Genomic DNA, 72,089 nt, shown 5'->3' with positions numbered 1-72,089 from the left:
AAATTGGAATTAGTTGCTAACAATCTTTCATCCTTTGGTGTAACCACCAAAGCTGAGTGGAAAACCAATATGCCTCACAATTTTACTATAAACACAGTTATTAGGATCTAATTGCCATTGATTTTGTATTATGTGCACAACTTAGAGAATATCTGGCTTAATTCAGTACACTATAAATGGGGAACAACGGGATGTAAATACTCTGGAGGCACCAGATCCCATCTGTTCTTGGAAGCTAAGCAGGGTCAACCCTAGTTAGTACATGGAAGAAGGACTGCCAAGGAATACCAGGTGCTGTAGGTTATATTTCATAGGAAAGCAAGGGCAAACCACTTTTGAATATTCCTTGCCTGAGAAAACCCTATGAAATTTGTGAAGTTGCTATATCAACAGGGAACTTCAAGACTATGGGATATACAGTAACTCCTTTATTGCACAAGGTTGCATTTATCTACTGAAATATAAGATCCACTGAATGTGATCTACACTATTCTGTACTATTCACTCCCAGCTAAAGACTGGGCCCTTAATTTTCTTTACATCACACACAATTTAGTAAGTGTAAGGTAAAAAAATAAAGGTAGTCCCTTGACATGAATGTCTAGTTGCAACCGACTGTAGGGGGTGGTGCTCATCTCTGTTACTAAGCCGAAGAGCTAGTGTTGTCTGAGGACTGCTCTGGTGGTCATGTGGCCAGCATGACTGCACTGAATGCAGTTACCTTATCACTTAAGTCGTACCTATTTATCTACTTGCATTTGCATGCTTTCAAACTTCTAGGTTGGCAGAAGCTAGAGATAGTGACAGGAGCTCACCCCATCACGTGGCACATGGGCCTCGAACTGCCAACCTTCCGATCTTCCAATTGTCAGAATGTGTCTTAACCACTAAGCCACTGCATCCCCTTAAGTGTAGGGGTGCCTTACATCAAAATATATTCAAATCAAATACTGAAGTTGTATATTGGCCCTGCTACCTGTTAGTATGTGTAGGAGATCACTTTAAAAAGTACTTGGGGGATTATTAGGAGTCCACTTCCTCTCCTCCAGCATAAGGCAAGGAGCTGTATAATGCACAGCAGAAACAACGGCCTGTTACAGACTGCCAAAATAAAGCTGCTTTGGGTCTCTTTGGAGGTATGCTGTTTAAATGATGCATGGGTCCTAAGAGTCCGGAGGTCGCGCCAAAGCCACACTCGATTCCTAAGCACTGGAGTGCAGCTTTGGTGCAGCTTCCAGATTCTTCGGATGTGTGCATCATTTAAACAGCATACCTCCAAAGAGACCCGAAGCAGCTTTATTTTGGCAGTCTGTAACAGGCCAACAATAACAATAATGTGTTGAGATATCATTTTTGCTGCTAGATTTTTTTTAACTTTACCGATGACTAATTAGTTTTTTCAGTAAAAATGCTGAATGAGACTGTTTAACCCTGTGTTCTGAACATCCTGCTTGTACTTGGCAAGACAACTTGACAACAGCCAAAATAGAAGCCAGCCTCTTCATTAAATAAACGTAGGTTGTCTGCAACGTTCAGCATCAGACAGCGGCATCATAGGGAGTTCAGACAGATGAGTCACTAGAAGATGTAGACACCCAGCCTGAAAGCCACCCGAAATGTCCCAATGGTAGTACAAAGCAAAGCAAAAGGCACCCAATAAGTAAAAAACAAACAAAAAACCCCTGTCTCCCTCATCTTTCTCTCTGGTGCATAATGCTGTCAGACCAACAGTACAACATTAAATGTGCTTATTCAGAAATAGAAAGCCTCAGTGAGTTCAGTGGGCCCTAACTCCAAGTTAGCACTTGAGTATTGGATTTTACTCTGACCCATGGAGCAGGAAGTCTCTGGTTCTAATCTAATCTCTGCCATAAACTCACTATGAGGCTTTTGTGTCTGCCGTTTCCTCCATCAGAAAAGATTTCTCAATCCTCTGTTGAGGTCTCCTATCATATACCCAGACATCTTTCTTCTACCAGCTATTTCACACACACACACCCTTTATCTCCTCCTCCACCTACTAGGTCTTTCACAGTATAAACCTCTTAAAACCCAGCTGCAAAGGTAACAAGATACAGTGGTGCCCTTAGCTCATTTTACTTGGTTTTGGATGGAGCCCTTACTATGGCCCTGTTGGCTCTATTGTATTTGTTTTACTGTTGTAATCCGCTTGGATTCCTTGAGATTAAGTGGAATAATAATAATAATAATAATTGTTATTGTTATTATTATTACATCATAGGATACCTCAGAGACTAGAGTTCTCCCAGATCAAAGACAGGGTTGCCCTGCCCATATACTCCCTCACTTCTTCAAGCAGTGAAGTTCAGGGGGAGTGCTATAAAATTTATTCTCCTTTGCTTGGGGAAGTCTATTGACGTATGAGATTTCTGCAATACAGCCAGCCCTCCATATCCATGAGGATTTTTATGCACAGATTCAAGCACCCAGGGCTTGAAAATATTTTTTCAAAAATACATAAATTCCAAAAAGTAAATGTTGATTTTGCCATTTTATATACAGTATGTGATACCATTTTACTATGCCATTGCATTTAATGGGACTTGAGCATCCACTGATTTTGGTATTCATGGGGGAAGGGGTCCTGAAACCAAACCCCAGCGGATACCAAGGGCCCAATGTATTTTCTTTATGTACAATTCTACAAGTAGCACTATCAGTCGAGGTGGACGCTCTTATCTCAGGCAGCAATTTAAGCGGGGACAACCTGTACCGTCTCCTTCACTTTCATTTATGTTGCATGCTTTGTTTCTGTACTTTTCTCTTTTCATTCAAATTTGGGAAACAAACCCACCATTCAGAAGAGTCTGTGTTCATCTGACTCCTGTGAGTGATTTGTCCATTCTAGGCACATCTGCAGCTATTGAAGGAACATTAAAATCCTCTGATCAAATAACTGACTCTGATCAGGTACCAAATGAGGGAAAATCACAGCACTTGATTATTGCAGATGAGACAGACAGACACATTCACATTCTAGGCTGATAGGAGGAATGCCAATGCATATTACAAGGGTTTGGTGCTCCAGCAGCAGGCATGTGTATTTGTCTTTCTCAGTAGTGTCATTATGTCTTCATTGTTTCGGAGAGTCCTTGTACAATTGGTTAATTTGAAAGAAAATAAATAAATAATGAAGGATAAAATTACATCATTTATCAGACAATATAGACTCTAACCACCCAAGCAATTATGAATTACATATTAATAACAAGTAATAATTATATTTCAATCTAATTTAACATAATATATATTCCATGTTCAATGCACATTCTCCTTTGAATAACAGCATCTGAACTTGTGTAGTGTACTGACCATTTAGGAGAGCCAGCATGGTGTAATGGTTTGAATGTTGGACTATGAGTTTGGAGACCAGGGTTCAAATCCCTGCTTGGCCACGGAAACCCACTGGGTGACCTTGTGCAAGTCAGACAAGGCAAAAGCAAACACCCTGTGAACAAGTCTGGCCAAGAAAACCCCATAGGTTTGCCTTTGGGTCACCGTAAGTTGGATATGACTTGAAGGTATACAACAACAACAAGAAGCTGATAATTTGAAAGGAAAGATTTTCAGCTATCTGTTCTTGTTGGGGGGCTGAAAAAATTGTCATCATCGTTGCTGTTACAGCTGTCATCAACTGATGGCAGAAACAAACGCTTCTTGTTTTGGAATTAACCTCAGACTTTGTGAGTTCCACCTATAGACTTAGAAACCATTAATTTTCAATTTTCTCATGTTCCTGTTTTCTGGCACATTAAGAGGCATTTGGAAATTTGCACTTTCAATTTAGGGGAATGCAAGCTGGAGCACAGAAATAGCCCTGCTCCCATACTTCACACAGATGTCTGGACAGAAGGTATCAAAGAGAAACAGACATACAAGTCCTGGAATTTCCATTTGGGTTGATGCTAACTTGTTTTAGTTGGTTATTTAAATATATACTCTGCATTGCTACCCAAAAAGGCATTCAAGGTATTTAACAGAAATTATACTGAATGAAGACCCATTTTTAAAAAAATCAAATAATTTTAAAACATAGTTAAAATTACATAAGCATAAAGATAAAAGCATTCACCCGGTTAAATGCTTTTCATCAGCTAGCAAACCCAGCTTTAAGTCAAAGGCCTGTCTGAATAAAAATCTCTTTGCCAGTAACTCTGACATTCTTTTTTAAAATTGTTATTTCCCTTTTGCCTTAGAGCCCTCTTCTCTGAACCTCTGGTTTCTTCTGCTCAGCCCTTTCTTCCAGCATCCAAAACAGCCAGCTTGAACGGAGATGGTGGGACAATCTCAGGCCCTGTGTTAATTTCCAGAAAATGGTGGATGTTCCATGTGGTTGTCTAGCTAAACAGATCCGGAGTGTAACATCCCTTCTGTTTATTTGGATGGCTGGTCAATGGGACCAAACTATTTAAAGTAATATTCTAACGGTAAAGACAGACAGATGTTTTAGGTGTGGTGGAGGTGGTTTGAACACACGTTTGCTGCCCTGAGTTGGAATGCAGTACCTGTGTGTTAAAACCACACTTAAAATGTTAGATCTTCCTTCACTCTTACTGAGGAAGGAATTTGTTCCTCTTGTCATCAACAATTAACACCTAAGATTTCGAATTGCAACCACAGAGAGAATTGCATAATCCTGCTACATGCAGCAAATGGCAATCCAGATGGTAGTTGAGTGGGGAGCTATATTGTATTACAAGTATGAATTGTGATTTAGGTTCTGTGTATTTTAAATGGGATGTATTATATCCTGGGCCTGGAAGAAATAAATCTGCACCTGTGTATGTGTGTGTGTCTCAAACATCTGTCTTTTTCTGTGTTAACTTCCTCAGAACATGATAGCTTTTTTTCACACTACACAATTACAGCACTGTGAACGCACTTTAACTGTCATGGCAACATCCTGTGGAAACCTGGGATTGTTCACTGAAGGAGGGCCCTTTGGAGTCCTCAGCCAGAAAATCCTCCTCTGGTGGCTCTGACTAACCTACAAATCCTAGGGAAGTTCCCTAGAAGGTAGCCATGACAGTTAAAGTGGAATCATAGCATTATAACTGTGCAGTATGAAAGGGTCTTGTCCGCTCCCCACATACTGGCTCTTAGGGCAGTCAGCAATTAGACTAATAGTTAATCAGACTAAATAGGTGTAGATGCCAGTATTCCAGCCCACAACACCTGATGGCACCTTGGAAATTTTTCCATCAGCTCAGCTCCCTTGACTAGAAAGCTGTGTTTGTTGTGTTCAGTGTGCTACACAAATGTCACAAGGTCTGAAATAAACTGATGGGCGATACTCAAGAAGCTAGGGGCAGACTTCTGGGCTGAACTCCAGGGTCCCCTGAAAAGAGGCTGACAGATAAGTTTGCTGGCAGCCAACAGGTTTTTCGTAATTGACATCTAAGGGGTCAGGGGTGTAATAGCAATGGAGACAACAGAATTATAGAATCGTGGTGTTGGAAGAGACTACAAGGGCCATCCAGTCCAACCCCCTGCCATGCAGGAACTCACAATCAAAGTACTTCCAACTGGTGGCCATCCAGTCTCTGTTTAAAGACCTCCAAAGAAAAAGACTCCACCACCCTCTGAGGAGCATGTTCCACTGTTGAACAGCTCTGACCATCCTCATGTTTAGGTGGAATCTCTTTTTCTGTAGTTTCAATCCATTTCTCTGTGCCCTAGGAGTTTATCGCACCGCTAAAAAACCCAGCTTACCTCTCCCAAATTGAAGTCTAATTTGGGATGCATCTGGATTCTATCACCTGAATTTTCCACTGGCTGAATACAGCCCGGCTGCAGCCTGGGTCCAAGGCTCTCTCAGCAAACCAGTTTTCAAAGTCGGGAGCATTCTGACTTTGAAAAGCGAGTTGCTGAGTGCACCGGGGACCTGGGCTGCAGCTGGGCTGTATTCAGCTGGTGGATTCGGAAGCAAAATCTTGGTGATCGAACCCAGCTGCATCCTGAATTAGACTTCAGTTCAGGAGACGTAAGCCGGGTTTTTTAGCGGTGCAATAAACTCCTTATTCTCTGGAGCAGCAGAAAACATGCTTGCTCCATCCTCAATAAGATATCTCTTCTAATATTTAAACATGGCTTAAACCTTTTCTTTTCCAGGCTAAACATACCCATCTCCCTAAGCTGCTCCTCATAGTGACTGGAATTCAGAACTTTCACCATTTTTGTTACCCTCCACTGGACATACTCCAGCTTGTCAACATCCTCCTTGAATTGTGATGACCAGAACCAGACACAATATTCCAGGTGAGATATGACCAAAGCAAAATACAGTGACACTATTACTTCTCTAGATCTAGACGCTACACTCCTATTGATGCAGCCTGGGATCATATTGGCTGTTTTAGCTGTTGCATCACAGTGTTGACTCATGTTCAGCTTGTGGTGAGTGCCCTGGATGCATCCCAGAACAAAGCCTCGCTCAACTGGCCAATTTTTGAAGTTGGAAGCTGCCCAACTTTGAAAAAGTGCTAGCTGAGAGAGGCTTTGACCTGGGATGCATCCAGGTGGCAGCATCCTGCCTAGATCAGCAGCAATTTAGGTATGATAACATCTGGGGGCATCGTGGATCCTGAATTCTAGCTGGAAGAGGTAAGCCAGTTTATTTGTTAATGCAATAAGCTTTGAGCACTGCATGGAAAACACATGACTGGAACAATGTAACCGTTACATTGTAACGGTGCAATTGCCTGGATTCTCTATAGCAACTTGGTTACTATGAGGTTGAGCAAATTCGATTCTAGAGAAAGCAGATCATTTCAAAGGAACATCTACCTCTGGTGCTGAATGGTGAAGATGCATTTATTTCTCTAGCATCCCCTCCTCATTGACTGCCTGATGGGTCATTTCTAGCATAGGCTCCAGCTAAATCAGAAACAAATCCTCAAAACTGTTTTAAAAATAGGATTGCAGGGCTTCATGGGATCAAAGAGTGAAATTTCTGTAGAAGTCAAGGGCTTTTTTTTTTTAAATAAAGACAAAACTTTATAGTTATAAGAAAAGTTAAGAACACAGAATTCAAAATATCCCTGGCCCACCCCATGTCACCTATTTCCCGCTGAGCTTCTTCTCTTGCCCACAGTGTGTTTCACAAAGTTGAGTACATTTTCTCCCTTGCTTTTCCTCAGAACATCTGTTGAAAAAATAAAATAAAATTCAGACAAAGACTTCCTTCAAAGCAGCTGTTAAGTGCAGGCAAACATATATCAGTGGTAAGTCAGTTTTGCATTATTCTGTAGTGTCCATATAATATTTTGTTGCTGTGCTTTACAGCCTGACTGTCTTGAAACATGACAGTGTGGTTCTCATTTTAAAAAAGAGACATTCTCAGAGAAAGGAGGGCCAAGACTGCTTCTTAAATCCAGGCAGTGGTGACAGTTCGATGCATCTAAGCCTAACACACAGTTACAGGATCACACTGGCATTTCGTGCCAGCTTGCATAATTAACTTTAGGCTATCAAGTCACCTTGAAAATCCTGCAGACTGCCATAAAGTTTTTGGACTTTACATAGTAGAGGATACCCTCTCTTTCTTTTCTTTTGTTTTTTAGCTTGTTGCTGGCTACAGATCTAACAAGCCCTGTTAGCATAAATTATCCCAGCTGAGCCAGACCATAAGTTTGCACTCAGCAAATTGGCTCCATATTTGTTTCCATTGACACCACTAGCAAAGAATGCATGGATCTTGATAAAAGCACCCCATATGGACACAGACTGAACACCCCTTTTGGAAAAGAGCTACAGCCGGACCAATGAGCTCCAATAAATAGCCCTACGATGTTGCAGCAGCATTTGAGGCTGAAAAGCTGCCAGTGTGTAGTTATAAAGGAATGGCTATAGCTAAGCAAGGAGAGGCATCTCAGCACCAGCAGCTACGATCCCTTGTGTTGGAGTAGCCCATTGATGAAGCTGGCTGCTTGGGAGATCCTGGGAACTACTGACTAAATAAGTAATGTTTCCAAGTTCTGCCCAGTGAATGGCATGAGGCAGTGCTGACGTGGCTGCACACCTACACAGAGCATGGCATGAGAGGCCACTGGACCACAATGTAAACCATTATAAAGGTACAAAGTGTGGGTGATAACCTGGTCCAAATATTGAGCTTTGTAGGTATGGGGCTCTGATTAAGCTCAGCTTGCTGGAAGAAGAACGAACGAACGAAAGAAAGAAAGAAAGAAAAAAGAAAAGTAACAGAAGGAGCCATCACATATGTGAAAAGAAAGGCATGCAGTATGAGGAACATCTGCAGGAGCTGTTTAGGAAAAATAAATTCTGCTTGTATTCTCTTTATATATATATACAGTCACCCCACTCCATCCATGAGGATTCACTTCCAGATCCGCCATGGATGCAAAAAAAGGGGACCTCAAATCCCATAGTCATCATGTGCCACTACTGATGATAATGGGGTGAGGCCATCCACAGATGCTGTAATTCACGGATTGCTAGCTTGCGGATAGGGCAAGCTGACCATATATGCCCCTTCCCTCCATGAGAAGAGCATATTCAGTGAAATCATATGAAGATATCCCAGAACTCTCCTTTGGGTCCAAACCTTGTATCGACAGTCAGTGTCTTTAGGTGGAAGCCATGAGACCACCACTACCATTTGTGCAGCCCACTACTCTTTTCAGTGGCAGGCAAGTAATTGATCTACTGGAGTGATCCTAGTCAACATCCTGCAGTGATTCTAGAGACACTCCGTGGGTGACCAGCCATTATCAGAGGCATATGACTGCTAAGTTCCTGCCTCTTGTAAGCCTGTTCTTTTGCCATGATAATAAATAGGAAGCAGAGCTGCCCACTAACATGAAAGCTTTAATGATGTGGCACCTCTGTTGTGGCACCTCTCCAACCCTTAAGTGGACCCTCTTTGCCACTTAACAGTGGGTTCATCAGAGACACACTATCTATTTATTATGAACATTAGCTGCTTGCCTAAATATTTTTTATAAGATACCTCGTAGGTTAATAGCCAATGCTTTGAAACCTTCCTCATTTTTGGACTGCAGTTTTGAGACTCCTCCATCATTGCATTCACCAACTTCACATTCAATAAACGTAATTTTAACCTGGGGTGGGGACTGTTGCCAAGGCTACTTGAATTGGAGTACAATGTAGGGATTATGGCCCAGTAAATACGTGTGGGAAGCGGTGTGTTGGCGCCAATTCTAGGGTTCGGGAGCGCGCAGCAACCGCATGCTCCTGAACCCTAATCTGTACGGGCACCGCCATCATGATGGCCTTCCATCCATACTGGGGCCACTGGGATGATGCCGACGCCGTACAGCAACCAGACATCGCTGGCATGCCCTTTCCTGTTTGCGGCGTCACACAAAAGCCGCTCTAGGCTGCTTTTTTGGCAGTGTGTCGGTTCTGCAGCATGGGTTGCTGCAGCACTGACTCGGGGCAAAGATGGGGGGCATGGAGCCGTCCATCTGTGGAGCCCCTTCATTTTGAATGGCAACTTTTCTTCTTTCTTGTTTTCCCCCCCTTACAATTGATGGCTAGAATTCACTTGGGTAGTTATATGAATGGTTAATCACCAATGTTACATAGCTATCCTGGTCCAGATCTCCCATCCCTACTTATTGGTCAGAAGCCAGTGCAATCAATGGGATTCCTGTTCCATATTGCTCAGAAAGCAGCTGATTGATGGTCCCACTCCCTCCTGTAAGCAATCTCCAATGTATCAGGCATTAGTAGGGGCCCTGTCACAATTTCCCCTTGCACCAGGGATTTTTATTTTTGTTTTTATTTTTGCCAGGAACATCTCATCAAATCAGAACTAGGGATCCTGTCCAAACTCTTGAATAATCTCCACATTTATGTTTTAAGCATTTTTAAGGGAATTAGATGACTCAGCTATATTCAGTTATATTCTCATGTCTTCAGGAGAAACAAACAGAGCTGTATTAACTAAATGTAGTACTCATGCTGAAGTAATTTTTCAAAATGCAGATAATTCCCAGAGTCATTGGAATGTGTGGAAAGTTTCAGCAACTTCCAGACCATGATAGATCTTGTTTTTTCTTTATTCATATTGATACTCCACCCTTTCTCTAAGGGCCTCTGGCAGTTCTATGTGGTTTTACTTCATTTTATCATCACCACAATCCACGATGGGAGTGATGAAAATGGAAGAATGCAACTGGCCAAGACTCACACAATATACCGCAGGTGATGAGCAGGGATTCAGTCCTTGCAGATCCCTCTGGTCCAAATCTAACACAATGTGACTAACTTACTACACTGTAATTATTCTACTCAACTGTATCTCTTAGCTATTTCTGTGGCTAGAGCATTGATCTCTGTGTATGACTCAGTTCAGGCCATTTGGGGCTTCAATTCTCTAAAACCGCTCTCAAAATAAATGTGGAAACATGGTTTTATTTCTATGATTACCAACTGCTTTGTCCCTGATCTGGGGTCCTTTCACATTATATCATGATAGTACTATGATTCCACTTCATCTACCATGGCTGAATCCTATGGAATGCTGTGATTTGTAATCTGTGAGAGAATAGAGCATGTACACTGGGCTATTGTTATCCGCAGGCTTGCCATCCATGGATTTGAGCTTCCATGGATGTCAACCCCCATTGTTTTTAATGAAAGCGCATTCACTCCATGCCCCCCTGTTGGACTGTCTGATTTGTGTATATTGTAATTACATCCATCGGAATAGTCACACTTTCATTTCTTTGTTTGCTGCAACCCCACACTCACATCAGGGCATTCATATGCAGGGTTAGGATTAGTATGTATCACTCCTTCAGAAGCATTTTCACATCTGGGCATTTATATGCAGGGTCAAAAGTGTGTATCTTCCATGCTAAGCCAGTGGCTGCATGCACCAGTGGCTGCACACACATCAAGCCACCGTAGTAAAGAATGGGACTTGAGGTCCTGCTGTTTTTGAATGGCTCCTCTGTGGATATGAAGGGACGACCGTATAAAGTAAATGGGATTGTGACCAAAAGCTAGAATAAAAGCAAAGTGAAGTTGTGCCATGTCCAATAGTTATGAAGACTTTTCCTGTGTTGATGGAAGAAATGAAGTTGCATCTAGCAGTCAAGTTCTCATCCACCAGTGTGCAACCAGAAGTTATGTACCATCCACACACCCCACATTTCAACCAATGTGTGAAATGGTCCATGTATACACTGGCCTACATGCCTAAGAGTTCTTTCATGTGAAGGAAGGTCCTAATTGACTGCTCTCCTCCATGTATAGGTTCTCTCCATACATTGGCTTTGGCCTGAGTTACTTGTGGGAATGCCTTTCCCTACACAATCCGCCCCACACTCTCAGAATAACTGGGAAGAATGTGTTAGAACATCAATCAACTAGGCTCATATCGACTTCCCAGAGAGCCTTCACAGCAGCTGCTCTGAAACTGTGGAACAGTCTTCCGGAAGAGATCCATCTTATTACCTCCTTGGAGGCGTTTAAGAGGGTACTTAAGATGGATCTCTTCCAGTGAGCTTACCTACCTGACCTTGTGTAAGAGACACCTTCAGACCATTCTATGAATCTACTACATTACCACTGATGATGAGTTACCTTTTAAGATTAATAGTATTTTTATTGATGTATTTTTATATGTATTTTATTACTGATGTATGTGTTTTAGCAGACTGTAATCCCACTTCAAACCGTCTGGGAGAGGCGGGAAAATAATAATAATAATAATAATAATAATAATAATAATAATAATAATTGTTATTATTATTATTATTACATGCTGCTAACATAGTCCAGGGATAACCACAAACCTGCACCACTTTTCAGTGAATTAGAAATGCTTGTATGATACCCCCTATTAAACTAGTTTCAAAAATGACTTCTGAATTGGTTTTGTGTGTGTGTGTGTGTGTGTGTGACTCTCCATATTATCGCACTGGGAGGAGCCTGGGAGGTTGCAACACATATGTTTCAGTGGATTTACAATAGTTTTGCAGCTGGATCAGGTACTAAAGAAACTCAGAATGAGCATTGCTAGGCTGACGTATGAGAGATGTAAGAGTGGCCTGAATATATTCCTGCCATGGTGTGCCTTCCCATTTTCATAATGTCTTCTAGGGATGGAAAGACTATTCGAAAAATGGTTCAAAGATGTGTGTCTCAAGTTTTGACCAGAAGATTTCTGGACTGACCAGAATCTTAACAATTCAGGACTTATTTTGCACAAAATTTTCACACTTTTATTAAATACTGTACAGAAAACTACTTTTTCTGTACAGCTTTTTCCCTTTCTGTGCAGGAAATATTCACTGGAATCCTATAGGATCATTGTGTACTATGTAACACGGTAACAATGTTCCTACATAGTGAATTCTGACATGATTCCCCCTCCCTCCCATCCCACCCACACTTACCAGTAAGCAACCATTGGGATTGACAGGGATGGTCAGGAAGCAGCTGCTTCCATAAGTGATCTCTGGTGTGATGGGCAGAAAAAGCACTCCTGTCACAAATCCCTCTCATGGCAGAGATCACTCATGTGGGTGGGTGGGAATGTCTGGATGGACAAGGGAATGGGTCTCTGTCAATCGCAGAGCCTGCTTACTGGTAAATGGGGTATAGGGGACTATTGCAATCCCTATGTAGCCCCTAAACTAAACTAAACTAAACTAGGAGTTGTGTAGGGAACATGTACATGTAGTAGTCAATGCATAACTGTAGGTTAAATATTCCCAATTGCCCAACAGGATTCCAGCTAGTGTTTTATGCAAAAATATTGAGAATTTTGCAGAGATAAGTCCTCAGCTACAGGATTTTCTGCACAGAAAATAATATTTCTGTGCAAATAGTTTCTGCACAGCAAGCGCTCTTTCCTGTGCAAATCTTATTCAGCTGTACAGTGTATAAAAAGCATGTGGGGATTTTGTGCAAAATAAATCCCAAACTGTGAATTATCTTCAAAAACTGTATAGTTTTCAAAGGTTTTCTCACAACTGCTAAAATTCCTAATTGCTTCTTTCAAGAATGAAATTAAGAAAGAGTTACATCCTTAGTGCATCTGCTTGCCCTTCTCCTCCAGTGAAAAGCTAACCCTCTTGAATAGCTCCAATAGTAGGCTGACCATATGTACTGTTTTAAATGGGACAGTACCTTTTTTGTTCGTATTTCCTGACCATCCCGCCGTTATAATGTAAATGTCAATTTTGTCCTGTTTTCAAGGGAAAAATGCCCTGTTATGTTGCAAAAATGGTTTGCAGATCCTTGTTTGATATTGTGGTTGTCAAAAAATAAAACAAAAACAAAACCCTGTGTCATGGAGTGTGAGAAGTTGTATGATAAGATGTCGAAAGGCCAAAATTTGCTGCTAAAGTTTACTTCATCAGAGAAATCTTCATGGTGCGATTGTGGTGAAATACAGTCCCCTTCTATGTCTACCTAAATTTTTGTATAAGTTCTGTCACTGGAGAATAATTGTTAGCTCAATATGTCCATATAATAAAACTTTTGTTATCATCTTACTTTTTCATGAATACAGAATATTACATAACCCCATCCTATTTTTGCCATTCCAATGTCCTGCTTTTGTCTCAAGGAAATATGGACCCAAAACAGATGGACCACAAAACTGCAGAGGAGCTGTGCCAGCATAGTCCGTGCTAGGGCCACAGCAATCACATGTGCCCAGCCCCGATCCGGGACGTCACCATGGTCCTAAACCGGGCTGTTGAAAAGGAGTGGATTTTTCTGCTCTTTTTTGGCTTGGTTCTTTACTGAAGACGCAGCAACAACGTAGTTTTCTGCTGCATTCAGGGCATGCGTAAACTAAACACTACACCTCGAACATGGAGGGAAACCACATCATTTGGCCCATGTGTTTCTGACTATGGTCAGCCTATCCAAAAGGCCCACCATTTCAAATGGGAGAAAATGATTTCAAGATGTGCCTTTATCCAACTATCCTTTTTGTTTACGCCAGTGAAATTTTTGGTATACATCAAGCAATACCTTGTCAATTAGAGTGCTCTTTGCAGGGAAAAGGAGGCATCCCTTCATTGAGTCTGTTCAGTAAGAACAATTATACAACAATCCTTAAGATACAGAGCCCTCCATCTGTCCATCTGCCTTGGTCCAGGGAGGGAGAGAAGAATGCTGGACCTGATCCCCTTCCCCTCAACCATTCCCTTCTCCTTTTGTGTCGTGTCTTCTTAGATTGTAAGCATGAAGGCAGGGAACCGTCTAATTAAATGATTTTATGTACAGTGCTGTGTAAATTTACAGCGCTATATAAATAAAGCTTAATAATAATAATAAGAACAATAAGAACAATCCAACCATTAACTTTGCCAGAAACCTAAAGGTGACATAAAATCCAAGAGTCCTCTTTGTTATTCTCTTCGACACAATATGTGAGCAAACTGCTTGCATATATGATGTTCTGTTCTTGTGGTACATCATATGCTCTGGATTCAAATCTTCTTTTGGTTCTTGATTTCAGCAAGTTCAATTTTCCTATACTTTCATATTTTTCGTTTCTTTAAATGAACCATTCCTTGTGCATCTGAACTCAGCAGTTTGCAGTGGTACCTTCCCCTATTCTGGAAAGGTCATTCTCAGATTCCATATCTCCTTTATGCAATTTTGCTATAAAAAGGCGTACAGAGTAGAGAGCAATGTTTTGAAAAATGAATTATAAAAAGGTCATGTCTTAACCACCAAAAATACAGTATTTTTAGCATAGAATGAGCCAAGTTAAGAACAAGCTCTGTAAGGCTTTTGTCATCTGGTAGAAGACAGTCAGCAGAGGTCTTCTTGTATACATCTTTGCTGGACAAATTTACTGCTTTTAGTTTTAAAAACGTGCTTTTAGATCCTTGCACTGCTGTTGTTCATTTCACCTGGAGTTTATGGTGCGGTGGCTTTAATTTGTTTTAGTTTTCACGTTGTGTTTTATTATATTTGGGTTTTAATAGGACATAAATTTTAAAGAAATGCAGTAAATAAGTAAGTAAGTAAATATTTCTCCTTCTAAGCAAATGCAAATGTCCCTGCCTGGGCTAAGTATCCTAGTGATGATGTCTGTCTTCCCAAATCATCACTTCACTAAAATATGAGAACTAGACATGTTCTTCTGCCAAGTTCTCCATCAGAAGAGTCCTTGTTTATTCTAGTAGAGCTTGGCAGATGGAAATGACAGCATCTGAGTACTCATCACAACGATTTTTTATGTCTTGAAGGAGCCATGTCTTCAATCACACACACACACACAAAACCTCTCCAGATGGGATGCTCATTAAAGCAAACAAGACTGGAAGTCTGACGCTCCTTTTACAAGTTTACCATTATAAGCAGGCCTCTTGGAGGCCAGCATTTAAAAAAAATGTTGAAATTCAACTCGCAAGGAAGGCAATGGAGATCTTTCTATTAATTTTTATCTGATAGGAAATAGGTTAGATCTCAAATTACTGCAAGATGATCTTGCTTCTGCTTTAATAAACCTTCCAGACCTATCTGCATGGAAATTTGCAGTTCTTCATCCAAACCCATCTCATTTAGGCCATTGCAGGGAGTGCCTTCAGTTCCACCCCAACTAATAAACTTAAAGTCATTGCAGTTTTTGTAGTCGTTCATTGCATCACTTAATATGGAAAGGGTGGGATGGAAAGTTCACAACTCTAATTATAGTACTTTGCTGTATGGCCAACATGGCTACCCCAGGATATGAACTCTAATGATAAGTTGCCAGCATGTACAAAGTCACTTATTCCTAAACTTCCTTGAGTGTGTCTATTTCAGTCTAGCATAAGTGTTTCTGATCGGTTGCAATTCTCATAAGAATGAAGGTTCTCTCTTCAAATTGGACTGTAGGTTTCCAGTCCTCAAATTTAGGGCCAGTGCAAGACATTTTGCTGCTTCGTCATCTGTAAAGCAGCCAATGGTGCCCCTCACCAAGTCACAGAGTGCAGGACACAAAGTCAACTCAGCTGTGTTATTTTAGCACATCAAGCAGAAAATCCCATAAGCTGTGCTCTCCCAACCTCCAGCAGAAAAAACACAACAATAAAAACAAACAAAAAAGCACTTGCTGACTTTTCATGGCCCTCAAAGTCAGTCACCTGAGGCATCTGCCTCACTCAGCCTAATGGCAGAGCCAACACACCTATGGAGAAGATACTTAGAAAATGAATACAATCGGTCCCTCTTATACACGGATTTTTTATACACAGATTCAAGCATCCACGGTTTGAAAATATTCCAAAAAAGTATAAATTTCAAATATCAAACCTTGATTTTTCATTTTTTTATAAGGGATACCATTTTGCTCTGTCATTATATTTAATGGGACTTGAACATCCACGGATTTTGTTATCCACGGGGGATCTTGGAACCAAACCCCAGCGTAAAACAAGGGTCCATTGTATACTGGGGGTGATTTAGGTTGGGCTTCCAGAGACCAAGAGTGGAGGAAACCCTTTTCATTGTTCATAGCTCCCACTTTTTAGTGATGTGTCTCCAGACCCCTGAGTAGTCTCCAAAAATAGGTTGAAAATAACATTTGTTCTACTTGGATACACACACACATATTAGAGAGTGCTGTTTAGATGAAACTGAACTCCAGACTTCAGATGCAAAGCTACCCTTGGAAATGCTTCAGAACGTATGGTTCCATGCAGAATAATTCACATGTTTGGCCAGCAACATACACAACAGCTCTGCCAACAAAAGAAAAGGCCAGTATGAGAGTGTTGGACCCATAAAGCTCAGTGGGTGGTCCTGGGAAAGTCACTGATTTAACCCCCCACTCACTGGTTTGTTATGACAGAAAATGAGGCCAGAGTTATAAAGCGTTTTGCACAATGAAAACATCTATAGAATTTACTCTTGCTCATAAAATATCATTTGAACTATGGAAATTTTACTGTGCCCTCTCACTATATGAAACTGTAGCGTATGCAAAGCCAGAAACAATAAAGTTACTGATCAACGAGAGTAGAAAATAGAATCATAGAGTTGGAAAAGACCACAAGGGCCCTCCAGTCCAACCCCCTGCCATGCAGGAAATCACAATTAAAGCTCCCCCGACAGATGACCCTGTTTTAAAGACCTCCAAGGAAGGAGATGCCATCACACTCCAAGGAAGTTTGTTCCCCTGTCGAACAGCTCTCTCTTTCAGGAAGTTCCTCCTAATGTTGAGATGAAATCTCTTTTCTTGTAGCTTGCATTCACTGTTCTGTGCTCTAGTCTCTGGAGCAGCAGAAAACAAGCTTGCTCCATCCTCAATATGACACCCCTTCAAATACTTAAACAGGGCTATCATATCACCCCTTAACCATCTCTACTCCTTCTTTTCTGTTAGCATAAAAGAGTCCTGCACTATCAAGATAGCTGTATTTTATTTCATTTCTCCGTGTAATTGAGTATCAAGTGATGCTTGAAAACTGACTTTTATGGTGATAATATTATGATGGTGATAATATGACGAGGATATTTTTAAATCAAAAAGGCAATCACAAGAAGAATTTTGCACAAAGTGATTTCCCCCTTAGGATTCCCACACCCTGGGATGGGTGCTAGGTCTGAGACCTGAGAGTTAGAACAAGTGGCAGAATTGGGAAGAGGGCATCAAATAAGCTTAAGTGTGGGAATGAAGTCCACTTTCTCCCTCATGCTACACCAGGGAGATGAAAGAACACACCATTAACAAAACACCCAAGCCGACTCAGGGCCTGAGTGGGCCCAACCTCATGGTTAGTCAAGGCATGGATTTCACAAAGAGCTTGCGGACTGAGCAATGTCTAATCTGCACTGCAGAAATAATGCTGTTTGACCCAGGTTTAAGTGCCACAGCTCAATGCTATGGAATTTGTGGGGTTTTAAAAAAATATATTTAGCCATCTCTGTTAGAGAGCTCTGGTGCCACAACTAACTACAAATTCCAGGTTTTCATGACAGTTAAAGCAGTGTCAAACTACATTATTTCTGCAGTTCCAATTAAATTCAAGAGGCAGGTAGAATTGTCTAAAGGCTGTGGGTGATGTATAGGCAGAAGCCCTGCATAGGCATTATGACTTAAACTTATGGTGTGTATTGAGCTAGTCCCTACACTGAACAGACACATTATTTGCATGTTCAGCTCAATATATCCTTAATTGGGGATCCAGTTGCATGGAGGCTTTTATTCAGCCAAATAAGTGAAGAATCCCTTTTCAGGCCTTAGGATAGAGCTGACATGTTTGGGGATATTAAGAGAAGGGATAGCATGCCTGCTCTCATTCTGCCTTCCATATGTTCAGGTAATAACTCCTAAATAAGGTTCTCAAATATCAGGACCTGGCTCTGAGTCTCAGGGCTTAGATCCTCTTCTCCAGTCCCCCACACAAGGGAGAGGAATCTCAGGGCTAAAGCACTGTCTTGAAAAGTGCATGGATATCTGTTTCCCTAATTACCTAGATATGGTGATTTTAAAAAAATGAACGTTGTACTTTGTAAAAGGCGCATATACCCTAAAGGCACCAGATCCCTTCTGATCTTGGAAGTTAAGCAAGTGAGCCATGTTTACCACTTGGGTGGGAGATTGCCAACAAATACCAGGCGAAATAAGACTATAGTTCAGAGGAAAGAATTGGCAAAATCACCTCTGAGTTTTCCTTTCCTAATAAAACCCTATGAAATTAATGGGATGGCCCTGTCCACAAGTGACTTGAAGGGACACACACACACTTTGTATAACTGTGGCTGATTATTAATGTATTATGCTTAATGACATTCCCAAGGGGCTGTCTCTCTTAACATCAGTTTTGTAACATGACCAGGACCTTCCTTCAATGACATCACAAGGCGTTGTTCCCAGATTTCAGTAGCTGGGGCTGCATGTGGCCCACACCTGGTTTAGTAGAAGGTAAGGCACTGGGATTTATCCTCTTTGCAACATGTTCCACAAGCTGGGGCAGTTTACATTTTTTTTTAATGACAACTCCCAGGATCCCCTAGCTAGCATGTAAATTTTCCAAGATCCCAATCCATAAAATAAGCTGGGTATAAAATAATGCAGCAGGCAACTTGTAGGTAAACAACAATATTTTCAGCTTATACTTGGTGATCTTCCTTGACTACTGACATCTGTTTGCTAAGGCCAGAAACCTTCCTCTGTGTTTTGAGGTTTATAAACATGACTTAATGATGAGGTATTAAAAATGACAAAAATGTGCCTTGCAATATCCACCCAGAGAAGAACATTCCCTATTTTCAGACTGACTGAGTCTTTTCTTTCTCGTTCTCCCACCCCTCACCCCCTTCTTCTTTCATGAGTTCATGAAATGGTGGTTGGCTAAGCCCTTTGATAAAATGAATTCATGCATCAGAGCCTGGAAGTTACCAGACAACCAGAAACCCACAAGGCCTGAGACTAAATAGGTGAGCTGAGGAAGGAGCGGTGATAGTGGTGGAAGTTTATTTCTGACCAAATATCCTACATGGGATTGAGAAATGCTCTTTCAAAGGCCTGAAAGTCTGGCTATAAATAATTTTTATAAAAAGGAAAGGAAGAGGAAGAAGCAGAAATATGGACCTGGATCAGTGTGGCAAAAGATGCTAGGGAGGGAGGTTATCTTTTGATGGCCTTCATGGTCCGATACCAAGAGACTTATGATGGCGCAGGGTGCCAGAGCACAGCACATGAGAAGAGCAGGGGCTGAAGCTACTTAAGGCTTGGTTGCACAAGGGAAGGCTGAGGAGGTAGTCTAGGATAGACATCTAGCCTCAGCTGAACCCACATCAGATTGCTCCCCTTCTTTGCTCCTTTCAAGTCCAATCAAGTTACATAAAAATTAGTTCAAATAAATGTCAAATTCAGAGGTATAGTTGTGTTAGTCCGGAATATCAGTATGGAAAGGAATCTTGTAGCATCTTTGAGACTAACTGTGCTTTAGAAGTTGTAATAGAAGCTGTTGTAGACTTAGGTCTTCTTCCTCAGATGCATGTATCTGAAGAAGTAGACTTAAGTGTACAAAAGCGTACGCTATTTCTTTTGCACAGTTAGTCTCAAAGGTGCTACAAGATTTCTTTCCATACTGATATTCCAGACTAACATAGCTATACCTCTGAAGACAACATTTATTTGAACTAATTCTTATGTAACTTGATTGGATACCTTTGAAACTAACTGTGCTTTAGAAGTTATAATAGAAGTTATAAGTAGACGCTACTTCTTTTGCACAGTTAGTCTCAAAGGTGCTACAAGATCTCTTTGCATGCAGGTCAAATAAAACGACTCTTATCTAACTCAACTTTCTGCGTCTGATCTCGTTATTCCATTGTTGGTCATTGAAATCAGAAATAGAAACAGCCTTGCTGGCATTGAAGTTGATAGCACCGGCTTCTGATACTTTTCTGACTGGTTATGCTGGACCTTGTAAGTGGGTCTCTCAGGGCAGTAGTGTTGGGGTTGGTTGATATGAACATTGCATAATCTCTTCATGAAAAATTGGAACCCTCCTCGTGCATCAATGTGCTTGACATCTATTATGGATCTCTGAATACTTATGCAAGGGATGGAAATAATATTTTAAAATCTCTGAAAAATAATCAAGAAAGATAATCAAGAAACAGCAGGCAGCCCATATCCATTCTGGACTTCTACTGCAGCTTTTCAAGAATGGGATTTTCCACAGATAGATTTTGCTTGCCAGTTTCTCAAAATTAATAATATGCATTTTCCTGTTCTTGAAAAGTTGCTGAAGAAGCCCGGATTTGATACAGGCTGCCTACTGCCCAGGCATGGGACAGTGCAAAAAGATCCATTGGTGATGGTTACAACCTGCATCTATTGGCATGTGATTATCTCCTCAGGAAGTTTCCATCCAACTGGGGAACAGACAAAGAGGAAGGCTTTTGTCCTACATGATGATGTGGGCTGTATCACATCTTGGAATTTTTCCTTTTTCCAATAATAATGATGGCACTAAGCTGAACTACAATTGCAATTTAATGAGAGATAATTTCACCCCTCTTCAGGGTAACCTTTAATTCTAAAAAGTTACTTTTGTAGTTATAGGGATGAGGCCTCACTAAATGACGAGCATGAATAACATATGGTCCCAGTGTTTTCTTGTGTTGTGTCTTATTGTCCTCTTCCTTTCCTTTATATAAAAATTATTTATACCAAAACCTACAGGCCTTTGAAAAAGCATTTCTCAATCCCATGTAGAATATGCTTTGTGTTGTCATTTGTGTTTTGTGCTTTGTGCTTTGTGTTGCCAGAAGCTCTGTTGTCTTTGTTGAAGCATCAACAAGGTTGATGGGGAAAATAGTGTTTTGTACCACAAGCCCACAGCTTGTAACATTCAGATGTTTCTTTTCAAAGTAATGCATATAATTAATCTTGAATAACTGGCAAGCAAAATGTAACTACTGTATAAGATCAAAGAAGTAGTGCAGGTCTTTAAAAGTATAACTCTGATTAATTTTTAAAAGTAACTTTCATATTTCTGGGGAATCAACAATGAGAACTGTTTTACTTAACATGTATCACTGGGTGGCTTTTTTCAGCCGTTAGAAGTATGCAATCTGCAGTGAGCCAGATGCACAGATTTACAACAGCTGGAATCTAGGATACTAATGAACTCAGTGCTGTGAACTGGAGCTGGTAACCCTTTATTTTTGTGTCAGCCACTCCCATCCAGTTAACTATTTGTCAAGGAATTCAGCAACACTAGATGCTTACTGTACATTTACTAAACAGGAAAAGATTATAGCATATAAATGCATCTGATCCCAAAATCTGATTCACATCCAACGTTCAGTAGAAACTTTCAGCATTAAGTGAAATCATAATATTGCCTTGAATTTGTCTGGCTTTAATGGTGCCTTAAGAAAATATTTTTAATCATAGAATATTAGAGTTGGAAGAGATCCCAAGAGCCATCCAGTCCAACCCCCTTCTGCCATGCAGGAAATCTCAATCAAAGCATTCCCAACAGATGACCATCCAGCCTCTGTTTAAAGACCTCCAAGGAAGGAGACTCCACTACACTCCAAGGGAGTGTGTTCCACTGTCGAACAGCCTTTACTCTCAGGAGCTGGAATCTCTTTTCCTGTAGCTTATATCCATTGTTCTGGGTCCTGTTCTCTGCAGCAGCAGAAAACAAGCTTGCTCCAGCCTCAATATGACATCCTTTCAAATATTTAAACAAGGCTATCCCATCACCCCTTAACCTTCTCTTCTCCAGGCTAAACATACCCAGCTCCCTAAGTACCTAAGCATGGTTTCCAGACCTTTCACCATTTTGGTTGCCTTTCTCTGGACACTGGCCAATCACAAGACAAAACATGCTAAATGCAAGACACGCCAAGTCAGGCAAATTATGTGTAATGTCTTTCACCCCTTCAAGAAGCACCTCTACAAACAAAAACAAAAACGTGACAAAAATATCATTGTTTGACTCAGAAAGACATACTCTGAGAGATGTGCAGTTATCCCATCCCTTTCCCTGTAGTTATTCATTCGAAGCATGCCTTTTCAAGGGAATGTTTGGGGAAACAACCTGATGAGATTAATACAGTGTGGTCCTATCCATGATTTCATAGATGTTCCAGTGTGTTCAGTGGGATTTCCTCTCATGTACTTATGCATGTAAAGATATACAACTGAGCACTAAAGTTAGAACCATCCAAGCCATTGTATTGCCCATCACCATGTATGGATGCAAGAGCTAAACAGTGAAGAAAATGGGTACAAATAAAATCAACTCATTTGAGATGTGGTGCTGGAGAAGAGAGCTAAGGACACCATGTATGGCCAAAAAGACAAAAAATGGGTCCTTGAACAGATCAAGCTTGAACTCTCCCTGGAAGCCCAGATGATCAAATTGAGGCTGTCGTACCTTGGCCACGTCATGAGAAGACATGACTCATTAGAAAGATAGTAATACTTGGAAAGGATGAAAGTAGTAGAAAGAGAGGAAGGCCACATTCCAGATAGATAGACTCAACCAGAGAGGTTAAGAGTCTGAGTCTATGGGACCTAAACAGAGCACTGGAGGACAGAGTCTTGGAGATGTCTCACCCACAGGGTCACCATTAGTTGGGATGAACTTGAGGGCAGTTAACAACAACAACAATTATGTGGCATAATGTGCCACTGAACCTCTTAAAGAAGAATTCTTAAAGAAGAATTCTAATTCCTCTTATGCAGCCTTTGTATGTCAAACTGGGACAATTTAGACTTCTTTCAAACGCTTCCTTCAGATATCTATATTTAAAATAAGCCATCAATATTTTCCTTTGAATATGCTGAGTATGCTAACCTTAACTGAAAGCCACATTGCAATGCCTTAGTATTTAATTAGAGAGTTCAGAGCAGACCATGAAATGTATGCCGCAGAGCAGAGGATGCAAGGTGCTAGTGTGAAATACTCTCTGCACACACACACACAGTTTCATTTGCACCAGATGCTTAAAATACGCATCTCAAAGACCTATGCAACCTATGATATCTTCTTACAGTGTTGCATGAAAAGATTTGTTTGGTTGTTTTCCAAACAGATAGTGACTTTAAAACACTTTACCATGCATCAAAGGTGTAAAACCTAACACAAAAGATGATAAACATCCACCTTTCACAAATTCTGCAGATCTTAGCCTGTCTAGACAGGAAGGAATGAGTAATTAAGTGGACCAATCAAACTGCACAGGTTTTTAAAGGATATGTGTTTCAGCGAAACGTTTCATTTCCCATCAGTTTACTCTTCTTGGAGCTCTGACATTCTAATACTTCATTTATTATTTCTGATTTAAAGGTGGCAATTAATACAGTCCCACTCAATCACTTCAAGGGTCAGGAGCCTGCGAAAACACAATCCTTCCATTCATCCTCGTGCTGCCTTTGTCCTGAAATAGAACAAGGCCCAGGACCAGTGCTAGGAATCCCACTGTGCTGGGCCTGACTGGGCTCCCTCTTCCAATATTTGTCAGGAGAGGTTTCCCAGCAAATCAGAAGGAGGCAGAGCAGGAAAAATGTGAATCAAATATAAACATAACAAGATCCCTGTGGGATCAGACCAAAGGTTCTTCAAGTCCAGCATCCTGTTTCCCAGTAACCAGACAGAGACTTATGGGAAGCCCACAAGTAATGAAAGCAGCCAGTTGCTCTTTTATGGCAATGGCTGTTTGGGGATGCTGCCTCTGAACCTGGAGATCTGGCACAGCCTCCATGAATCTGTCCAATTCTGTTTGAGAACTTTCTAACTTTTGGGCATCAACATCACCATCTTATGGCACTTAAATACATAAATTAAATCAGCACTATGTGCAGAAGTACTTCCACCTGTCTTGAATCTCAATGGCAGCCCACAGCCCTCCTTCTATCCACCATCTTGAAGGAGAGAAAGGCAAGCCAGCTCCATCAGGCCTTGCCTGAAAAGAAGAAGAATCCTCCTTCTATCCATCATCTTGAAGGAGAAAAAGGCAAGCCAGCTCCAACGGGCCTCCGAGGGAGAGCAGATCTGCTGGACTTTCCCCCTTCCCCACTGCCATTCCCTTCTCCTTTTGTGTCTTGTCCTTTTTAGATTGTAAGCCTGAGGACAGGGAAATGTCTAATTAACAAATTATAAGCCGCTTTGATAGCCTTGGCTGAAGAGCGGGGTATAAATAAAATAAGTATTACAGTCAGACAAAGATGGCTATTTACTCTAGTCAGCCAGGACTAGGTTGGCAACAGTCAACCAGAGGACTTTTTCTTCAGCTGCTCCTAGACTGTGGAATGACCTGAAGAGATTTTACAGCTGAATACACTCTCCATAGTTAAAAGAGCCTCAAAGACTTTAAAATTGTGAATTTTAAATGATGAATTTTAAATATATTGTTTTAATATGTGTATATCTTTTATGTCCTTTTAAATTGTGTATTTTAATGGATGTGTTTTAACTGTTGTTGTTTGTTAATTGTTGTTGTTCTCTGCCTCAATCCATGGGGAGAGGTGGGTAAGAAATAATAATAATAATATTAATAATAATAATAAAATTATTATTATTATTATAGTCCAAGTGAACCAGGAAGGGACAAAACCTCATTCCACCACTGTGCCATAAGATGCCTCTCCCTTCCTGGCTTGGACTGTAGGGTGCTGTTGCTGAATCTACAGCCAATCAGTAACAGTTACCCTCTAACATTTCACAGATGAAAACCAGCACATGTAAGGCCAAACAACATCAAGGTGCAGTCAAGATTGCAAAGGTTATTCATGAGGAAGAACAAACAAGCTAGAAGATGTTGTAGGAGTTTTCTTTAGCCTGAGCCTACTGGGAAGGGCATAATTCCACACTCATCTCTCTTCTCCACCTCCACCGAATTACTTCTAAACTACTTATAAACTTTGAACTCAGTTTGCAACAACTGAAGTATGCTGAGGGCAAAGGGGGAAAGTGGGGGGAGGAAAGAGAAACTGGGACATTTTAAAAGCAGCTGAAGAAATGGGGCGACAGATTGATTTGGACTATCACTGCCAAATTGGGGCAGTTAGAAGGTATGGTATGAGATGTACTCACACTCTAATTATCCATCATATCACTCTGGATGCCCCCAATCATGTCTGATTCAGAAAGATAAGCAAGTTCAGGCCTGATAAGTACTTTGATGGGAAAGCACCCAGTAATACAAGTCAGGGACGTAGCCAGGATTTTAGGAAAGGGAGGAGGGTCCAGACTAAGTGCCACCATTATAATGGGGCTTGGGCGCGGCAGCGCAGCAGTACGCACCATTCATTTTTCTAATGGAAGGGGGGGTCCAGACCCCAAGGACCCCCCCTTGGCTACGTCCCTGTACAAGTAGTCCCCAGTAGAGCTAGGAACGAATCCTACCTAAATCCTGGAAAGCCACTGCCAAATCAAAGTCAGCATGGACTTCGATTCAATCTAAGGCAGCTTCTTGTGTTCCTGTTATCTAGTATTGCAAATACTGCTGCCAGATACTGTACGCCAATGATCTAGCATGGTTCCATTGGGCACAAGTAGGGTTTCCTATCCAACCGTGAGGTTTCTACTTTTCTAGTTCCCATGTGAGGGTGGGGATTTATGGATTGGAACAGCTGGAAGGTTTAAGCTTCCTTACCCATGCATAGTGAGACCAATGACATTCCCAACATGCTTACTTATAAATAAATAACAACACCAACAAAAAGCTTTCCCTGCATGTTATATACTGAATCAGCAAAAGCAAACTTTGTGCATAAAAAACTTTGCCATGGAAAAAAATGTTGCTTGTTGTTGTTCTTTTTGTTGTGTGCCTTCCAAGTCATTTCCGACTTATGGCGACCCTAAAGTGAACCTATCACAGGGGGTTTGTTGGCAAGATTTTGTTCAGAGAGGGTTTGCCATTACCTTCATCTAAGGCTGAGAGAGTGCGACTTGTCCAAGGTCCAGCAGGGTATTTCCACTGTTGAACAGGGATTTGAACCCTGGTATCCTAAGTTACATTCCAGTACTCTAACCTCTATACCACACTGGTTCTCTGTATACTGAATGCAGCATCTAATTTAACCTTTCTCACCATTAGAAAGATATAAAGAAAGCCTGTAGCACTTTTGAGATGGCAAGAACAACAAATATTCTAGTTTTCCTCACAGGTAAGGTATTCCAGTCCTCCTGATCATGCTGGTTGTTCTTATGAGAACTGTAAACAGTGTTCTAAATGTGACCACACCACAGATAGATTGTGCAAGGTTTTTTCATACAGACAGTATCATTTTCCTTAATAATTCCTGACATGGAATCTGACTTTTTTCACAGTCCACTGCGGAAAATAATTTTCAATCAACATTTTCACTGAGGACCTTAGATATTTTTCCTGTCATCAGTAAGTACATAAATCGGGGCCTTTTGCCCAGAGTGCTTCATTTTCTGCTTACCTAAACTGAACTACATTTGCTATTTGGTTGTCAATTCCCCTAACCTGGAGCGATTATTCTGGAGCGCTTTACCATCTGCTTGAGTTTCCATTGCCCTGAGTAATGTGTCATCAACCAAATGTGGTGACTCACTTCTTGCCTCTGACTTCATATTATTTACAAACAAGTTAACAAATACCAGTCCCAAGATAAATCTTTGCAGAACACAACTTTTACTTCCCTTGGTTACAACTGGAGCTCATTGACTTCTGCTTTCTGTTTTCTCTTCTTTAGCTAGTTACCGGTCTGCCACTTGTAATGCCTATAAATCTAAGTTGGTAACCCCTGTATGTTTAACATGTCCAGACTCTGGACCTTATTGCACACACAATTTTAAAAGTTATGGGGATCGAAGGAGGACGCTCGTATGTGCACGCGGCCGCCCAAAAACGGATTTTATCGCACACAATTCAGTCCTCCAACAGTCCCCGTTCCGTCCCCCATCGCGCACCCGTTCGCGTCCAGTCTTGACGGGCGCCATTTTTTGCTGACGGAAGGTAATCCGTCAGGCAAAAATCACGCCTGTCAGGACTGGATGCGAACGGGTGCGCGCCGGGGACAGAACTGGGCCTCTTGGAGGACGTCTTCATGTGCAGTAAACTCCGTTTTCTGCTGAACGCGCGCGCACACGAGCGTCCTCCTCCAGTCCTCAGAACGTTTAAAATTCTGAGTGCGATAAGGTCCTCTGAGTCTTGCCCTGAATGTTTTGAAGCTCAGTGATTTCATTGGTGTGGGTAATACCTCCACCACTGAAGACTGCATCTATTTCATACCACCATTGTGTTCACTGCCGCTGTGGCCAGTTCACTGCCTGACCAGTCCCCTGGTGACAAGGTTCTCCATACTTAGCTAGGCTGATATCTGGATGGCACACATGCAGTTCACCACCAGCACCATACTTAAAGTCTTATCTGCTTGGACATGCCAAGTTTGTGCTTCCCTGGCATAAACTCTGACAGCCCAAGGTCACCTCCACATGACAATGAGGTAACAAAGAAGACAGAGATTATGATCTACTTTATAATATATTTGTAGTTCAAATTAGAGAAACAACAATGCAGAAAGAACCACAACCCGGAAACATCACCCAAGGAGACTTTCCGCTGTGCTTTCTGCAACCGGACCTGTTTATCCCGGATTGGCCTTTTTTGTCACCAATGCGCTTGTACAAAGCGCGGGATGAGACCTTCCTGAATCTTCATTTGCGAAGCAAAGCCAGAGAGTTCAAATTAATTAATTAATAATTAATAATTTTTATTTATACCCCGCCTTTCCATAGATATGATCAAGGCGGCTTTACAAATTTATTATTTTTTTCTGCACCTCTTCTGTCTGTGAGGTATATATGACTAAGCAGCCAAACTCAGATCTAAACTGAACTGCAGAAATAATGCAGTTTGACACCACTTTAACTACCATGGATCAATGTTATGGAATTCTGGGATTTATAGTTTTGTGAGATATTAAACCTTCTCTGTCAGAGAATTCTGTTGCCACAACAAACTACAAATCTCATAATTTCATAGCACTGAGCTATAGCAGTTAAAGTGGTGTCAAACTGAATTAATCCTGCAGTGAAGATTAGATTTCAGCCACCTTTTCATATGTTCAGATGTTGCATATTTTAGCCCATTGGTGATATGGTATGCCTTGATATCCAGATATGTTAGGTTTCTCCTTCAGATTAGTTCTTACACAGCAGAAAACATAAAAATCCAATTTCTGGGCAAAAGTTTCAAGTCATTCTGCCCAGTCTACCCTGCCAGGATTCTGGTATCTCTATTATTTGATCAGGTTTTTGAATGAGATCTTTCAAAAACGTTCAATATATGTGTTTATTACTATCATTACATTTAAAATGCCATGTAGCATGTTGACTGGACAAGAAAGTAAATTTTAACTTAAGTACAACTTCTTTGGAAATGCTATCTGTAAATTCTAAAGAATTAGAATGGCACAGATTTCCTTCTTCTCTGCCACCTCTGTTCTAGGAAAGCTGACAATGGAAAAAGAGTTTATGCAACCACTACTGACTTATGCATTCATGCCAGCAGAATTATGTTGCAGGCTCAGGGGAAGACATTTCTGGAGCATTAATTCTGAGAAACAGTACATTTCTGATTTACTGTACATAAACAGCACTCATAAGATTCAATTAGCCAGGCTGTGTATTTAAAGACTCAGCAAATAACTGCTCTTGGAGATGATTTCCCAAACATTCAAACAGAGGATTCTATCAAAGGATCTTTCCATGTAGACAGATGATGAAAAATAATATTTATTCAAGGCCTCATTCAAGCTCAGCTGGCTGTTGTTTACTGTAAATTATTTTAGTGCTTTGCAGTCAAAAATCCTGCTCCCTTACAACTATAGGAAGGGTGGCGGAGGCTGGAATATAGCTGAAATTGCAATTGTTTTAAAATCAAATAAAAATCAGGTAGCATTTGTGAAATTCTAAACACATTAAACACAGATTTTTAGTTTTCATGTTAACTGAGGAAACCCTGCAAGTGGGTATATTGTGCAGCAGGAGGTTGGTTAGACTTTCCCGTATTCAGTAGTCCTGAGTTTTCCTTATGTTCACCCTACTTTGTCCTGTTGCCTTTACAAAATTACCCTATGTCATTTGAAACTTACCTGTTGTACATGTTATATGCAAAACTAGCTATGCCTACAGACAGAATGAGGCAGCCACACCAGAGGGTGGTGGTTGCTAAGTGTGGAAGACAGCTACAGTTGGGAGTTGTAGGCTTCCCTTGCTCTTTGCTTCGGGTAGCAAAGTGTCTAGAAGCAGCCCTGGTTAGATATATACAGGGGCATGGACCCGGACTGAGATGACATCCTATGGATACTTCTGGAAGGTGGCTTGCTTCACATATTCTTATATTTTATCCAGATACTGGGTGACTAGTGACAATCATATCATGGGGATCACATCTGAAGCGCCTCCACACACTCTTCCTGAGTTTACTGGTACCATCATCCAAATGGCTCCACAACCATTAAGGTGCTTTATAAGGCTGTCTGTTTTAGCTCTTAGGCTCTAAAGCTAGGTCTAGAGACCAAGCAGCAATTACAATAAAGATGTTACAGTATTAAATACAACTTAAGGGGTTATCTACAGTGATGAAAAAAAAATCTGCTTCACCTTGCATATTCCTGGTCCTCGGTGACCCCATTAGTGCCACACCCTACAAGACATAAGCCAGACTCAAATTGTACTGACTGAGACACATTTCCTATGGCCAAATTCAAATTGGTGCAAAAGGGACGTGCTTTTTTCCTTCCAGCATGCCAAAACCTATCAACTAATAGCCTTGTTTACCTGTCAATCTTGCCAGTTTACACTCTCATTGCTTGCCTCACCAATCCAATCCTCTTCTCTCCATCACATCCCAGATCATGAGCATGAGTGTCTCCTTACACACACAATACTATACAGTTGGCCCTTCTTATACACGGATTTCTTATACATGGATTCAAGCATCTACAGTTTGAAAATGTTCCAAAAAAGTATAAATTTCAAATATCAAACCTTGATTTTCCATTTTTTATAATGGACACCATTTTGCTATGTCATTATATTTAATTGAGCATACATGGATTTTGTTATACATGGTGGTTCTTGGAACCAAACCCCAGTATATAACAAGGCTCCACTGTACACTGAACTTAAAGAAGCACCTCAAACCACTGACTATGGTGTGGAGCCTACCCAAGAGGCTCCCTTTCCCCTCCTCTCTTCCCTTTCAACAGCAAAACACACACAGACAATAACCAGAGTAGATAAACAGACACTTTGTCCCCTTCCCCTTCCCCCAAGACATCTTCTTGTTCATGTCAGCAAAATGAGTCACACTCTCTCACCATAGGAGTTGCCATTGGAGAAAGGGAGGAAAAACAGAGCAGATGAACAGATCCTTCAACCTTCTCCCCTCTCCCTGGTGGTGGCTCAGATGACCGAACATGGCTGATTTCACTGGCGTGAACGTGAGGATGTTCACGTTGATTTTTTAAAAAATTAATTTAATTTTGCAGAGTTAACGTGGCAAAAACTTAATACTCACTCTTTGAACTGGAGAGTCCAAAATGAGAGGGAAAGAGAAGTTGGTGGTTGGAGTACTGTATGTAAAAAAAGGAAAAATGGCAACACACGGAAGTAACCACCGACCAACCTGGCCCACCTTCTACTCCCACAATTCCACCCTGATCCTGACACGAGTGTGAAAAATCTGGTTACTCCTAAAACTTCAGAGTAAAAAGTGATTAAAAACAAAAACAAAAACACCCTACTTTAGTGCCTAAAGGAAGCTCTTTCACTTTTAAACAGGCCATACATCATGTGTCCTACTTGCAGCATTTCCAAGGTGCATACAATTTTTTTTGGCAGTGTAGACAAGCCCCAAAGTATTGTACGGATGGTGTTTCACTCACTCCACTAGGCTTCTGGCAGGGACGTAGCCAGGATTTTAGGAAGGGGGGGTCCAGACTAAGTGCCACCATTATATTGGGGCTTGGGTGCAGTGGCGCAGCAGCATGCACCATTCATTTTTCTAACGGAAGGGGGACTCCAAGAACACCCCCCCCCTTGGCTACGTCCCTGCTTCTGGATGGCTATCTTTCCATGAAGCAGCCACATGGAATACTATTCATTCCTTGCTTGTCCCTCCTCCTTCCTTTTGGTTCTTTATTATGAAGGTTTCCAAGTTTGAGCCCTCTGTTAAATTAAATCTGCTGTGTTGGAGGTGATACAATCAAAATCATGCTGCCATCATTGACTATGTTGCCATGTCCTCCCGGAATAGTTTTCTGGTCCCATTCCCACAAAGTTCTGCAAGAACAGGTCAGAATTTCACATATTGATAGCACTTAGCCTGTAAAGATAGGACAAATTCTTCAAAGATTATACCTATGAGTAATTCAGATCTTTCCAAAGATCTTTGTGACATAATCCTCTTTCTTTCTGTTGTGGTTGACGTGGAATCTAGGTGAAGACATAATGCCCAATGAAGATAATACACAATATCACCAATCTAAACAGGCTATTTCATTCACACTACCAATGGGCATTAGTATCATGGGTCACTTGTCAGAATGTGACATAGCTGATCCAAAATGGCAGCACTGTGCTCTAGTTAAGGGCATGAGAGTCTTCATGAACAAAACGTAGGTGAACCAGATTTCTGCCCATGACTAACAGCAAGTCCAGTAGTTGGCACCATCCTCATTCCTACACAACCTGGGTGTAGAAATATCTGGTTATTTGTAAAAAAGCCAGGATTTAGCTAATATGGTGCTATGCACTCCTTAGTTAATTCACAGGACTTTCTCATGTATAGCCTTGCTGTCCTCTGTGATACATAAAGCATAATTTATTTTGAGAGTCCAAGCAGAACTGCTAAACAAAAGTTAGATTTATACCAGAAAACATAAGATAGCACATAAAGCAATATTTTAACTGATTAACAGGGCAGTGCCCTTGAGTTGTTTACAAGAATGTTACTAGTCCAGCTACAAAATAAATCTTTTACTGTATTATTATAATTATTTAGACAATTCTGTAAGGGCCAAAGGAAGACTAAACCTCTGTCTGGGAAAGGCTGTTATGAATATTGTATGTATGCAGGAATCTGATCAGCCAATTTGACAACAACGACAACCTGTCAACTCAGAAACAGACTATTTCTCTATTAAAGACAATTGTTTCCTTTGGCTATTGCAACATGGGTAAACTATGGACCAATTCTTTTAAACCAATTATCATTAGCAGTGGACATTTACACAATATCAGCACTGAAAATGAGCCAGAGTAATGAGCTGTGCTGTCTATACAAATGAGTCTGAACGGAAGGCCCAAAGAGCAAAGAAAAAGATAACAAGTAAGACTGGGTAACTATATGCTTAGTAGTAAATTGTATTTTAAATCATGGAGTTTGAGCATAAAAGTTGGCAAGTGCTGCCTTGGAAAGCACTAACATACTGGGCCCAATTATGTGGTAAGCTTTCACAGTAAGTAGTATAGTAGTTATGTGTTGTATCAGATTTTTCAGTTGCATTATTATTGCTGTCATCATTTGTGTGAGTTGTAATTTCTATATATCATATACATTCTGATATGCTGAATATTGAAAGTAACTCCAGTGAAGAAGACCAATGAAATAAAAGATATGTTCCTAGCTGTGGTCATCTTGCCATCAATCATAAACTTTGCATAGTGTGGATACCTGTGAACCATATATATATATACTGTATTTCCTAATATGCCAGAATTTTATTCAAGCCTGTATTTTGTGGTTACTTATCTTGCTTTATTTATCATATTCATTGGCTGTTGGCATCAATATTGTATTGATAATAAATAAAAATTAAAAAAAGTAAAAAGTAAAATATTGTTTGAAATATTATACACCATTTCTATCATTTATTTGGGACACATTTATTCATTTATTATGGTCTTGTTTGATGTGAATAAATTTATTCATTTATTATGGTCTTGTTTGGTGTTGGAGACCTTTTCCTCTTCTCTGGATTGGTAGACCAAGCTTTGAATCAGGTTGTGGATAAAATTAAGTTGATGAGTGCATCTGTGTCTTTATATTACTCAACAGCCTCTTCCTCAATAATCTTGCTCAGCCATGGACAAAAATATAACCAAAGCAAGGCTTTACATATAGTCCACTGAGAAAGGGGGGAAGAAGGAGGGAATCATTGACCAGAGTTGGGTAGTAAATAAACCACTAAGGAAAGCTTTTAGCTCTGTTGCAGACCACAGACATTGTGTGCAGTGGTTCAGTTCTCAGTATCTCCAGGTAAGGTTGAGAAAAAACTTGTCTGAGACCTGGAAGAACTGCTGCCAGAATCAGTGTTGATGATCCTGAACTAGATGGATCAAGTTAGGTATGAGTGATGGAAAGAGTAGGTGTGTGAGATGATCTTCTTCCCACACGAATTAGTTCCTTGGGCTCCACATGCCTCTCAAAACATGTTAGGGAAGTTATGGAGCCTTCGGTCTGTATATCTGGCTTTAATATTTCTCTGACCCTTAAAGTCAGTCCAGTGTCAGATCTCACAATGGGAAAAGAAGTAGACAATGAGAAACAGCAAGACGGAAGTGGATCCCATGGGACAAGTGCTCAGATTAGCTACTTCTCCCATGATTTTTTTTTTCTCACAGTGGTTTAGACTGCCTGGGTTAAATATATTATCATTAGTGACTCATTGGATGGCTGATCTTAACCAAGGCTGTGGCCTTTTGTACAAAGCTGCAATTCTTTTTGGATTTTCTGTTACCACGGGGGAGGAAGATCCCATTGCAACTGCAATGTACTGTATCAGATTACTGAGGAGATATAGCCTCTAAAATGTGTCAGTGAAAGCTAATTTAAGATGTGCCTTTTAAAGAGCCAGGTGACTCAGTCTTTTCCCTGAGGAATGAGCATGATGGAACAGAACATAATATCTGTAGGCAAGGAACACAAGACTACAGAGCAACAATCTTGCCATGAGTTTTATTGCTATGCCATCTGCAGCACACATCAGACAATCTTCTCTAGTGGCTTTCCCAAATGTCCTAGGGTGTAAAACCCACAAAAGGATACTGGTACATCCATGAATATGAATGAATCTAGAGTTTGCAAATCTCCTAAAAGATAAAAAAAAAATAAATGAAATAATAATGTTCAACAGCATAATTTAAATATTTGGAGGACTTGTGAACTGATGTCAGAATACCAACTTCTGTCAGAATCCTCTGAAGGGTAAAACCAGCAGATTTCTTACTGTGCACTTGAGTAAGGCCTTAGCAAGATGATAGATCATCTATCTATCTATCTATCTATCTATCTATCTATCTATCTATCTATTTGAATTTATTTCATACTAATTGTGGTTGAGATTCATTTTATTGATATTAATGATGCATATTTTACTTTGAATGATAGCATTGGTCAAGCCATCCTGTTTCAGCCTCAGAAGAAAGCAGGGGCAAATCTCATCTGAGGAAATCTTGCCAAGAAAAATCTAGCATAGCTTGGGGTCCACTTGACAGGCACCTAACACAAACAGAAAAGAACTGAAAGAGACGCATGTATTCAAACCCACTGCTTTTTAAGGTTATAAACTGTTTTAACTAATGAGGGGGAGAAATACAGATGTAAAGAGCACATGCAGAATTTCTGTCCTTGTGGTCTTATGTTGGACACATGAAAAGGAGAGTGAGAATAAGGGTTAGTCTAAAGAGATGCCAGCTCCCAACAAGAATACTTTGTCAGAAATGGACATTATATACATACATGGGAAGAGCAGCAATGAATGAACTGGATAAGATCCTAAAGTGTAAAAAATACACAACCGAGCAATAAAGTTAGTCTTACCCAAGCCATTTCCCCCATCACCATGTATGGATGTGAGAGCTGGACAGTGAAGAAAGCTTATAGGGAGCGTATCAATTCATTTTAGATGTGGTGCTGGAGTAGAAGATTGAGGATACCCTGGATGCCCCAAAAGACAAATAATTGGGTCCTTGAACAGATCAAGCCTGAACTCTCCCTGTAAGCCAAGATGACAAAACTGAGGCCATTTTACTTTGATCACATCATGAGAAGGTACAACGCCTTAGAAAAGGCAATAATGCTAGAAAAGGTGGAAGATAGTAGAAAAAGGCGGGTTATAGACCGCCATTTCGGACGTCCTCAGGACGTCCCATTTTAAAAAAGGGGCGTCTCTTCTAGACGCCCCTTTCCCTATCATGGACTCAGTCCGTGACAAATGGCAGCGGCCGTTCCACGTGGCTGCCGACATGTTTATGTCTTGGATGCATAGCGTCCAGACGGGTCGCAGCGGTTATGACATCGCGGGTGCGCCATGGGCGCCTCGCAACGTCATAACGGCGCCGCAGGAAGAAGCTCCATTTTGGAGCTTCTTTTTTGCTCCGCGAGGGAGTAGCGCGGTTTGTATGCTGCAACTCCCTCGCGGAGCAAAGAGCAGCGCCGGCAGACCGCCGCAAAGCGGCAGTTTGTAACGCCTCAAAGAGAAAGACTTCATGCCAGATGGATAGACTCTCAGTCAGGGAGGTCATGGGCCTGAAGCTACAGAACCTAAGCAGAGCAGTGGAGGATAGAAGAGCTTGGAGATGTCTCATCCACTGGGTCACCATGAACTGAGGTTGACACAAGGGCAGTTAACAACAACAACAATCTCTACTGTCAGAGCACCAGATCTAGATTGCTCATAGAGAACCACAGAAGTGGTACTGCTGCTCCTGTTGTTTCCTAGTATATATTGCCTGGGGCAGTTACCTCCCTCTGTGTAAAGCTAGGGCTAGCCAAACTTTCCAATAAAAAAAGAATGCAGGGATTTCATCACAATGGAAACATTAATGAATCATGGTTCCCTTACACTTTAATCTCATATTTCCTGCATAAATATTAAGTGTTTAGTAAAGTCTCACCTGTTCTTCCCATTCCCAATTTGAAATAGAGTTTTTATCTGTTTCACCTCTTTGTATTTTATGTTTAAAATAATGTTTTTTTTAAATCTGGTATCCATCACCTTTGAGGACTGTGGTGGGCTGAGAGAAGATAAATAAATGTGTTAAATGCAATATAAGAATAAAACATGTGATTCATCTAGATAGATTACAAGTATATAAATTTGTTTATATCTTAACATTAGATTTATGCAAACTTCCAATGAGTATTCTCAATAGGCACTACATTAATTTATTTACTATAAATATTAAACAACTCTAATATTTTTACACAAAGACTATGGGGCTGAACTCTGAAGAACAGACTGATGCTTGAATCATAGGCTTATTTACCTGGGGGCAGTGATGTATCCAAGTCTATTATTCCAAGTCCCCAGTAAAGTCACAAGTCTCTACCTTAAAGTCTCAAGTTGAGTCTCAAGTTCCTTGCAAGAAACTTTCAAGCCAAGTCTCAACTTTGAGAACCAACTTCAACAGAAAAAAGGAGGCGGTTGTGTGTTGTGTGTGTGTGAATTTCAATAACTGGAAATTTAAGAAGATGTGCACAAAGTTAGTAAAAGATATTCCCAGAGGGAAACAACAAATGTGTTAGGCAATGGACTTGAGTCTTTTCAAAAACTCTAGAAGGCTCCTCTGTTGTGGACAGGCTGCTGAGTAGACTCTCAACCCCTGCCTCAAGCTCTTTGCCGAACACCTTTGCTGTTTCTGGATGAAGTTAGGCCAGCAAGTCAGTCACTTAAAATATACACATCTTGAGCCGAGTCAAGTCAGTGCTTCAGTGCCAAGTCGAGTTCAGGACAAGTCACTGAAGTGAATTGACTCTTGCTTGAGTCCAAGTCAATCAACTAAAGTCTGGGGAGTTTATTGCAGGGCTTTTATCCCATTGTTTTCTTGACAGGATAAACGCACGTTTAACTTCAAAGGTGGGTCTTACCGCATTCTCTTGTCTGCAACCTGGACTTATCCTGTGGCTTTTCAAGCAAGGAAAAAATTTATGCTTGAAAAGCCGTGGGATAAGCCCGGGTTGCAGATGGGCTGCAGATGGGAGAATGCGGTAAGACCCATCTTTAAAATTAAACGTGTGTTTATCCCATTGGGAAAACAACGAGATAAAGCTTGTGTGATAATCTCCTAAAGCACTGCCTGGGAGTAAGCACAACTGAATTCAATAGGACTCCTTTTAATTGGGCAATGGAGCATGCTATAAAATTTGTGTTCATCAGGTATACCATTTGATCAGCATTCAAAACCAGATGCAAAAAATATTGGCTCATTTTGTTAGCAAATTGGGACTTATCAAAAAGATGTGTTTAAGTACAAGGGTGAATTGTGATAACTTCCATAAACTATGACATTGGATTCACCTTCATATTCTTTTCACAGTTACACTCTGGATACCCTCCTGATTCCTACACAAAGAGTTCCTCATAGCGTTTGTTCTCAGATATGTTAACTCACATAACTGTTTTTGATATAATAGAAGCCACTGGAAGTTAATCTATCAGTCAGTTACCACTTGTTGCATTTGATTAGCTAGGCTTTGGCTATTAAAAACCTATTCTTTAAAGTGAAGCAAAATGTGTTGTTTTTTTTTTCCTTAATCTGGCACAGAATGAATATAACAGTCCTAGAATGAATTTGGGAGACGGGTTTTAGCTTTCAAAGAGCCAGCAAGCCAAAACCGCTTTTGGCACTTAAGGGAGAAGACAAAAGTCAGCTTGCACTACTTTGACAAATGGGTAGAATCAGCTCACCAGCAGTGAAGCAAAATAAAAAGCTTTTATTTTAAAATATTAGTGTCACAAGTGACATCAGGATCTCTGGCAGAAATTTTGCAAGGCAAAACAAGACTGCTTTTGGGCACAGGGGCAGGCTCCTCTCAGAATTGAGGATGTAAGGTCCAAATAGATCTTAAATCCTCAATTAAGTATTTTCAATAAAGATATAACATAATAATAATAATAATAATAATTTGTTTTATTTTTATACCGCTATTCCAAAGATCATAGCGGTGAACAGCAACTAAGCTAATTTGCCCCCAACAGTCTGGGTACTCATTTTAGCTCCCTCCTCGGAAGGATGCAAGCCTGAGTCGAGCTTGGGCCCTTTTGCTGGTCTTGAACTCGCAACCTTGTGGTTTCGAGTGAATGGCTGCAGTACAGGCATTTAACCACTGCGCCACCAGGGTTAACATGAAGTTTTAAAAGTTGTAGTTTTTCCATGTTTGTAGAAAAATATAACTTTGATAACAAAGTAGACAGCTTTGGGTGTCTGAATAGGAAAGCATAATTTAATGGGATGGCTAATCTCAAGCTATTTGAATATGACAACTGGTAAACTTTTATAAACGTTTTATTCCCTGTGCGCCCGAATGACCAGATAACAATTTCTATTAGATTGTATACAAAGCAACGATAAATGTAATCAGCTAATGAAATGAGCTTTTCTGGCTTTTTTATCTGCAAAATTTTAATAACACTGTCAAAATCAATTTCTCTGGCAATGCTTTAGTCAGTATTTCGTCTTGCTAAATCAACAAGTCAGGGTGACTCACAGTAGACCTTAAAAGTGTTTGAGATGTGTGAGTTTTCTGAAAGATCTTTCTGCTGATGGTGTTGTAGCTGGAATTGTTACCAGTATTCTCAGACTAACACAAACATTTGGAAATATCTCACAAAGTTTGTAGTCAGTTAATAAATTTTGTAGGAGACAGCTGTCAGAAATTCATGGCCCCCTCCTTGAGGACCCAGACTGATCTACCGACTGAAGCTCCCCTTTTCTAGGCCCTGAATGGGATTGCATAAAGATTTTCTCCAACACTCAGACTGTGGTCTTCATTATTTTCAGATGAAATTGAATTCCTTCCTACACACCCATTATATACAGAAAACCTCATAATTTGCAAATTTCTTTAGATGAGGTACGATTATTTAAGAGGCTAACTCCAATCCAATTGTACGAGTGGGCAGGAGTACATTTGCACAATTATGGCCTATGAACTATCAGTGCCTATTCCTTGAGAAGTCAGATCTGGCCATCGTGACACATGCCTTATTTACATCTCATTTGGACTACCGTAATATGCTATAGGTGGGAATGCCTTTGAAGAGTGTTTGGAAACTCTAGCTAGTCCAAAAAGCTGCAGCTAGATTGCTAACTGGGGTTGGATACAGGGACCACATAATTCCCTGGTTGGAACAGCTCCACTGACTGGTCCATTTCCAGGCACAACTCAAAGTGATGGCCTTGCCCTAATAAAGCCATGTATGGCTCCAGGTTATTTGAAGGTCCATGGTTTAGCAGTTAAGATGCTGACTCTGATGACTGCAAGGTTGGCAGTTTAAGGCCCAAGTGCCGCGTGACGGAGTGAGCTCCCATCACTGGTCCCAGCTTCTGCCAACCTAGGAGTATGAAAGCATATAAAAGTGCAATTAGATAAATAGGTACCATTTCAGTGGGAAGGTAACTGTTCTGTGCAGCCATGTTGGCCACATGACCATGGAATTATATTTGCCAACGCTGGCTCCCTTGGCTTAGTAACAGAGATGAGCATCACCCCCTTCCATCAGACATGACTAGAAAATCACATCAAAGAGGAAACCTTTACCTTTTTATTCTCCCTTAGAAACCTTCTTGTGTTTTGAGCTCTTCAGAGGAGGGCATTCTCTCTGTTGTACCACCCTCACAGCTACATTAGGATGGAAACATGGAAGAGGGTCTTCTCAGTGGCCACACGAAACAGCCTAAAAGTAGATCCTACTCGCTGTTAACATAGCTCAGTCTCAGAGGAAATTCAGTGTTCTGATGCTGATTTTTTTTTAAAGGCATCTTTGAATGCATCAACATAGAAGATACACCAGAAAAGATATTGCTTCTGTATTTCCTGAAGTGACCTGAGAAGGCTCCAGTTGGAATGCTTGCATAGGATTAACAGAAAGACTGCCACAGATCAAAGCATATTAACAAAACCTTCTGTTGGGAACCCTCCCAGATTATTTTTCTTCTGGCAAGTGGGCAGGGAAATTAATTACTGCTACACACACACACACACACACACACACACACACACAATAAGCCCCCATTTGGCAAATTTTTTCCCTCAACACACATACACTTCAGAGCATCAGGTCTTTACCAAGAATGGGAATCCCTCCTACATTTGCATCTCCACACAATGTTCTCTCTCATCCAGTAGCAATGACTGAACTCCAAGCAAATGCAAATGTTGCTCTAATCCTACTAATATGTACAAGGCAAGAGGGAGGCAGGACGGCTGTATGATATGTAAGCAGGTATCTCCTGCCCCAAGTAATGACTCAGTGTGCTGTAATGCACTCCAACCAAGGGGGAATGAGGGAATAGCACTTGTTTGACCAGGAAGGATGGGCATTTACCAGAAAATCTACTTTGGCCCCTACTTCGGTGATCCGGAAACAGCCCCAAATCAAGGTCAGATAATTTGACTGAAGTCTGCATCTTAGAAATTCCAGATCTTTCATTGACCAATGACCAAACTGCTATTCATCAGTGAAATTAAGAGGTAGAGTATCCTCTTATGAGGGTATTATGCCGGAGAAATCTAAGAAAAACAGATGCAAACATTACATGCCTATCAAGCTTTATTTTTTTAAAGGACATTGCCGCCCCCATTTTTTACTTCTTAGCAAAACTGGGGAAGAACATGAAGCATTGAGTGAGAGACAGAAGCAAATGAATATCCAGCACTTTTAAAAACAAACATCCAATATTGCACCCCCTCAAGTAACACACACAGACTCCACATAAAACTGTCTAACGTTCCTGCTCCAGAGAGTGAATACTATCAAAGAACATTTAGCAATGAAACAGTCTTATATTACTTCATGATCTCTTTGCCCTAAAGCAATGAAACTGCAGAGCCTTGATCAATCTACTATCTAGAATCTATCTAGAAGTAAAGCCTGTTACAGCCTTCCCATCTGAATAAGTAGCAGTGCTTTGGGAGAGTTTGGATTTGGATTTGGTCTTCTCTGATTCAGTTTGGACATGTCTTGAATTTATCTGAATCAGTCTGGTTGAGTTCTGGATTTGACTGACTCTGGAGCACACCACTACTGTTGACCATGGATGACTGTCCTTCCCCTGAAAACAAGACCTACTGAACTCTGTTTCTTTGCAGACATGTATATAACTGCACTGTTAACAACCTAAGTTCTTCTCTCACGATATGAAAAGGAAAATCTTCCCATGGCATCCTGCAGTGTTGTGATTTTATTTACTTTTGGCTAAATATTTTGAAGACAGATGCTGTGATGAGAATTAAGGCCATGGGAGCCAGACGAATTTATCAGATCACTGCTTCGGACCGGTCTTCTTTTTTCCCTCCTCTTCATTCCTTTTCTTCTCAATTTTTTCCACATGTTACAAGACAGGAAGCAACTATTGGAGACTATTCCTTGAATGTATTTTTGTATATTGTGTATTTTGTAAATACAAAAATCTGCGAAACTCTGCCATTGTTGAGCTATGGATAATTTAGGACCCACAGGCTTTGCTGGCCATCTGCTCCTATCAGTGGCCCATGCGCCAAACTGCTCTTTATGAGGTTGTCCTAGAAATGATTCCATTGACTGAACATGGGGATCCACAATGACTCACTAGTGGGGATGACCTGAAACTGCCCAGCTATCTTTATGAAAAACCAAGAATTAGTTCTGTTTTAGCAGCTCCCGCTCAACATTTATATCTGTGTTTGTTTGAAATGATTTTGTGATTTTAGTAGTACAATTCTTAGGATGCTATAAGACAGGGACCACCCTCACCCTTGCTCATATATGCCCTGACTAGTAAGCCACCTTGAATCCCATTTTGGGAGAAAGGCAGGATATAAGTGCAATATATAAATACAGGGAGATCACTGAGAGAGTGCAGGGAGTTCAGGCCATACCAGGTAACACCCTAAAAGGGGTGACACGACTGCTCTCCAAAAATCTGCCTTTTGGCAGAAATAGGCTGTGGCCTTTGCCTGCATCCCTTTAAAATGCTGAGGAGATGGTGTGAGTGGGGCAAAACTCAATGGAAAGCAAAATGAGAGGTCCCAGGTTTTTTTAAAAAAATAATTTTTAATTTTTAATTTAAAAAAAAAATAAAGAAAATCTTATTTTATCTTTATTTTATTTTTTAATCACATCTTACCAAATTTTCACTTTAACTATATGAAGCAGTATACACGTAAACACTTTTAGGCTATGCTTATGATATTGTAATTTGAAGGCATAATTTTAATTCTGCTAGTTGTCTATGTCACAACTATTGTCACTACATTCAGGGATATACAGGAATTATGATTTATGAGTAGCATCAGTACAAAAAAACATCGCTAAGGATTCTGTATAGTGTAGTATGGCAGAAGATCAGTGGGGAGTGGCATCATGAGTTATCGCACCTGGTGACGCCAACCTTAGTGACACCACTGTACAAATAAAATAAATAAATGGTAGACTTAGGCCATACCACTGCAATGTTTCCAGCAATACCACAATATAATTTGATTAACTACATAGAATTATTTATAGGCAGCATTGCCAGACCATAAAAACTTTGGAAATAATACCTCCTTAGTATTGAGCAGCATTATGCAGCTTTGCAAGCAATAAAACTATCAGTGCAATCTGTTTACCTCAACATCAGGGGGCAAAACATGTGATCATGCAAAGCTCTTCTGATCTTCTTAACTTGCACACAGCGATACATAATTGGGAACCCAATACTTCTTGTGCAATTTGCATGTACCTTTTTGGGGAGAGAATTCTATCCCAAGTACAATATTCTGTCCTATGAAGAGGATAGCTATGACATCTCTCCACACTTACTCTTGCTCACATATGTTCATCGATGTGTGCATGAATGCAATTGTGCATACACACATGTACAAAAAAGGCAGTCAGTGTTGAACTAACTGAGAGAGCTTCTCTCTTGGGCTGATCATGATGAAAAAACTTATCCATGAAGTCATCTTAACATAGGTTTAAATGGATGTATTTTTATATCAGCTTCCATTAGTGTGCACCCAAACAAAGCTTTGGCATTTCCTCACATTGATAGGTGTCACCCCACTGAACATACTGATGGATTACGTATAGCATCAGTTTGAACACATCATTTCATGACTACAGTTTACATCTTCATAAAATGTATGTGTAATAAAAATTTGAAAGCAAATGTGTAATAAAAATTTGAAAGCAAAGTTTGCTTTTCATTCTAATTCTTTTGTATTCTTTTACTGTAGACTTTGCTTACATAAAGTTAGATTTATAAATGTCTCAGTCTCATGGAAAACAGCAGACTAAGGAATGGCTGGCGCTCCTCCAAGCATAGAAAATAATTACACTCATTGAGTCACTCGGGTCTAGTTTCATCCACTTGGGTTTGAAACAATTTATTGAATATGGCTGGTTTCTAAAAGCCAAAGTATGCACATACTGTGTTTGGATAAGAATGATGGGAACGGTATTAATATTGTGATTGTAACACTAGTGGATTAACCAATTTGGAATGATAGGTTTTACTATTATTATTTGAGGGAAATGACCTTAATGCTACCCAGGCTTGTGTGGAACATATCTCCAGTAGATTTCTCCACTCCAGTGGAAGTGTTCCCAAGGAGACTTTCCTAGGCCTGCTTAAGCCACAATAGAGCTGAGCTACACTGAAACACTCTGGGGCAAAAAATTAATTAATTAATTAAAATATCTGGACTTGTAAATTCTAAGACTAAAATTTCATCCCTGAACTCAGGGGTGGAACAAGGGAGTCAACTTTCTCAACATTTGTTATTATTTTGGGGGGGGGGGTCATTTTGTTGCTTATTTGTAACTCCAAACCCACCAACTGACATTTCCTAGTAAGTATCCAAAATTAATTTTGTAATATAAAATATGGGGAATTTCAGAACTGCCATATACACTCGATTATAAGTCAACCTTGACCAAGGGCAAGTTTGGGGGTCAAAATTATGGATTTTGATATGACTCATGGATAAGTCGAGGATAAAATCTAGCGGCATGTAACAAAGGATCTAAAGGATGATGCAAAGGAAAACAATGCTGAAGAACTTACAAAATTCTAGCAGGCATAACTATTTGTGATTCTCTGAAGATGCCAGCCACAGAAGCTGGTGAAACGTCAGAAAGACTCTGCTAGGACATGGCCACATAGCCCGAAAAACCCACAAAAAACTATGGGTGCCGGCCATGAAAGCCTTTGACTTTACATAACTATTTGTGCTTAAAATAAAGGCTGGATGGATGGAAGAATAAAGGGCAGGGGAGGGGGGGGGGGGTTCAGTGATTCCAAGACAGATTACATTTTTGCCTTTCACCAGGAGATGGTTCCTTTTTTAAAATAGGTTTTAATATATAGTACTTACAATACATATATTGACCTGTGGATAAGTCGACTCAGGTTTTTTGGGTCAATTTTTTGACTAAAATTTCTAGACTTATACATGGGTCTATACAGTAGATATGTGCTAAATAATTTGGGAAGTCTCAATTATTATTTTTAAGGACAGAGCAATTCTATAGGACAGACAGTAACATCTAGTGAGTGTCAGAGGCAAAGTATAATTGGAAACCCAGAGCCTTGAATCCTATTGGCTAGTCTTAAAAAGAGTAGATCCACTGAGTCAGTTGTTGAATGGTGAGTCAACATGCAGTCAACATGGCTCAGGCCTACTCAAGATAAGGTTGCCAGGTTTTCTGCAGAGCAATACAGAGTGTGTGAGGCAGACCTATATAAGGCTGTGCTTTTACTTGCTTAGGGGAGATTATTGCACTGCCCTTTCCCGTCCTTTCCTCCCAAGCTAGGTACAGGATGTAAACTTCTAAATGTGGATTTTATTGCACACCACTGTGCCCAGGCAGGAGGCATCCCATACCTGATCATGGCATCCCGTACCTGATCCAGATTTCTCCCACACCTTGCAAAGATTGGGGAAATCCCATTATTTCAAAATGTGAGGGAGAAGCGGATTGAAACATCAGTCTTAGAGGTGCTGCTGTATTCCTTCTGTCCTGCTTTTTTCTTAAATGTAGCTTTTCAGACTATTTCCTACTAATATCCCTGTCCCTGCTGAGGTAGGATTGACAGTTTACTCCATAAGAACAACAAGAAGGCAGCTGCGTGCCCCACAAGTAAAATTAGATAAAATAAGTAGAAGTTACTGGGGTCATTAAAGTGCTACAAAAGTGGCACATTGAGTGGCAAGAGCTATCAAATGCTCAAAACTGATGCTACAAAAATGTGGTGATAAAAGAAGAGTCAAAAAGTAAATAAATAAAACTTGCCTAGTGGATTAGCTATTCTGTGAGCCTCGGCAGCTGCAAAATGTTTACTGATGGGTGAGTGAAGAGGTGTTAAAGAACCAGCTTTCACAGTTAATGATTTCATTGAATCCCAACCAACTAGTGAGCTGCTGGATGCCTTGAGCTTTGTTCACTGCCAGGGTGGAGAAAGGCCGGCTGTAGAGGACAAAGATCCTGGTCTGCCTTCCAATCTGGGCTGCTTCAGGCTGCCTGCCTGTCCCAGTCCCTATCACAGAAGAAGCAAGTTGGGGGGCAGATGAGGAAAATGGTGGAGGTGATGGCTGCTGTACTCTGTCAAGGGAGAAGGAGGTGGGATTGATGAGACACCCAGCTATTATTTTGAATGCAGCAAAGCAAGTGGGAGAGATGGATAAGGGAAATTGCTAGTACCGCAAAGCAAGCAATGTCCCTGATCCATAGGGCTTTTATTGCAGCAGGCATTAAAAAACCAAACAAAAACAAACAAAAACCCCAAAACTGAGGTGGTCTGTGTCACCCTTTCCTCCTTCTCTGGTTTAGGCAGATGTAGGTGGTGTATGTCTCTGTGTGCATATGAATGCATGGCAGTGGGGAGCACCAGTACTGAAATAATGACAGTGGTGGTGGAAACAGGGGGAACTGAGAACATTTCTGCTTCTTACAATGCCTCTGACAGTGACACTCCTTTTTACAAAGTCCTTTTACACTCACCTGGTTCCCCCCCCCCTTCTACCTTTCCTTCCATTTAGAGTTTTAGTACACCAGGTGGCTGCAATAAACAAAACAATAAAGCTTGAGCTGGGAAAGAATGGCATTCTGTTATAGCCAACTTTCCTGTAGCTGTGTGTGCCTGGCTCCCCCTGCACCTTCAGAGTTCGATGCCTGAAAAGACATCCAACACCCCCCGCACCTTCTAAGTCCAGTGCGGCAGCAAGCATCCCACTGGATTTGGAAGGCAGCTCCATCTCTGGGTGTACCACCTCAATAGGTGACATCCCCCTCTGGGGTATCACCCGGTGTGGTCTGCACCCCTTGCATCTCCTAGTGATGCCACTGCCCCTAAGCATGTTAAAAATAAAAGCATAGATCAGAAGTTTGGCCACTAAAATGGAAATCAAAATAAAAGTTGGTGCTGGTGAAAGAAAATGTCATTCCTGAACAAATTTTAGAAGAAGCCTTGAAGTAGTCCCTAGAAGGTGCAAAATGTTTTTGCTTACTTAGGCAAGGCTTACCTGACCTGGTTGTTTCAATTCACTTGCGTATATTGTTAGTTTTGAATAAAATGTTTGCTGAAACATGTTGAATGGCTCTTCTTTTTGCTGGTGTGGGAACCTACTCCTATTCTGTCCATCTTATTTCTCTCTCTAGTACCAAAATTTTGGTTAAAGACACAACATGAAGAAGCGCACCTACTTTATTAGCTGAGGTATACCTGTATCAGAAAAACCGGAGATTAACAGATTTATTCTTGAGGCAGTTCTATGAACTGTAGAGATCAGGTGTATGAAGTGCCATAAAACTCTTACTTGTTTTTTTCTGCAACAGTCTAACACAACTATCTGGAAAATTTTAACATTTGAATAAATTGTTATATATATATGCCCAACTTTTTTTTGTCCCTAAATTCCAGGGGTCCACGAGCTCCAGCTTTCCAGATATTATCATACTGCAGTCCTGTTCTCATGCATTGGACATACTTCTAAGGAGACATAAGTAGCCCTTAAATGTTTATCTCCCCAATGTTTCTAAAACATGTTTCCATTCTATAACAAACAACAGATCTGGGTTTCTTGCCATCCCCATAACATATTTACTTCTTTTTTCCTACTTTGTCCTTGTTTTGTTTTGCTTGAAAGTAATTTTAAAGTAGAAGTGGTGGTTTGGATAATTTGCTCGTTTTTAGTAAAGGTGTTATTATGCTGCCACTGGGGTTTGGTTTGAGGACCCCCCCCCCCAATACACATTGTGGATACCAAAATCTGTGGATGCTCAAGTCCCATTGAATACAATGACATAGTAAAATGGTGTTTCTTATATAAAATGAAAAAAAATCAAGATTTGCTTATTGGAATTTATCATTTGTTTCAGTATTTTCAAATTGTGGATGGTTGAATCCATGGATAAAACATTTGTGGATATGGTGGGCTGGGTGTATTTGCATGGGGCTGGTGGTGGCGGCAGCAGATATCCATTCACCCAACTCAGGATCACTACCTTTTTGTCAGGTATGCAGAAATAAACAGCACAAACATCATGTCGACTGTGAAAGTTGTTATTGCCAGACAACTTGTGCCTTTAAAATGCATGGAAGAAGCAGTCAGAATGGAGGCCTCATTTTAAGGTACTGTTAAACAGCAGGAAAATCACCTTTCAAACATGTGAAGCCCCTTCATTATATTACATGCTACAGTTTTTACATGTTCATGGGGACACATAAACTATGCTCACTGCAATAAAATTGTGACATGTATAGGCAGTGTTCAAAATGTTTGAAAGATGTGTGTTTTCCAAGGGAGCTGGAACTGGCTGTAGCCTCCTCTTCTGTGCATGTACACCTTTATCAAATGCCTTTCAGATCAGCCTTCTCAATATGTTATGAAGTTGGTTTTTGTTGAGTAGTAAAATATATAAATACATGAAAAGTCTTTAGCATGGGTTAACTACCCATAGCTGGTTAATGCACTCCGAGAAAAGCATACACTTAAAATGGCTACAGACGTGTTCATTTTTTTAAAGATTTGGACAAATTGGAATGACTAAGGGAAACAACTTCTGAATTTATTATACATTATACATACATACCTTATAATACTGTACATATAGCTTTACAGCTTCAATAATTGTTTGTTAAAACTCACACCTTTACATGTATCATTGCTCACATTCTAAGGCCCATAGGAGAAAGTAATGGAACTCACAACCTATTGCTATGTTAATGACAAAAAACAAATTCTAAGAACACATATAAGCCTCCTTTTTTTTGTTTTATGCCTTTTGAGAAGATGAGGTAGTTCTTCACAGACTGGGAATATTCCCTCATATATTTTAAAAAAGGGACCCAAAACCAGCCATTCTAGAAACAAAACATCTATCTTCTATTCCGCCTGTAAATTCTCTGAACATATAGATCTAGTCCAATGCTCTGTTCACATAGCATGCTGCCCCATGCCAAAGTTAATATACAGTTATCATTATTGGAGCCCACTGTAACTCTTCTTGTTCATATATTTAATCCACTTTTAAAGTTCTATGAGTCAGTGGCTATCTCTCCACCTTGGACAAGTGAATCTCATCGCTAAACTACTTGTACTGGTTCTGAATCAGCTACATTTATTTCACCGGAGCTTTTGTGCCTCTTTAGTTGCTCCTTCTTGAAATATCTGTGCCAGTTTATGAACGTCCTGCTAAAGAGATCAGCTCTTTAATACCCCCTGAGGTCACATTTACTAATGGACAGAGAGTTTTACCAACTGGCAACTTTTCATCACATTCATCAAAGTTTAGTATAGGGAGATTTCAAGTTATTGCTACATGCCCCCCGCTCCCAGTTCTCTTCACTTATATTTCTGCCAAGTAAAATTCTTGTACTTGAACTGTGACTTAAAATAGGGCATATCTAATTATTAAGCCAGATCTCCAGCCACACTAAGGTTGTCTACAGGACTTTGGCAGCTCAAAACAAAAAAGCCTGACCGGAATCCTGTTGCCTTTTCTCTGCTCTGGTGCTAACCTTTGTGTTTTTGCTAAAAAAAACCAAAAGCAAACAAACAAAAACAACAACAGGGAGGGGTTATGAAATGGAAATAAAATACGTAAGATTAATAATCCCCTGGAATAAAATGGCAGGTAGCTTTAATATGTTGTTTAGGGTGAATGAGTACAGATATGCACATTTTTTAAAAACCATAAATGAGGGGACTGTAGAATGTCTAGGAAGTGGATAGAATGAAATGCTAGCCTGAACTGGAGAGAGGCAACCTGGTGTTGTTTAAATGTTTTGGTCTATTAACTCTTATAATCTGAGACCACTGAACACATTGGCTGGAGCTCATGAGATTTATAGTACAATACATCTGGAAAACATTAGGTTGCCAACATTTGGCCTACAATGATCATCAGATACTTTTTAAAGACAAAGCCGTGTTAGCTTTGATCAGTGTGCAAAGGTATCTTGTAGCACCTTTGAGACTGAGAGAAACAAGATGGTAGCATAAGCTTTCATAGACTACTTCTGCTTCATCAGAAGAATATGATGTAGAAGACTTAGGCCCTCAGCAGATGGACCAGGATAGCAAGTGAGAAGACCTTGTCACTGCATCTGATGTGGAAGCAGTGCACCTGGCAGAGGTAGGTAATGGGAGCACTGGCCCTCTGGTCTGCTGAGGTTTGCCATGGAGTTTCCATTAAACTCCATGGCAAACAGCAGGTCATTTTGACCCATGCTATGGCCCTTTTGACTTGAGATTGGTCCCGCTGACCCAGGATGGTGCTGACCCACCAGATCTGCATCTGGTCTGCCTAATCTCAGCCTGATCCCAGCCTGAGTCTAATGGCCTGCATCATCCAAACAGGATGACTTGAGGCTGGGGGAATACAGCTCTCTGGGCCCATGTCGATAGCCCCCATATCTATGAAAGCTTAATTTCTTTATCTCAGTTAGACTCATAGATACAACAAGATCTCTCCGCATCAAACACCTTATATGTCTTCACAGAGAATCTCATCAAAAGTTTCAAAGAAACAGAATGCCTAAAGAGATAGATCACAAATGTAACTGTCAATTTAAGATATTACTGATCTTTGACTGTTGTTTTTTTTACTTGTGAACCTTTTTTGTTTTTACTTATCTTCTTTTGCTTGTATTTGCTATAGAAAGTGCTACAATTAGCCACTCAGGGCTGAATGTACCACCATCATCAGAAGACTTTCAACAGTCAAGAGAAATGGTAGCACAGTGACAGCTCCATCTAAGTCAAACCACTAGATAACAATGCTCAAAATTTGACTAAATTCACTTTTCTTGCTAGTGTGCTATGTAGATTTAGTCTGTGAGCTAATGCAAGAATCTGTGTTTTTCAGATTGTTGTAAACTGCAACAGACCAAAGAACCATTTTTGAAGGCCCCCATTTTTGCCTGACCTCCTCACTGAAGAAGAATATTGATGTTTGTGATTTAAAAAAAATAATAATACTGGAAATATATTCAGTCCCTTTTGTCTTAAATCAGCACATGATGTAAATAATTCATTCTATCTGAATGTAGTTATGGGAACATTCTCAGTGTGGCTAGACCTGTTATGGCTTCTCTGTGTGAAATTCTGAGGAAGACAAATGCTAAAACATTGCCATGTAACATTTATCCCTAAGTTGTGCAATAAACTGACTATGCTTCTACCTTTCTCACTCTCTTTCAGAGAACCATCTCTCCAACAAATGGTGATCACAAATATTCTATACATTAATTTATTTATAGGGGTAAATTTCAAATGAATTGAATTTATGATGCTAAGGCATCATGCTATGGAGTAAAAAGAGAGAAAGCTTGGTATTTTAATGTCATTATGGAGTGAAAACAAATCTCCTGCTAGGATGACGAAATTAAAACAAAGGTAAGTGATGTATTAACATTTGTTCAGTTTGGGCTAATAAATGTTCTGGTTTTGAATATTCCAATTGCTTCCATACACACTACTATGGCATCCAGGCAAAAAAGAGGAGATGGATGGATGGGGTGAATGGATGGATGGATTCCAGGCAATGTTGAAACCAAGACTATTCCCGAAGCAGAAAGGAAATTCTCCACTTGCACAAGGTGTGTAGAATTGGCGGGATGTTTGTTGTATCAGCTGCAGATCCCTGTTGCTGAGAAGGGAGGCTTGTAAGGGAGATTTCCAAGAATGGGGAAATGGTATGGCTGCGTGTTTTTTTTCCTGCTGCCAGACAAAAAAAGTGGAGTCTAACTGATCAGATACCTGGAGAGTTCAGATTTTTTTCTGTCCAAGGGCTAATGACATCACACAATGAAAATATCATCATTCCTGAGACAGAAGAACTACTGTTTAAACAGACTGATTTCTATTCTGTGAGTTAAGCGACTTTGAGTATTTTCTTTAGTGATGAAACATAGTACATGCTGGTTTCTTGCAGCCTGGCCTGTTTCCTTCCTTTGGTCGAGTGCAGTTGCCCATTAAAACAAATCAAAACTAAAAAACCCTTCAGATTCTATTCATCATTTTATTCCCATGATTATTTCATCATTGGCTATTTCACTTCTGTGGTATCTGCATACACTATTCAAGAAGAATTTAACTATCACTGCTGCTTTCCCCCTGGCTTTTCTCTGATGCATAGAGTATGTTTGACAAAACTGTAGGTTTTTTTTTTAACTTTTATTGACCAGATACATTGAATTTCATCTACGCTAACATTTAATCTTTTGATTCTAAGTGAGTCTGTCCTGGCATCTAAATTCTGTTGCAGAGTTTACAGTTCCCTGGAGCCTACAAGCTAAATGGTTCTAGGATAGAGAACAGTACTGTGACATGAACATAGAAGATGCTAACTTGACCCACAAAGGGAAAAAACCAAACACACAGCACTACTCTGAGGTAGCTTGCTTGGATGTTCCTCCACACACTTCACAGAACACAAATGTTGATGGTGCAGGTGACTTAGGATGAGTTTCCTAAGAGCAAAAGAAACAAAGGGAAAATATGAACAAAGGAAAAATCTGTACAATTGTTCTGGAAATTCACCCCCTGAAGACCGTTTGGAGGTGGAACTTACAATATAAATTGTAGAGATTAATCTTTGGCTGGCTCCAGAATTTTGTCAGTTCTGGGCAAGAGAAGAAGGGAAAAAACATGGCACTGCTCTGAGATGGCTCTGTTTGGACATGCTTACAGACAAGGAATTTATAAAACACTGTATTTCCCTGCACAACCCTCGCCAACTCTTAGGATTCTTGGCAAGGGATTTCTCACAATCTCCGCATCCTCACAGGCCCATCCTTGGCTGTGGAACTCCCTCCCACAGGAGGTGAGGCTGCCTTTGTCTCTGCTCTCCTCACCAGCATGCAAACACCCTTTTTAATACTGTTTTGTATTTCAAGGGGCGTTTAAAGACCTTGGAGGTCTTTAAACAGAGGCTGGATGGCCATTTGTCAGGGATGCTTTGATTGTGATTTCCTGCATGGCAGGGGGTTGGACTGGATGGCCCTAGTGGTCTCTTCCAACTCTATGATTCTATGATTCTATGATGATTAATGATTTCCATGCAGAAGGGCTTTTGGAGGGGCACGTGTGCTGCATTTTTGTCTTTATCGCTATCGCTATTTAAGTTTAAAATTAGCTATTGGACATTTTAAAACAGTATAAAATCTGTTTAAAATGTCCAATAGCTAATGTAACTTATTTTTAACTTTTGTACCAGCAGGGATCTTCTCAGAGAGAGTTTCGGGCCCTGCAAACTGGTAAGCAGAGTTAATGTTTTCACATGTCAACACTAACTGACCGCTGTAAAGATCTGAAAGACCTTTATCACATTTTGCAAACCAGGGTCATGATTTGCATCTTTCTGGATCCTATTACAGTACATTCCATCCTACTCCCCAAACTGTGTAGATATGCTTTATACCTGAGGCCTGCATATCACTCTGTACTGCAATCCAAAGAAGTGGGTTTCTACTCATGAAAGCTCATGCAAACATAAAAAACGGTTAGTCTTAAAGGTGCTGCCACTCACATTTCTTTTTCTCTACCCCCCTCCTCCTTTTTATACTGCAAGAGACTAGCAGGACAGCTTCTTTGAAAATTACCATTTTGTATATCTATGTCAGTGAGAAATAGGAGGAATAGCAGAGATGGGTGGGAGGAGATGTTGGGGGCAAGAACGATCATGAAAGAGTCTTCTGACACTTAAGTGCTAGCAGCTGTTTGCATCCAGCATGAGAAGCTTTGTAAACAGGATGTGCTTTGTTCCATATCCAAAAGGGGACGAAAAACCCTGCTCAAATGACCTGGGACAGATACCTCTTTTGAAAAGGTGGGAGGGGAAGTCCTAGCATCATCCTATTTATGTTATTAGAATCTGCTGTAAGTACTATATAAACCACCTGACTTCTCAGAGAATCTGGAATTTTCTCACTGAGTTTTAGCATACAGATTCAGCATTAAAAAAGATGAACAGTCTATGCACACTCTTAACTTCCAGACAATCTTTTGGAGACCTTGCACAGCAGGCCTATGGACAGTTTCCCAACTTTCATTGTTTGCCTTAAAAGTGACATTGGAGGCTGCCTGTTGGGAGTGCAAGGGAGGCAGAGGCAGGTTAACCCTTTTGTCCCCCTTCCCAAACACTGCTCAGAGGAAAGGATTCTTGGATTTGCCTAATTGCCTTACAACCTTTCCCACCTGCTTTAAGGCAGATCACCCTGCCTTGTGGTTGCTCATGGTGTGGCTACAGGCATTCAGGTGTGAGTGGGAAATGCAAAGCTTATATTTTACCATTCTTGTTGTTCTCTTCTTTTTCACAGCTAGATACAATGAATATGTCCATAAGTGTGCACTCTAACTTCCTAACCTCAATGATTAATTTGTATCTTTGTTTACTTCCAGATAACTGTATTAACTACAAGGGAAATGCTAATCTTGATGCCATTCAAATATTTAGGTTAACATTTCTAAATATTAAATTACATTAGAGGGTGCCAAACTTTCATCCATGCATTCATTCATTTGACTTTTATGCTTCCTATCACCCAAGATAAGGAGCCAAAGCAGCTCACAGCATACATTTGTTAACAGCCATGGGTCTTGAGGAGAGCAGGCTTGCTTTTATTTTGGACACTGCCCTCCATTCTTTCAGAATGAATTCTGGAAGTTTTCTTTTCCCAAACAAGGGGATCAGACAATCCATCACCATATTTATTCAATGTGTATGCAAAAAATGTCATATACAGTGCGGGTTTAAACTCAGAGGAAGGGGGAGTGAAGAACAGAGGAAGAAACATCAGCAATATAAGATATGCAAATATCACTGTAATACTAGCAGGAGACTTGAAAAAATTGCTAAAGAAAGTCGAAACAGGCTTAGTGTTGAATACAAAAATCGTGACCATGGTGGGTTTATATGAATTCAACCTAGACAACAAGGAAATTGAAATAAAGATTTCAGAAGACTAGGAATGGGAAGGGCAGCTATGAAAAAGCTGGAGAAGAACCTAAAGTGCAAAGATATAAAACAGAACAATAAGTCAGGATTGTCCAAGCCATAGTATCTCCTATCACCATGTATTGTAAGTCCGAGGGCAGGGAACCGTCCAATTAGAAAGATTGCATGTACAGCGCTGTGTAAATTTAAAGCGCTTTATAAATAAAGGTTAATAATAATAATAATAATAATAATAATAATAATAATAATAATAATGGATGTGTGAGCTGGGCAGCGAAGAAAGCAGACAGAAAGAAAATCAATTCATTTGAGACTGGTGCTAGAGAAGAGTGCTGACAATATCATGTATGCAAAAATGTCAAACTAATTGGTACTAGAAGAGATTAAGCCTAAACCTTCCCTGGAAACGAATTGAGGCTTGTGTACTTTGGCCACATCATGAGAAGGCATGAAATGCTAGCAAAGGTGGAGGGCAATAGAATGAATGGAAGGCCACATGCCCGATGGTTAAACACAATCAGGGAGGCCATGGCCCTGAGTCTGCATGACTTGTGCAGAACAACTGAGGACAGGTTTTGTAATGTCTCATTCACAGGGTAACCATGAGTTGAAGCTGACTCAAAGGCAGTTAACAAGAACACAGTGCAAATGATAACCACTATGGAAAAGCAGCTTGGATGTAGGACTCTAGGAGACCAAAGTCCAAATCCCCACTCACCCATGGAAAACCACTCTCTCAGCCTAAAGAGAAAGGCAGCGACAAACCCCTCTGAACAAATCTTGCCAAGAAAATCTTATGATATATTTGCCATAGGTTGGAGTCACCTTGGAGGCAGATAACAGCAACAATTCAGTGCAACAAAGTGGTGGAGAAGCAGTTGAGCAGTGCTTGAAATGGAGTGTGACGTTATCCATCACACTTAGGCCTGTTACAGACTGCCAAAATAAAGCTGCTTCGGGTCTCTTTGGAGGTATGCTGTTTAAATGATGCATGCATCCTAAGAATCCGGAAGCTGCACCAAAGCTGCACTCCAGTGCTTAGGAATGGAGTGTGGCTTTGGCACAACCTCCGGACTCTTAGGACCCATGCATCATTTAAATAGCATACCTCCAAAGAGACCCGAAGCAGCTTTATTTTGGCAGTCTGTAACAGGCCTTAGTTTCCACATTTTGCTTCTCAGAGGAGCATAATGGAGTCTAGCTTAACCATTGCACCTCTTTCCCCACTTTGGCTGCACAAAATATTATTCTTTTATTTATATGCTTTGTAATTGTTGTTCTTTTGTTTATATATTGTTCTTTCTCCACAGATCACAAGGTAGTATAGCTGTTGCCTCCTCTCTAACCAAGTGAGTTAGGTAATGGATGTGGTTTAGCTGAGAGGCAGCAATTGCATCAGTATCACTAAGGAGCTTCAGGATGAGTGGACAGTTTATTCTCATAAAAGAGGCAAAGATCAGGATGTTTAAAAGTGATTTCATTCTAGAAATTAGTCCAATGTGTTTCAGAAATACAGGGGCTGTTAAAATAAAAAAGGCAGGGGAAGGTACAATGCATACACATTAGTAACTTGAAACAAGTCATGAATAGTGCAAAAGCTGCTTGTGAATATATGACTCCATTGAATGGAATCTATCAAAATTAATCCATTAAACCAAACATAATGCATAGGTATAAAAACAGGATAGCTTATATATTTACAAAACTATTTAAAAGCCAGACTGAAGAGATTTTACAAAGATGTGTCTCGAAATCTTCCAAATGTCAGTGTTCAAAGCTGAGGGAGAAACATAAATGTACAGATTTTTGTTTCCGTTGGTATTTTTCCATTGTTTAGTTTGGTTTATTTGTTTTTCCTTGTAAGAGAAAAATCTATTAATGAAGAGAGATGGGATAGCTTTATGGTGCCTTAAAGCTGTGGGAGGAGGCTCTCTTTCTAGAAGACCCCCCCCTCCAAGTCTATCAAATTGCTAGATAAGCATGTTGTGTACCTTTGAAGACCAACGTTTGGGTCACACAGTATACTGAAAACCCAAACATACAGACAGATACCTGCACAAGATCTCCAACGATCACCCAGGAAAAAAATGAAGCACAATCAAAATACTGGTAGACCAGGCAAAATGCATCTGTGAACCCCACTTCTTGGAAGATGAACTGAAGCACCTAGACTGGGCTCTACAGGCTAATGGTTATTCCAGCTCAGACATCAGAAGGGCTGCCAGGCCCAGGAAAACCCAGAGGAGTGAAGACAAGCAGCCACCAAAAGGGAAGGTATTTTTACCATACATCAAAGGAGTCACAGACAGAATAGGCAAAGTAGTGAGAAAGTACAACCTTCAAAAGAAAATCCAGCAAATGCTTCACTCAGCTAAGGACCAGAGAGACCCTCTCACAGCCACAGGAGTTTACATAGGGACCATCAAACACAGTGTGCAAACCAGAATCAAGGAACACGAGAGACACTGCAGACTGGGCCATCCAGAAAAATCAGCAAAAAATGAGTTTCACGGGGGTTTAAATATCTAAATGTACATTTTGAGTCCTTGTGGAAAGGGGTATCTAGTGCCATTGTGCAACAACACCCAAGGTCAATTCTTGGTGCAGCTCAATCTCCCTGGCAATTGATCATCTACAAGTAAATGCCTGGAGATATTATGGCTGTATATTGTAGAGATGGAGGCTTCTTCTTTTTCCTCTTACCACCTTTAAATGCACTGGTGGAGAAGTATGTTCCACAAGTGTGATGTGGTATCTGACCATTATATGGGTAGATAGCCAAATTAATGTAACAAAACCAGCTCTACACAGGATTATATCAAAGTACTGCCAGCCCCAAGAAGACCAGGACTCTATGTCCTGTTACAGACTGCCAAAATAAAGCTGCTTCGGGTCTCTTTGGAGGTATGCTGTTTAAATGATACATGCATCCTAAGAATCCGGAAGCTGCACCAAAGCTGCCCTCCAGAGCTTAGGAATGGGTGTGGTGTTGGTGCGACCTCCAGACTCTTAAGACCCATGCATCATTTAAACAGCAAACAGTTTCTTTGTTTGATTTAAATCCAGGATAAAAGGGACACTTATGAATTGAACCACATAAAACCCTAAGATCAGTCAACCCCCCAACAATAAATACATTTTCTTATCTTGTACTCGGGTTTATAACAGATATTAGAAATGGGAAATGGTTTTATTATAGGTACTTAGTAGACTCAAGAAACTGGAGCCAAGAGAACAATAATTATATAATGGGAGCAAGCAATACCTGGATGGAGATACCAGCCAAAGTGGGAAATGGGAACAAAGAAAATGATGTAATCTCAGTATACAAGATCAATCACTTTGGTTTCTGTATCTGAATATCCCACATTAAAAAAAAAATGCTGTCAAGTTTTTGTCTGCTTTTTCAGGGTCAATAATAATCAGGGGAAATGAAGTACATTTTTTATCACTGGATAAAGAGAATTCCAGACAGTGAGACAACTTTTGCGACTTACATTTAAGACTGCTATCTCATGACTGAGCAGACAAAGGATCTTTAAGTCTGCTGTGCTGTTCTTTCTTCAAAAGGACACCTTATCTGGCTATCAACAATAATGCAAGAGAAGAACAGAAAAAGAAAAGGAATAGCTCCTCCAGAGAAAAGGCTGAATCTCAGAGCATGACCTAAGAATTTGTTAACTCTAGTTATTTGACCTCACTGTAACTAGAATTAAATAGGGTTTTCAAGAGAGAGATCATTTCTCATGTGGCTCCAACTTTCATGCTGTTCCTTTTTTGGTATTGTTTCAGTCAAACTCTACAAAGAAAATTAGACGTTTGCCTTTGGAAAAGTCAGAAGTGTACCACGGTTAGCTGCTATTTGTTTTAGTTTACAAACACAGTTTCATTTCGCTTTCATTTAAGGGAGGAAAGTCATCATAGTGGGTAGTTGTTTTGGTTTTTGTCTTTTTTCCTGTTATGTAAATGTTGTTTTATATATCTAAATTTTGTGTTGAATATTTTTTTTAATTACAAATGTCCCCATCCAGACAACAAACAGACTGTGCTGGAGCCTTTATCTCTTTACACCAGAGACTTAGGGCATATATTTTTTTCCTTAGCCATTAATAGTAACCATCTTAATTACTACTCAGATCACTCATTTTTCTGATTTGTTTGCTAGATTTTGATTTTGTTTAAATTAGGAACAACAACTAACTAGAATAACTAGATGTGTGTGATTAATAGTGCCATGTATCTCAAGCAGTTTTCCTGAAACATAAGGGAAACTCCAAAGCTCGACAAGATGATCAAAAGTTATGACAAGTATGTGCAGCTCCACAAAAATGCTCAATTTAGAGGTTTTCCAGGTCATGGCTTCATCTCAAATGCTGACATTTCAGGATGAAAGCCTGATATCTAGGGATAGCCTCTAGTTGTCACATGGGACAGACAGATCCATTAAATTTTTCAAAGCTATGCATTGAATACAAAAAACCAAACTTTCTCCAGCTTTATTTACAAGTACTGCTTTTAACAGCACACGGGATTCAATTTAACCAATGAACATTTTCCAGGTTCTGCTTTGAACATCTCCCAAACTTTTCCTACCTCAGTTTTGTTAGCACAGATTTTATCACAATGGAGCTGGAGTCCAACCAAAGGAACGTTTCTAAGAAAAACGTCAGTTTTCCAAACTTTGCTTTTAATGGCTTGCTTCCATTGAGCACTACCCTTTACTGGCCATATTTTCCTTTTTTACACCTAGGCTGTAAAATCCTCCCACCATCAGTAATAATTATGCTACTATTAATGAGTAAATATTTGGGGGAAGAAAAGATGATGATGGTAACAATGGCAACAGCAACAGTCATGAGCATACATGGGCAGCATGGCAATCCTGTGCCTTTCTACTCAAAATCTAGTATGGGAAGCCTTATAATCCAAAATCCAGAATGAGAAGCCTTATAATTCACTTGGGTGGTGGGACAAACATTGTTAACAAGTACTGAACAGTTTGTATTTCTTTATTTATACTATTTTTCTTTCTTCTTCATTTCTTTCTTTGTTTCTTTTCTTCTTTCTTTTCTTCTTTCTATGGCGGGTTACAGACCGCCAAATAGTACGTATACAATACGTACTAGGGTTAGGAAGGGGTGGTGCTTCCGCACCCCCCTAATCCTAGTACGTATTGAATACGTACAAGATGGCGGCGCCCTGTTCATACGGGCGCCACCATCTTTACGTATCGGACGCTGAGCGTCCGTACGTGTCGCAGCCTTTATGATGTAGCGAGTGCGCCCCTGGCGCCTCGCTACGTCACAAACGTGACTCAAAAAGAAGCTCCATTTTGGAGCTTCTTTTTCGGTCCGCGCGGGAGCCGCGCCGTCTGAAGGCTCTGGCTCCCCCACGGACCTACCGGCGGCAGTGGCAGACCGCCGCAAAGCGGTGGTCTGTACCCCGCCTATATATCCTATGTATAATACTTCCCCCCTGTGTATTTGTTCATAATTGACTATATTCAAAATAAATAAATAAATTCAGCCTTATTGTGTTAATGAGACTTACAACTTTAAAATGCTGAGCAACTAAAATATGCAGGACAAAGAGAATCAAAGAGAGAGAAAAAGAAGACAAAACAAAGAGAAGAGAGGGATGTAGGAATGAAAGAAGAATACGTATATACAGTACTCAATTATAAGTTGATCTCATGTATAAGTCGAGGGCAAGTTGTGGGGCCGAAATCATGGATTTTGATATGACCCACGGATAAGTCGAGGGTAAAACTCAGGGGCATGTACCAAAGGACCTAAAGGATGAAGCAAAGGAAAAACAATGCCAAAGGACTTACAAAATTCCAGCAGGCACAACTTTTTGTACTCACACTAAAAGGATGGATAAGAGAATAGAGGGAGATCAGTGCTTCCAGAACAGATAACACTCTTGTCTTTCACCAGGGGATAGTTCCTGTTTCTTTAATAGAAGTACAATACTTACACTGACCCATGGATAAGTCGACTAAGGTTTTTGGGGGCAATATTTTAACTTCAATTTCTAGACTTAGACATGAGTATATACAGTAAATGTTGGCAGACGTTGTAGAGGAAGGAAGAAGGAGAAAGAGGATAAAAGAGAGAAGGGAGAGAAAATATATTTAGTGAAGAGTTGCCAAAGGAGTAAGAGACAGAAGGAATAAGGGGACAAAAATAGAGAAGTAAAACAAAAAGTGAAAAGAAAAAGAATCAAGCACCGAAGCACAGCTGAAGAAGAAAGACATTTGCATCAGATTTAGTTTGGTTTGGTTTTGCTAAAAGTTTTGTTGACTATTCAGGCAATTCAGCTAAGGTTGGGAATGTGGAAACAGAACTGGGAAAAGTAAGATAAGATAAGATAAGATAAGATAAGCCACAAAACAGTAATCTTGTAGTACCATATTTGCAGACTGCTGGGACAGTTAATACTAAGGCAACTCAGAATATCTCTGTGCTGCCTGCTCCCTCTCTCTGTTGTTTGAGAAATATAAGTGAACAAAAGCTACTCCAAAGCATCTTGTCAGAACTAGTCAGTAAAGAGGAGGAGGAGGAAGAGAAGAAGAAGAAACCACAACCACTAGCACCATTAATACTACCACCTGGAGAAGAGGGACCAAGCCAACACATAATTATTATTTTCAGTGTGATGGCACAGTCTAATGGGTCTGGGATGTCAAATATTTCATTTGAACCAATTGTGCATCTTTTGTTATTGTTTTGTGCCTTCAAATCATTTCCAGCGCATGACTACCCTAAAGCAGACATGGGTTGCTGTTTTGTTTTTGGGGTTGTTTGGAATTTTTTGCAAGATTTTTTTTCAATGTGGGTTTGCCTATGCCTTTCTCTGAGGTTGAGAGAATGTGACTTGCCCATGGTCACCATGATTTGAACCCTCGTCTCCAAAGTTGTAGTCTAACACTCACACCACTGTTTCACACTGGCAAAAATCATGATCAGATCTGTCACTTTATCCTCTTGGACTTGAAATATTCTCAGAATCGTAACCTGGCCTACAGAAAACAATTTTCTGTGTTTGTGTATTTAATGCGCTGTGCCTGTTCATCTCCAGTAGACATTCATTACGAATGGCTCTCACCCATCTTGACCAGATGTTGCATTCATCTCACTGGATTGAATACTGATTTTAGTTCTGCTTAGAATTCTCAGTCAATGAGACTGCTTGACCTTTTGGCTTCACTTATGAAAGAGTAAGTTAAAATGATAGAGCATAACACAAAACCCTCCCACACATATTGGGAAAGAGATTGTAGAAGTCCATTGCAAACACTGATTCTTGTTCCAGCAGACTTCATCTTCTAGGCATGTTCAGTAATTTTTTTAAAAAGGATCAAACAACCTATCATAAGTGGATCTGAGTAACCTATCATAAGTTACTACATGCTGAATATCCCTTGTTTGAAATGCTTGGGACCAGAAGTATTTGAGATTTCAGAATACCAGGAATATCTGTATTTGAATAAACATACTGTACATAACGTGATATCTTGAAGATGAGGCCCAAGTCTAAGCACAAAATTCTTTTATTTTTCATGTACACATCATGTACATATAGCCTGGAGATAATTATATGCAATGTTTTTAATAATTTTGTGCATGAGACAAAGTTGGTTAACATTAAACCATCAGAAAGCAAAGGTCACTATCTCAGTCACTATGAAAAAAGTTTTGGTTTTTGGAGTATTTCAGACATTGGAATTCCAGGTAAGGGAGAGTCTATCTCTACTAACAACTAACTGTTCTTTTAACTGATTCCATTTTTGTATAACTAAAAATAAATAAGATTAGCTTACAAATGTGACTTAATGATAAACATTCTTCCTTTTTGCAATGAATAATTTTTTTTACTTACATTCAAACTTGTGGGAATATACCTGCCTCACTAAATAGTGGAGGAGGAACATGCCTTGGTTCAAGTGTTGGCCCATGCTCCATTTAGTGCCTGTTTGTCAGCTATGAGAGAGGGGAATTCCTCAGGAGGTAGATCACTTCATAACTCTTCTATCACTAGGCTTAGATGAAGTATAAGTTTGACCCCAAATGGTGGCTATAATTTACATTCTTAAAATCTGGCATAACTCAAAATAGCTTCAAGTCTGGCAGAAAAATTCAGATGTATTCACATAATAACTATAGCTGAATGCATGCTGTGATTCAGAACATTAGAATGCACTGTTAAGTCTATAAAATATATGCAAAGTCTGGAAAACAGTTGACAAAGTGCCTTGCATCTGCTAAGAGTTAAATCTCCTAAGTGCCATACAAATTTCACATGCAACTTCATTGTCCCATAGAATAAACATGTCTTGCTTCATTGGCTGTAAATAGGCCTTCTACTACTTTAGAAGACACATCTGTTATTAGTATTCCCAGGTTCTCCCTTAAACCTTGTTTACATGACCAGGGACAATGATGAGTGTTTCATTGCCTTGTAAAACATTGATTTCAGGATTTCTATGGTAAACCAACAACCCTTGTTTATGCTTCCAAGGAGTCACTCAGGTATTTTAGCCACACAATTTGCATTAAAAATGTGATTTTATTCAGAATTTGACCCAAAATACATACCCAGGCCATTTTACACCATGACTTCTTTTTTAAAAAATAAAAATAACTATGAAGCTAAATTATATCTAAGCTCCTTTTCTCCCTTTTCCCACTTTTATAATAGTTGAATGTTGTCCTTCACTTTGAGCTGACTTTGTTTTCTTAGTAATTGAACAATCATTAAAATGGTAAGGAGCAGGAACAATTTTACTCATTGCTTTTGGTTTTGAAATGATGTATTTGAAATATGAATCTCTGCTCACCTCTCAGTTGCTCTGTGTCAGAGCTTAGAAAACTGAATTTGGGGCATTATGGTTTCCAGAATCCCTGAACCAGTCATTGTAAACACACAGAACTTGTAAATCAAACCTGTGTTTCACTTCCAATGACCAATCACAAACAAAGCATGCGAAGTGTAAAATGCAAAGTGAAGAAAATCATTTGACATGACAGGCATCTGCCAGCATTTAAAGGAATGTTTCTTCTAAATATATGCTAAACTTATTATTTAATTTGTCCTTTGGAGCTGGTGAAGCAGAGGTAGATCCTTGATAGCTTACCCCTGTGTCTTTTCTGAATCAGAAACACTACCCTAGGCAGTAAGAATGTGAGCCTCAACACTTGGAACAATTACAATTACCATTGTAATCTGGAATATAGGCCTGTTACAGACAGGCCAAAATAAAGCTGCTTCGAGTCACTTTGGAGGTATGGTATTTCAATGATGCATGCGTCCTAAGAATCCAAAAGCCGCATCAAAGCCACGCTCCAGTCCTAAGGACTGGAGTTCAGCTTTGGTGCAGTTTCCAGACTCTTGGGACTCATGTATCATTGAAATACCATACCTCCAAAGTGACTCAAAGCAGCTTTATTTTGGCCTGTCTGAAAGTTAGTGGTCCATATTGATAAGACTAGGGTACATTTTTTTCTCATATATACTTCTGGAATATTGTCAAGAGAACCAGCGTGGTGTGAGAGCGAGCATTGTGTAGTAGTTTGAGAACTGGACCAGGGTCTGAATCCCTGTTCAGCCATAGAAACCCACTGGGTGATACTGGGCAAGTCACATTCTCTCAGCCTCAGGGGAAGGCAATGACAAACCCACTCTGAACAAATCTTACCAAGAAAACCCCATGATAGGTTCATCATAGGGTCACTATAAAGTTGGAGACAACTGAGGGAACACAATAACAACAACACAAATGTTGTTGAAGTTTTTGAAATGATATTTATATACTAAAGCAGAGGATTTAGGCCATTATATACTTTGGAACGAACAGGGAGGATGAGAAGAATGCTGGCACAGGCTTTTGGTGCAGTCAAGGAAAAGTCTCCCTCAGAACCTGTCCATGTCATCTTATAATAATCACAGCCAATACAGCGTTATGTCAACAGATGACTCAGAAGAAAAGAAGAAGGAAAATAGGCAAAAAAGGAAGGCAGCACCATTGGAAACAGACCAAACAAATGTCAGCAGCCAAAATAAACTAGTTGTGGCTCTGTAGCAAACATGTGACCACAGTCAAGAAAAAGTTGAAATCAAATATAATTAGCTTTGTCTTCTTTCCAGACCTCATACCAAGGTAGTCTTATTTCCCATTTAGAAACAAATGTGGATCAATCCATGTAAGGACACAGAGGGTGGGGGATCAGTATTGCCTTAAATGGATTATATTACAAGCCTTATCACTTTGAAAGCAGTAAAATGGGTATTTTATGCAGGGCCCTTTAACAGAGCCAGTCTATCCATTATGTAGAGTTAGATTGCTTGAGGCTGTAGGCAATGGAGGGCAACCACAACAGCCCATGCCTATTCCATCTGTGCCTTCCTGGACAACAGAGCTGGTATACTACATGGCTTCTCTTGCACCCTTTCAACCAGCCTGGCATCTTTGGATGCAGTGGAGAACACTATCCCAGCACCAGTGTTGAAGTAAAGTCCAATTGCAACTTCAGTTCATTCTGTACATAGAATGGAGGCCAGAATCTTGGCCTTTGCCTCAAGAATATTTGGGGTCAGCCTTGGTGTCTAGAGACAAGAGAGTTATATTTTGAGATCAGCAGTACTACTGCCAAAATTAAATGGAAAGAAATGGAACAATGGACCTATAGTCATCTATTCTTAGTCCGTACAAGAGCAGAGGATTTACCATGCTGTAGATTTACTTTACCCGTGAACATGGTTCTAGCCATAGCTGGCAAATATAGCAGGCCCTTGATATCTGCTTGGGTTTGCTTCCAGGACCCCATGTTGATACCAAAATCCATGGATGCTCAAGTCCCATTATAACTTTGGCATAGTAAAATGGTGCTCCTTATGAAAAATGGCAAAATCCAGGTTTGATATTTTTATTTATTTATTTATTTATTTAGGAATGTTTTCAAGCCATGGATGGTTGAACCTATGGATGCAGAATCTGTGTATATGGTGGCCTGGCCGTATTTATGAATCTACAATCTTTAAATACAGTCAACCCTCCATTTTCACGGGGGGTCCATTCCAGACCCCCCCCCCCTGTGAAAATGGAGACTTGCATATATTCAAGCCCCATAGACTGGAATGGGGTGAGTGTCCACAAGCGCACACAAGGCACACACCAAGGGGGCTCACCCCATTGAAAATAATGGAGGTCGCCCCTCTGTGAATATTCAAGACCGTGGACTTCAAGTCCATGAGAAAGAAGGGGCGACAGTAGTTTATGTTTTGTAAGCTATTTTGCCAAGATTAAAGGTTGCCCATAGAGATGCAAATGGTTTTCCTCCACAGCTTCTTTTATCTTTATAGCTATTTTCCCCATGAATGATCATGACTTCTGATTTTGTTATATTTTAGAATTGTTAGCACTGATGATACCACTATTCTCAATGTGAATAGGAAACAGTTGACAAGGTTGTAAGTCTGACTTATAACATTGTAACTAACAGGATGCTAGCCATACCTCTATCAGTACCTTCCTGTGCCTTAAAACTGCTTATACAGTGTGCCCACGCCATACGTGGGCGCACTGTATGCGGCTTCCAGCTTATGCAGAAGCTGCATGCCAATTAAAGCAATGGTGTGCACGCCTGTGGCACATGTGCTGCCCCCGAGCCGTAAGCACATGCCTCATTGTTTTTAATGGGCCGCGAGCATACGCAGATTTCCTCTATGTGGGGGGATCTGGAACAGATCCCCTGCATAAGGGGAGGGTCCACTGTACTAGCTTGATATCTGTTCTGTTAGTGGGTTTCTCTCTGCTAGTGTATAGTAAGATGTCTCTAGTCCTCACTGTAGTGGCAAACATGGGACTGGGTTGTTGTTGTTCTTTTGTTTGACCTTGGGTTCATCTCCACTCACGGTGATCCTGAGAACGAGAGAGCACCAAGAAACCTGGTCATCATCTGCCCTGTTTAGGTCTTGAAAACTCGGGGCCATGGCTTCCTTGATTGAGTTACTCCACCTGTAGTCTGGACTGTCTCTTGTCTTACTCTCTTCTACTTTACAAGCACTATTGTCTTTGTGAAGTCAAAGGCTTTCATGGCCAGCATCCATAGTTTTTTGTGGGATTTTTGGGCTATGTGGCCATGTTCCAGAAAAGTTTCTTCCTGACATTTCGCCAGCATCTGTGGCTGGCATCTTCTATACCAGCCACAGATGCTGGCGAAATGTCAGAAAGAAATTTTTCTGGAACATGGCCACATAGCCCCAAAATCCCACAAAAAACTATTGTCATTTTCATGAAATCATCTCATCTCATGATATGTCCAAAGTACAACAGTCTCAGTTCAATCGTTTTTGCTTCTAGTGAGAGCTCAGGCCTAATTTGTTCTAGCACCCATTCATTTGTCTTATTCTGTGGCATCTGCAGAATTCTCCTTCAGCACCCCATTTCAAATGAGATCTTAATATCAGCTTTCTTCACCATCCAGTTTTCACAACCATACATACTGGGTTTTATCACTTCAGATAGTAGGTAAGGCTCAGATGACCTGTTTGAAGGCTTCTCTGTTAAAATAAAATAATGGTACTTGGAATGTAGTGGCTTGAATGTTGGACTAGGACTCTGGGAGATTGGGACCATACTTTCTCTTGGCCAGGGAAAACCCCTGGGTGACTTTGGGCAGGTCATAGTCTCTTAACTTAACATAGCCTGTTCAGAGAAGTGTTCCCAGGCATTGCATGATTGCCACTTGCTATTTGATGTTCTTTTGTTGCCTGTTTTATTGAATCATTTCCTGTATTGCTATGTATTTTATATGTATTATCCTACTAGAGTGGCAGGCTAGCTCCAACAGGCCTCCCTGGAAGAAGTTTACCCATCCATTAAGAAGCCAAGCCCTCCCTCCAGTTCCTCTCCCTTGGTCCAGACCTCAGAGGTAGAGAAGAACTGCTGGACCTCATCCCTTTCCCCACTACCACTCCTCCTTTTGTGTCATGTCTTTTTAGATTGTAAGCCTGAGGGCAGGGAACCGTCTAATTATAAAGATTGTATGTACAGCGCTGTGTAAATTTACAGCGCTTTATAAATAAAGGTTAATAATAATAATAATAATTAATGTCACAAGAAGGAAAGAGCAAATTGCCTCTAAACAAACATTGCCAAGAAAACCACATGATAGGTTCACCTTAGAACTGCCCTAAATTGGAAATGACGTGAAGGAGCATAACACCAATACCAACACTTTTTTCCATGGGGAATTTTTAACGCATAGAATTTGCTTTCATTTTGATTTATATAGGGGAGTCATGTGAGACTCTACCAGCAGTTTGAATTGGCATAGCCACAGTCAGAGGCTTACCACGTCATTGAGAAGAAGGATGATGATTGAACTCTCACCCAAGTCTATTCTTCCCTAAACACACACTTTGTAAAAATAATTTTGGAGACAGAAACCACCCAGTAGCTTCTCCGTCTTTAATGGTATGCAAAATGTTTGCCCAACTTTAAAAATCTCATGTTTCATTCCACTATCTATGCAGGGGGGGATTTTAATCCAGATAAATAAATATCTTTGATGCTTTGATTGTGAGTTCCTGCATGGCAGGGAGTTGGACTGGATGGCCCTTTTGGTGTCATCCAACTCTACGATTCTATGTTCCTATGATCTCTACTGGCTGTCCTCAGGGTTTGGGGGCGAGTATCCATTCTCCAGGCCTTTCCTTTCATTCCATCTTCAACCCAGCCAACTATGCAGGCACTGTAGCTGCTAGAATAACTTCACTCTGTGATTCATGGACTGCAAATCTGAGGGATTCATTTTCAAAACAAGAAAACAACCATGGTTTGTTTGGAGTGTTTTGCAAGGGAGATATACAGTATATGTTCTTTTTATTGATGAGCAGTGGGTTTTTTTCCATGAGACTCATTTTGTAACAGGCTGCAACAGCATGGGAGTCTAAAGCCTTGGCTGTATGCTGTGGTTTTCTACATTTGTTTTCTAAACAAACAGGCAATAAATTTTGATTGCTGATGAAGTAATGAAGTTGGTGTTTGGGACCAAATGAATATTTCTTTTTAAAGATTCTAGCAGACAAAAAAGATTGTGTGTTGTGTTGCTGATCTTTTTGCTACCTACGAAATTAACAAAGGAGTTTATCACATGGGAGGAATTTCTCTTAATTTTGAATGAAAAGAAAGTGGGGCCAGAATGCATTCATGTGAATTTGCTAGTTCAGCGAATTTATGTGAATTCGAATTGTGTTCGAACTTACTTCCCATTGCCCGAAAATAGCTTGCCATTGCCCAAAATTGCATGTGGTAGTCTATCGCACAATAACGTGAAACCCCATGATTGTGTTCGGATTGCCATTGGATTATACTTCCAATTTCCCTTGTCTGATAATGTCCAAAGTATTCCAAGAAGATTTGCAAGTTGGTCTTCCCAAGCTCCCCCAGAGGCAGTAGTTGTGCCGACTGAGGGATTCTAAGAGTGTCTCATACAATATTTATTTATTTGTTTGTTTGTTTTAAGGATTTATATCCCACAATGGGATTCAAGGTAGGTAACTTTCTCAAGCTGGATCCTTCTAAAATTTCTTTGTTTTTCAGAAGGGAAAAGGACAGCACACATGTTAAGCAACAGGCTGCTTGAGGATGCAATGCAAAGGCTGAAAGGGTTTCCCCCCCTTAATTTCAGCACAATGGACAAATGGACAAATGAAAGGAATAATTTAAATGTAGATAGAGTCAAGGGTTTGTTGCTGGTAAAGTATAACTTTAAGCATTTGTCTTGCCTAGAGTTAAATACAGTATCCCTAATATAGCTGTAAATAAACAATATCAAATGAATGTATATTAATATTAGTACTTTGAGCTTTTGTTTTGTAATGTCCTAAATTTTTCTTAAATGTCCTACATTTTTCCGTGCCTTGTCCTCCTTTGCGGTGATGACATCTGGTCACCCTGAGTGGTACTTAAGGACCTTTTAAAGTAACATTCAAAGATCTACCCTCCATTTGCATTGAAATGGATATATACTCTGAGGGTTTTGGGGGTTTCATTTATGACAGATTATTTCCTGACTAGATAAAGCTTTTAACACGATGGCCTGTGAGTAAATTTTCTACAGAAAACGTTCCTACTGCTTCCAACTTGAATGTGCTTCCTGCACCGTCCTCCTGTGTTACTACACAAAGGTGGCTGCAGTTAACAACAAAGGAGCTAAACAAATATTCCCTTTGGAATGCTGAGTTTATGTGTAAACCACTCTCAACATTCCAGGCGGAGGAAAAGATGAGTTTTGGGGGCCTAGGCATTTAGCAGAGGTGCTATAACAGGTCACTTCTCCTTCCCTTGTGTCTTGCAACAACTGACACGCGGCACAATCTCTTTCTTCTATGTGAGATTCTACAGATGGTTGCCAGGGCGTCCTGAGTTCTTAGTCCATTGCTATTTGTTACCTTTGCCCTTCACAGGGAGTTCCTAACAGTGGACACAGCATGGTCTTTGTTCCCATGTGGAGAACAGAGCACAGGCCCCTCCACATCTATGCAATATTACATAACTGGTACATTATACCCATGAAGCTCTCTAAAATGTTAGGCCCTGCATCGCCATGGTGTAGCATTGAACTGAAATACTAAAGTTCTTGTCTGACATGATAAATCAAATGGTGCATTGTTGTGAAGCCCATCTTTCAGTCTTCAGAGAACCTAACTCATCTCTCCAATATAAAGACTTAATCTCAGTCCTTCCTATAGCTGTAAGAATGGAAGTTCCTTAACACGGGGAAACTGTAAACTACAATTTCCTTCTAACCTGGATAGAAAGAATGTGGTTTGCAGAAAAATGAAGTTGTCAAACAAGAACACTAAAAGGACAAGTAGAAGGAGACATACCTGCTTCTGTTTGGTATCCATTTATTATCTATACAAACTAAGTAGGCTCTCCTTATCCACAGATTTTTTATTCACTGATTCAAGCATCCACGGCTTGAAAATGTTAAAAAAAAAAAGGTATACATTCCAGATATCAAACCTTGATCTTCCACTTTATATAAGGGACACCATTTTGCTATGCCATTATATTAAATGGGACTTGAGCATCCACGGATTTTGTTATCCATGGGGGATCCTGGAACCAAACCCCAGTGGATAACAAGGGCCTACTATACATAGTTTAAGCTTTTGGAAAGTCAGATGAAATTTTAGGTTGACTATTTTTATGCTTTCTCAACAGATGTTTTTCTCTTTTGTTTCTCTCTCTCTCGCTCGCTTTGAATATCCAATTGGAACAAATGCAATATAATAAAAATCTATTGATTGTAAACTGCTGTACTGATTTTTCTTTAGCTGTTCCTGGTAGTTTTGTTACCAAACAGTTAAGATATTGTATTCTGTTTAACCTTTTCTACATCTTTTAAAAATTGAGGGGAGGGGGGAGAGAATAATTATATTGTTGGAAGGGATCCAAAGAATCATCCAATCCAGCCTCCCGTCACTGCAGGAATAAGTATGTAAACATACACAGATTGATATTGCTGGCAGTTCACCACCTCCTCCAGCTCTCTCCATTTCTTACTAGCACTGCAGGTTGATCTTTCTTATAGACTGAGAATCATGCAGCCCTCCAGATGTTTTTAGACCGTATCTCCAAGCACTGCTCACTGTTGGCTGTGCAGGCTAGAGGTGCCAGGACTTGTTATCCACCTGGAGCCTAGCAGTATTATTTCCACCCTGATGCAGAAGGTATGGACAGAGTATATAGACAGTGTGGAGTGGGACCCAGGAGATCTGTCTGGCTTTTGTGGGTGTTGCCAGTTTGCCAGACTTTATCTTTGAGAGATAAGGGAGAGAACTAAAAAGTCAGGGTAGACTGGTTGCATCACATGGAAGTGTCTTGAGTCATGCACTCACTGCTCCCATTTTCAAATAGTTCTCTATTTACATATTTACATGAATCCTAATATTTAAAAAGTTGAGATTCACACATTTACATTACATGCTGTGTTGATTCAGAGAGGCAGGGTTCTAGCAATCCTGGTTTAACTATAATCACACAGGTGGATAAGGGGGATTTCCATATCTGGATGCATTGTGAACAGTATATTTTTTTAAAGCCGATAGAGTGAACGGATACATGCATATGTAGGGCACAATTCTACTGAATATTTTC

This window comes from Sceloporus undulatus, chromosome 1 (assembly GCF_019175285.1).
Source record: "Sceloporus undulatus isolate JIND9_A2432 ecotype Alabama chromosome 1, SceUnd_v1.1, whole genome shotgun sequence".
NCBI lineage: Eukaryota > Metazoa > Chordata > Lepidosauria > Squamata > Phrynosomatidae > Sceloporus > Sceloporus undulatus.
This window is presented reverse-complemented; position numbering follows the sequence as displayed.